The sequence below is a fragment of the Cupressus sempervirens genome, chromosome 8 (assembly GCF_028749045.1).
Source record: "Cupressus sempervirens isolate cs-2001-9-10 chromosome 8, ASM2874904v1, whole genome shotgun sequence".
Classification (NCBI taxonomy): Eukaryota; Viridiplantae; Streptophyta; class Pinopsida; order Cupressales; family Cupressaceae; genus Cupressus; species Cupressus sempervirens.
Window position 1 is genome coordinate 298,250,398 of NC_143125.1, and position 60,948 is coordinate 298,311,345.

The following is a 60,948-nucleotide window of genomic DNA, read 5'->3' on the forward strand; positions in this document are numbered from 1 at the left end:
TTTGTGTAATTTGTAGACTACATCTCTTTTGTTAGGATCTACAAAATCTTTAGGTTGTTCTATGTAGACTTTCTCATCAAGATTTCCATTCAAGAATGTAGATTTTACATCCATTTGATAAAATTTAAATCCTCTTTATGTTTCATATGCTAGTAAAGTTCTAACACCTTCTAATCTTGAAATACAAGCAAAAGTTTCACCATAATCTATACCTTCTTCTTGAGAATAACCTTTACAAACTAACCTTGCTTTGTTTCTTGAAACTTCTCCATCTTTATTTAGCTTATTTTTGAAAATTCACTTAATGCCAATTACATTTCTATCCTTGGGTCTTGGAACAAGAGTCCAAGTCTTATTCTTCTCTATTTGTCTTATTTATTTATTCATAGCTTCAATCCAGCTTTCATTATCTAAAGCATCTTTAACATTTCTAGGTTTAAATTCAATAAGCAAACATGTACCTTTCAATTTGTTTCTAATTATTATTCCATATGACTTGTCTCCAATGATCTGATTAGGTGCATGATTTCTTTTGAAATATATTTCTAACATAGGTTCTTTGGAGTTGGAGTTTATTCCACTAACCTCTTCATGATCTTCTATATTAAGCTTGGGTCCCATTTTCTGTGACTCAGGTCCATCAGACTCAGTTTGATCTGGCAACAACTCTGTAGCTTCTGACTGTGACTCAAGTCATTTAGATTGTGACTCAAGATAAACTAGATGCAACTCAATAGCTTTTGGAGATTTTGGGGACTCAAGAGGTGAAGCTTTTTTACTTCCAAATAGATTTGGTAAGGTATCAGGTTCATAATACACAAATTTTCTATAATCCTTAGGTTCTTTGTTGCTTTCCTCTTCACTTTTTTCTGTAAACTCGTCAACTCTCACATGTGCACTTTCTATGATTTTATGAGTAGACAAATTCCAAAAATTTTATGCTTTACTTCTATAGGAGTATCCTAGGAATATGCCTTGATCACCTTTAAAATCAAATTTATCTTTCCTAGATTCTTTCAAGATATAAAATTTTCTACCTAATACTTTCAACTAACTTACATTAGGTTTGTAGCCATACCATAGTTCATAAAGAGTTTGATTTGAGTCTTTCTTCAACTGTACTCAATTTAAGGCATGCACTACAATACTAATTGCTTCCTTCTAGTAGTTGATTGCAACATTCTTTTGTATCATCAATGTTCTTGCACAATCCATGATGGATTTGTTCCTTCTTTCAGCTATACCATTCTGCTGAGGTGTACCACGGGCTGATACCTATCTCTTAATTCCTTTTTCAATGAAAAATTCATTGAACTCATTGGAAATGAATTCACCACCTCTGTCTGATCTCAAACATTTTAGCTTCTTTCTAGTTTCTTTTTCTACTCTTCCCAGATACCACTTGAATTTTTGAAATGCTTTAGACTTTTCTTTTAGATACATTACAGTCATCATTCTAGAATAATCATCAACAAAAAGAATGAAAAAATTATCTCCATTGTAACTCTCTATTCCAATAGGTCCACATAAGTTTGTATGTACAAGTTCTAAGACTTCTTCAAAACGATAATTATTTCTTTCGAAAATAGTTTTTCCCATCTTACGAAATTGACAATTTTTGTATAGACCCATATCAGGTTTCCTTAAGCTAGGAATACCTCTTACTCTTCTCTTTTTTCTTATCTTGACTAGATTATCAAAATTCACATGACATAGTCTTTTGTGCCATAACCATCTTTCTTCTACTTCAGCAATAAAACATGAACTTTTACTAAGATCTAGATAGAATATATCACCTTTTGTTTGTTTGCCAAACCCAACCAAATTACTTTTTCCATCTAGTAGTTTGGCCTTACCATTCATGAATTCTAACTTAAATTTGATGTTATTCAATTGTGTCACACTCATTAGATTATGCTTTATTTCTTCAACCCAATAAGAGTTGTCACATCTAAGTTCATTGGTCAATGAGATACAACCTTTTCCCTTTATGCAACAAGGTTCATTGTTTCCAAATCTCACGCTACCACCATCATAATGTTCCATGTGTTCAAACTTTTTTTTATCACCAATCACATGATGTGAGGAACCACTATCAATAATCCATGTATCATTTTTGCAAATATGAGAGATAAGTGTCATTTTATCTCCTTCATCATCAAATTCATCTTTTACAGCAATATATACCATTTCATCTTCACTACTATCAGAATCTTTAGCCATAAAACATGATTTCTTACCATTGTCCTTGTAGTCCTTTTCATTCTTGAATTCCTTCTTTCCTTTGAACGTATTGCTTTTATTTTCATTTTTGTCTTCTTTGTTTTGGCACCTTGCAGCAATGTGTCTAACTTCTTCACAAGAAAAATAGATTAGAGGAATCTTACCTTTGTACTTTCCTCTGCCTTTGGAATGTTTCCTTGCATGTAGGGCTTTAACAACTTCAAGATCGCTATTTGAACTTTCTTTCTCTTCTCCACTCTCTGATTGATTGGTTTTTGATTTCTTATCCCTTTTCTTGAGTAAAAGCTTGGCTTCAAATGCAGACTCAATACCTTTGGAACTAGGGACATAGTTATCATAGTTATCCAATTCAAAAGTTGTCAATCTTCCAACTAGGGCATCCAAAGTTATATTGCTATTTGGATCACATCTCATCTCTTGAATAGTAGACACTCTAATTACATAGATAGAAAGAAGGTTTCTAAGTACCTTTCTTACAACTATTTTGTCATCAATGTCTCCTCTAGATGCTTTGATTGTGCACACACTTGCTTTAATTCGCTCCACATATTTTGTAATGTTTTCATCTTCTCTTATCTTCATTTGATCAAATTGTCCTCTAAGACTTTCAGCCTTAGCTCTTCTTACATTGTCATCTCCTCCATAGATGGCTTTCAATTTGATCCACATATTATAAGGTTTAGTGTAGCTTTTGAATTCATCAAATTCAACATAATTGAGAGCAAAAGCAATGTCAATCATCACAATGTTATAATTTTTCTTTTCAATAATTTCTTCAACTGATAATGTTCCAATAGGAGTGTTTTAATCACTATGATGATATTTTCATCCTAAATCACTCATAGGTGCCAAATTTAACCTCATAAGTCCTTTCCATGTTGCAAATTTGTCTCTATTCAACTTGGGAATCTCTCTTCTATAAGACATTGTGATCTTTAGCTTAGGTCCTTGAAACCTTCTTTGCAACCACCAAAGGCTCTAATACCAATTGTTGGAAATATAAGTGGAGTAACTAAGAGAGGAGGGATGAATCATTTACCACAAAAAATAAATCCCAAATCCCTTAGATGTCAGTACAAATCAAACTTTGAACTCTGATATAACTTGGTAAATACATAGGCACTCAATTTACATTAACAAATGTTGTAACTTGGTAAACACTAAAATAACATGAAAAATGCTTAACATGAAAATATTAAGATATTATCTATGATTGATCTTACTTTAACTTAGTTGCATATGCATAAAAGAAATATCATGAACACAAGTGACACCAAGATTTAAAGTGGAAATCCAATTTGGGAAAAATGACCAATTGCAACTAGTTACTATTTTTCACTCTTCTAAAGTAAGCCCTATTAGGTGCCAACCCTATTAAAGGTTTAAAAACACACTATTAGGTGTGACCCTGTTAGAGGATTTAATCAACCTATTAGGAGTGACCTTGTTAAAGGTCTTTTGACACTTCAATAGAAATGCCACCTTGTTAGAGGATTTACAAATAGTTGTTAAGACAACTCTGTTAAGAGATTTAGATCACTGCCACAATGCTTAGAGAGTAACAATGAGATGACCCAATTTTTGATGCAACTGAATTGCTGATTATAGATCTCAATTTTGGCTTGTATATTTGATCCTTTCTGATCAAATGTATCTTTGCAGCTCACCACACATATTCTGCTTATCCTTATAATTTTCTTCCTCTAGGAATCATCAACATCTTCAATTATGTTCCACACATTCAATCCTCAACTTGACCTTATATTTATATCTTACACATTGTCAAGTCAGCTTATATACAACTTAGAATAATTAATAATCATCTCCTTAGTCAGTTAGAACCAACAAATATTTCACTTGAACTTAATATGCCAAAACAAGAAAATCCTTCATTAGTCGATACTAACTCAAAGGGATTTTCATATGTTAACTAAGTGAACTCGATCAACACTACATATTCACAAAGTTCCTTTGTAACCAAGTGAGCTTGGTTAACACTGGTTCCATCCAACTTTTCTTTCATTAACTAAGTGAGCTCGGTTCACACTCAACTTCTGTAAACTTTCCTTTGTCACTTGAGTGAACTTAGTAGACACTGTCTTCTGAACTAGAAAAACTTTGAAATAGTTGGTAGACATAGCAAACTATCTTCAATTCCTGAGTGAGCTCAACATACATTGATTTGAAATGATATGACATTTTGTGTAACATCAAAGACAATACACAATTAATCAATTGTTTCCAACACAATCAACATGATTATCAATCCTCTTTAACCATACGTGTCAATTGCTTCATGTATGCACATCACTACAAACCAAAACAAAGATATAATAAAAGCACTCCTAGACTTTATACATATGTCATTCTATTGAATGAATGTGTAGGACTGGTGAATATAAAACATTTACACAAGTTTATGTTACAAATATACCTTTTTTCTCTATAGATGTGTAGTTATAATGAAAGCATTATAGAATTAAATAGGTGCACAGATATATGTGACATATGCAAATTTTTATAGTTTCTTTTTTATTATGGAAAGTGTGCAGTGAATCTTTTGCTTGAATTCCAGTTCATACTTGTTACTATTTTATGTAATAAGGATATGTGTATTTCTATGATGGCATTTCTTGTATGGACATGTCATGAGTGTAAATATTGAGTAGGATAGGAATATAGTGCCTCTCATGTTTGTAGTCTATACTTGGTTTATTTTGATTCAAGAGATACTTGATACTCTTATTATATGTACTTTGAGATGACTTGAGGATCAGATTTTGTACTTTGATTTCAATACCATAGATTCTTTACTTCTATGCTATTTAGTTTATCATATTTTCATGTTGATTTCATTTTGAGATGACAGTAGGTCTATGACGATATTTGATTATCTGGTACTTGGACATATTTTTTTATTATGTTATGTGATGGATTTTATGCTATGGTTATTTACTTCATTCTTGTCTCCTTATGTTTTATGTGAACGTGAGCAATGTAAATGGATTATTTAGGTATAATTGAATTAGTGGCTAAATTAGTTATTTAATGCATTTATTGCTTCGGTTATGTTATTATATGCAATTGCACTTGATCATGTATTTTAGTATGCAAGATTTATATCTCTAGCAGTGACACATGGAGTTAGTGATTTAACTATTCATATTTTACCAATGTGATCCCTGTATGGTTGACATATCCTTATTTAAGTGTTCAATTAAGCCTTTTAGTGATTATTAAATCCAAACTCGTTTGCATTATGTGATTAGACCAATGAGCGTGTCTGTGCATTTAGCAGTTCGCATTGTCATGAAAGTTGTTAGGATATTTTCTCTGATTTTGGATTTTTGGGCATTAATTTTTATTGAATTTAATTTCTTGTAGCTTTTTCTTAGGTGAATTTCTATTATGAGGGATAACTTGTTTTTGTTTGGGTCAATTTGGAGTTTAGCTAGTCTAACTAGTTATTTTCCCTAATCTATTATTCACTCAAAAAGTGAATAGTATTGAAAAAGGAATGTGTTGTCTCACTTCTCACTTTTGCAAAATATGAATTTGAGAGTTTTTTTGAAAATCCTTTTCTAGAGGATCACATTTCTATTCGTTGTAGTGTTGTGAGCATGGGATTTTTGTGAGGTCAATCTCATTGGATTTGGCTTGGGTAGACCTTGCTTTGACGTGATTTTTGATAGTTTTAGTAGACAATTTATTTTATTGTGTTGTTTTCAGTTTTAGATCCTTTTTATATCAAGTAGGGCTCTTTTATTTTCTTGTTTCTACTTCATTTCAGCTTTTTTTTCTAGTAGCAGTTTGTTAGGAGGCTGAGAACTAGTGTTCCCCTCCATTTCTATTTTCTAGTTCTACTCGATTGGTCGGTTATGAACATTTTTCCTATTTTTGGGATGGGGGTTTGGGGTTTTGCATTATTATGCTAGCCATTTTTGCATATGGTGTCCTAACCCAAATTTTATTGGATTTTCAAAGTATTTGTGCCAAAATACCAAATGGGTTTTAATTTCAAAGTTTTCTATTTTTTGGAGATTTTACCTCATTTTGTGTGTCGCCTTGTTTTCTTGAGTTTTCTTGGCATGAGTTTGGTCATGGACCTAGATCATCCATTTGGATGTTAGCCAAACCTTTGTTACACTTTTATGTTGCATTGGGATGTGTGTCACATCCATCGTCTCAAGTCTATTTTTGGTTGAGTGATTTTCTACATTGTGTTCTCATCCAGTCCTTGTGTTATGATCTTTGTAATGGTGGTGTGCCACACATGAGTGCATGTGCATACATTTAGCAGGTGGCTTGCAAGTCATGATCTCTTGTGGTACTTCTAGGAGTTATGATCATTTGGTTTGGATTGGGAATATGCATGCCTATGGGCACTCATCATTGGATGAGCATGGGTAGGGTAGGGTAGCATATAGAGGGGGCTTCTATCTCACAACTTGGTGATCATGGAATCATAGGTTGGTAGAGGAAGCTTTAATCAAGTGATAACAAATAAAACACTAGGTGGCAATAAAAGTTATGATAATAAAAAAGGTTCAAGATGTGCTCCTTCTGTTGGGAAGTCTGAGCTACCAATACTAGCTTGGGCTTGTCAATGCCAAGCGACTCTCCATGATGTCAACCCCTACTTAGTATCCCATTGAGTGTTTGACCAGGACCTATAGTTTATTCATTGTCTATGTTTTTTGTTTCAGTCATCATACTATCCACCATGAGTGTTAGCCATGGACGTTTGCTTTTTGTGTGTTTGTGGTTGGATCATTATCTCCATAAGCATGATGGGAGTGGACTTATGGGTTCCACATGGTTGGGAGGTGTAGCTACCTTCACCACTACTAGGGACCAATGTACAAAGATGGTCCACTATCCCAATATGACCATTTCTTGATGTTTTCACTTGGTACTTTAGGTTCTAGACTATGCTTTCTTGTAATTTATGTTTTCATTGGAATGTTTGTATATCATGTTTAGATGATGTTAGTATTGATGCATTTCCTTATTATAATTTTTAGCATATGGTAGATGATAAGTTTGATTTTTTATTTGTAGGATTATCTTATGCTTTACTTCTAGTATGTTAAATTTCCTTATTCTTATGTTGTAGCACATTTTAGTAGTAACGTTCTCATAAGGTAGCACTGATGATCTAGTTGGTAGTTTGGGATGTTATGTGCGAGGGATGGCTAGGACCCATAATGGTCTTATGAAGCTATTATGGTTGGAAGGAACCGTGTTCTTAGTCTGGTTGTTATGTTTTTAGTACATTGGATGTTTCCTTTTGTACTTTCCCTTCACCACTATGTTAGATGGTTAGATGTAGTTTTTGTCTTATAGCTATTGTGTTTGAGTGTGTATACCTCAACTATGGATCTAGTACTCCCTGGTGTGGAGGTTTTAAGTTCTTGTTTTATCCCTTGGTTCATCCTTAGAGTAATAATTTTTGTTCCTAGGTGACCATGCATCAGCATTGGGTGATATTTTTAAGTATTGCATGCCCAAAGTAGATTTATCATGCAACCCCTTATTGTATTGCACATCTCTTAGATTAATGTTGTGCGATACTAGAAAGTATCAAATGCCCATTAAAGAAAGGTCATACAATACTAAAAAACTATCACATGCCTTGCTAAGAAGTGTCACCCAAACCCTGATTGTATCACACACTTATATTAGAAAGGTCCTATAATACTAGAAAGTATTGTATTGTGTTGTTTTAAAGTATTGTCTAGGTTTTGGGAAAACATGCTCGAGCGGACAATGGGCACTTTTTAGTTTGTCTAGAAGTTTTTTGGAGGTGTTCTAGATACCCTTTATGATGTTCTTGAATACCATAGAGTTGCATTTCAAATTCGGTATGTTTTTAGATTCGTATTTGTTTATGTCCTTCTATGGTTTGTCATTTTGGTCAATAGTTGTGTTTGGAGATTTTTTGGCTTTTGGATGGTTGCTTAGTGTTTCGTTGCGATCTTTGTGATCCTTGTAAGTTGTACATCATGTGCATCCTTACTTGTTTTAAAAAAAAATTATCTTGGCTTATATTTATACTTGTTTCCAAGGATCTCTGAGTGGGGCATTACAAGGAACTCAATGTGAGTGGCTCACCATAGGTATTGGGGCCCAAAAGTGGTAACTAGGGAATCCTATGCCAAGAGACTAGAGCCCTATGTAGGCTAGCTTCTTTGTGAGTAAGTAAACAAGTGGTAACATAAATAAAATAAATTATGGGTTTGGAATGGGTATTCACACTTAATAAGGTAATTGTGGAAGTTTTGTTGGAGTACTCAAAGAAGGAACTTGTTGTACATACTATAGGTCCCTAAGTTCAGGGAGTTGATCCTGACATTACTTGGTCATGCTTGTCCCCTTTGGAGTACTCAGGGAAAATGTGCTATGTGTGATATGAAAATCTTAAGCCTTGGGGGTGGATCCCAACATATTGGAAGGTATAATAACATTCACCTAGTGTATAATACACCCTTCACTCTTGTCCTTGTATTTTGAGGTCACATGTGAACCCTTTTATTTTGTCATTTCTATCTTAGGATTAATCCTAGATTTTCCTTAGCCCTTTTATGGATCATGGTTTATCTCCTAGCTTAGGGGTGGTTCCTTAAGGTCCACATGGTTGGGTGGAAAAACTTGAGGCTTGTTCTTGGCTTAGTGTTGGAGTTCTTCATGATGAGATGCTTGGATAATGTTAAAGATAATCATTATGTTCCCAATACTTGAATTCAATGTAATTTGATGTAAGATAATTTGATGAAATGTAATTTGATGTATAATGTAAAGGGGATTAAGACTGATTTCTTTAAAAGAAAAGAAAAGTTTATTTCTCTCTTTGTAAAGGCAAATTTTGATATATGTATCATTATGGATACTTTTGAATATGATTTACACATTATGTTTTATTTTGTTTATAGGTACTATGCTTTCTTATTCCAATGAGCATATGCTTTTAATGCATATCATTGCTTTGGTTAATGAGCACATCTTAAGTTTATGTTTTAAATTGGATTAAATCAAGTTACAATAAGGAAAATAATCTAAGATTAAATTGTTAGAGAACCTATTGTCACTAAAAATAATAACTTATTAGATTATTTTATCTTAGTATTTCCATGTCCCCTAATAGGGGCATTACATTTGGTATCAGAGCCTAGTTTACTACATTGAGAACTCCAGGGCTTTCTATGTTAGAAAGAAACTTTCACTAGGGAAGAATTTATCACATAACTTATGAAATTTTGAACTCCAATATGCTTCCCAAGACATGAAGCGTTGGAAAGGGTAGAGTAAACAAATCACCCCCAAGATATAAGCATGTGAGCCCTTAAGGAGAGTGAGGGGAAACAAATAGGAATATAGGTAGTGGAAGCCACGGGGAGGAAAATGAAGTAGTACAACTTAGGATATTGATGTGAGAAATGATGGATAGATTAGACCAAATGGAAAATAGGATGAATCAAGAAGAAGTTAATCATTTCCATACAAGTGACCATAGGAAATAGGAAAGAATCCATAGGAGGAGAAACTTAGAAGATCATCAAACACCTATTGCCACCCAGATAAAAGATTTACTTAGGTTATAAATACCTAAGCTCTATGTCAATGATGGAGGGTCAACAATAAAAAATTGGCTTTTTGACCTAGAAAGATGTTTTACTATGTACCCATTCAATAGTAATGTAAAGGCTAGGTGTATAATGCATTTAAGAAAGAACACATAAAATTAGTGGCATTAAGAAGAAGAAAGGTTGCAATTAGGTGTAGATAACATATCTTGGGAGCTATTTTTAGAAACTTTCATGGATGTATATCTCTTTGATCAATGGAGATAGGATAGATTAGAAGAGTTCCATTATCTTAAACAAAAGAACATGACTATAGAGGAATGTGAAAAGAAAATATATGAACTCAAACCCTTCTCTATCTATAGAGAAGATGGCCCAATGTTAATAAAACACTTCATCAGGGGCCTTAGCAACTAAATATCTAGAGGGGTAGCAGTATTTGAGCCCAAGAAACTAAGGGATGTCATGGCTACAACCTTTTTAGTAAAATGAAATGTGATGACAAGTATGGGAGGTCACATAGGTAGTCAAAACACTCAAAATAGAAACAATCAAAGGGTTGCAAATTCTCAGGAAAACTCATCCTTTAAGGGAGGTAAAAACTTTTAGAAAAGGAAAAAGTTCCATAATAGTAAAGGAAAACATGTCAATGATAAGATAAATAGAAAATATAACTCATGGAAAAATTCTCAAAATAATGATAAAGGGAGCATCCAACAATCTAGTACCCCTCCTTCTGACAACTTTAGTAGAAATACAAGGTGTTTTTCATGTGGTCAGCAAGGTCACTATACAATAAGCTATCTGTAGAAATCAAATCAAACTTACACATGAAAATAAGCAGTCTCAAAACCCATAGCAGGAAATTTTGGGTGCTCGCACCATATTTTTGCAATCATAGACTAGTGTCAGGTAGACTTTTAAGGTATAGTGATAGAAATATCAGGTGTGTTAAGGAACAAAATAATATCTATATTATTTTATTCAAGAGCTAAAAATTCTTTCACTTCTCCTACTCTAGTAAGTTTGTGTTGGTTAGAGGCTAAGGGGAAAGGTGACAAGTGGCAAGTAGAATTCGCCTTGAGAGCCAAAATGTCCACAAACCTAGTGGTAGACTACTGTGAGATAAACTTGGGACCTTTCTCATCAAAGGTAGACCTTCAAGCTATCCCACTAGGCTCTTATGGAATAATTTTAGGCATGGATTGGTTGGGTGTTCATGATTCCAACATAGACTGTAGGAAGAAGGAAATCCTTTGTAAGATTGATTCTGGAAGAGAAAGAAAAATAGTAGGAGTGAAAAGGTCCATTCCCTTGCAAATGATATCAGTAATGTAGTTAAAATGAAGCATGAAGAAGAAGAAAGGCTACTAATTGTTTGCAATAACTATTAATGACCCTAAGAGGGAAATATAAGAAATAGAACTTAACCATCCTTTGTTGGAAGAATTTGTAGATGTATTTCCCAAGGAAATCCCAGGGATGCCTCCAAAAAAGGATATAGATTTCCATATTGATCTAGTATTCTTGATATTATGTATCCTTAATATTTGTCAAGAAGAAGGATGGATCCTTAAGGTTATGTATTTCTTATAGACAACTTAACAAGGTCACCATTAAGAACCAATACCCTCTACCTAGGATTGATGATTTGTTTGATCAGATGAAGGGGGAAAAAACCTTTTCAAAGATTGACTTGAAGTCAAGGTATCATCAACTTAGAATTTATGAAGCAAATATCCACCAAACAACTTTTCACACTCGATATGGTCATTATGAATTTACAGTTGTACCTTTTGGTTTAACTAATGCACCCTTAGTGTTCATGAGTTTAATAAATGGATTCTTCAAGACATACCTAGACAAATTTGTTATAGCATTTTTGGATGACATACTGTATATACCAAAACCATTGAAGAACATGAGAAACATTTAAGGAAAGTTCTTCAATGTCTCAGAGAAAACCAACTATATGCCAATTTGGAGAAGTGTGAAATTTTCCAAACAAAATTCAAATGCTTAGGACATGTAATCTTAGCCTAAAAATATAGGTGATAGTGGACTAGCTGACTCCTATCAATATCTTGGAAGTAAGAATTTTTGTGGGATTGGTCGAGTACTACTGAAGGTTTGTAATGGGATTTTGTAAAACTTCTCACCCAATCATGTCCCTTCAAAGAAAAGTGAAGCAATTCATTTGGTCAGAAAAGTATGAAGCAACATTCCAATGCCTTAAACAAAAGCCCCAATTCTTGCAGTACCTTACCCAACCAGAAACTTTGTAGTATGTACTAATGCATCTTTAGAAGGGATAGGGGTAGCTTTCATGCAGGAAGCAAGAGTGACTACTTATGAATCTAGAAAAAAGAAAGATCATGAACTCAACTATCCTACCCATGACTTAGAAGTCACAATGGTAGTACCTTCCCTAGTCAAGTGGAGACATTATCCTACAAGTACATAAGATGCCACATGGCATAATCCAATATGCACAATCATCCTCTATAAAAATCACATGGTATGAAATGCTAAAAGAATATACATCAAGATAAGATACAACATCTCATAAGATCTCAAATAATCAAAGTACAATAAATTAGATTATGACCATGGAACAAAATCACAAGATCAGAAGAATGGAACAACTACACAAGTACATCTAGAAACAACATCTAGCTATTAGATCTCAATAGTATAAGAAACACTACCACCAACCTCATGGAACCTAAATGGCCCACTCCCACCATGTTGAGGAGATAATCTCAAGTCCCAAATGGATAACAATCCAAAAGTCATAACAAGGCTCTAGGTCAAGGAATCCTGATAGCAATCTATATCAAAGGTATCAAGTACACAAATAACATCTAAACCTAGAGGCAACAAAGACATGAAGGAAACCTACTATGTAAGTGGGCAAGTGTCATTGCATAAGCCAACTCTAAGGTTACCTTGGCAACCTCTTTGGACTCTACCCCCCTAGTGACTCTATGTGGCATCAACATCATTTCTTACAAACAAGGCATACTAACGTGGCAAAGTTGCAACTAAGCATCCTCTCTACTCCCATCCTAGCCTGTACTAGCACTCAAAGCATGGGGCGAGGCAATAGATTAACTCTTGTTAATTAATTTTAACCCCATTAATGAAATGTTAGCACTTATTAATGCTACCTACAATGTGCTACCTAGGTAGCCTCTTTAGGGCTCTGGGCTCCATTGTAAGCCACTTCCCAAAATACATAAAGATAACCTACCCTAATCTCATAATAGAGAATCTCTTAAAGTCATAATGACCACATCAGTCCTATACAAGCAACTGGAAATCACAATAAATATTGACCAATTCCTCAAAGGTTAAATCACATAAATCACAACATTTTATACAACATCATAAAACAATACCTCCCAAGCCTTTGGTAAAAATACCTAACTGGTCAAAATACTAGGTCTTCCCAATACCACCGCAAGATAAAACACAAATCTAAAAGAGAATAAAACACAAGTGTAATTATACAACCATTAATTTTTTTGATATAATCTCATAACCAAATTGGTTCAAAACAAAATTTTGAGTTTTCATTTTTCAAATAGTCACATTCAATAAAGGTTTCCAAAATGGGTTGATCAAACTAAAAGTCTCAAGTTTTCATCCTAATTATTTGTGGTTTTCCAAATAAATATATATTTTAAATTAGCCTAATGATAGCTTATATGGGAAAATATCTTTCTTCTAAAATTCCCCAATAAAACCAATTTATAAATATTTCAAATGACCCAACAATTCAATTTAAAACACCTTAATACATAGTACCCTTTTCATTAAAATAAAATGAATACTATTAAACAATAAATACAATTTCATTAAATTACTCTTAATTAAAATTTAAAATTTAAAATTTCTTTTTTAATAAAAATTAATATTTAAACTATATAACAAAAAAAAATTTTAACTATTATTAAAATTTAATAATAATTATTATTATTAAATCAATAATAAAATAATATTTATTAAATTATTAACAATGACAATTAATTATAATAGTAACTTTATAAATATTTGTAGCAAAAAATGGCAAGCAGAGCAGATTGTGAAAAAGCAAGAAACTCGACCATTGCAAGTAAAGACATACAACAAAGAAATCAAAGATGGGAACCAAAAAATTTAAGGCTTTTGGCAAAGCTACCTCTTTGGGTATCCAGAAACCCTAGCGATAGATAGGATAAGGCAAGGAAAGTCTCTGATCTCCACCCATGCTCCAATAAAAACCTTGTAGAGTTCAATTTCATTGTTAAAACATTGAATCAGTTTGCCATCTTAGATGAAATAGATGGTCTAGAATTACATAATAAGCAGCAAAATAATCATGAAACGGGGTCTATCTCAGTAGCGAACCCAAAAAATAATGATGAAAGAATAGGGCATTAGATTTTGGAAATACCAAATGATAATTCTATCAGTCAAACCAAATGGCATCCATTCCAGGTCTCTTTGGCCCATCTTTAAAATACCCAAATTAAATCTAGTAAACATATGGCTATATCCCAAAGTGTGGATAAGAATTTATGCCCTCTTATTTTCTTTACTTTAAGTGTTGATAGAAAAATCCACTTTTTCAACCTTACTAAATATGTAGACAATAATAAAAATACCATGTATGCTCAACAAATAGGCTTTTTAATGGATCCCTATGGGGATTTTGTTTCCACCCACAAGAGTCATCCTTAGAAGAATGAGAACTCAAGTATCAATATTTCCCTATCCACTCCCAAAACTTATATCCCTCCACATCGAAGGAACTCGGATCCCTTTTCTCCTTCTAATCTTGTTACACTGTCCCTTTCACCTTTCACCCCAAACCCTATCAAAACTGAAGAAAAGGTCCTTATTATTAGTAATTAGGACATCAAAAATTGATGGTAGGAGTATCTAAATGCTAGTGTATTTGCATTTTGGAATGGGCCTAGATCAGAAATGTATAATCTCATTACTTGGCTTGAGGATTTTTGCAAAAATTAGGTAAGTATTTCTCACCATTCTGATAAACAACTATGCATTCATTGTAGTGATGAGTATGTCAAAAAAGACTTCCTCTATGTTTCTGATTGTTTCTTTAAAGGATATGCGATTAAATTGTTTGAGTGGTTTCCATTCTATAAGGAAGATAGTTTAGATTTCTTGATACCCACCTGGATTTCCCTTCAATCCATCCCACTGGAACTAATGCAAATAGAAATCATTAGGAAAATAGGTTTTTCATTTGAAGATTTGATTGGTTTGGATGCCTCTTTTAAATTCTACAATAACATCAAACTTTTGATTAAATGTAAGGCTAATAACATGGAATTCAATCCCATCAAAGTAATAACCAACAAATATTTTTATAAACTAAACTTCCAGAGATGTGAAGGAAAATTTTTAGAGATTATTAGACTAGGTGATGAGAGGAAAATCACCTTCAGAAAGTTGCAACCTACTATAAATCTTCCTGCTACCTTCCCCATGATGAACATAAGAAGTCAAAGAGTATATCAAGAGAAATCCATACCTGAGCAAGGCAATATGAAGGCTCCTCAAGACTCAATAGAGAAAGTAGGCTCAGAGATAAATATTGGAGTGGTAGAGAAAGGCATGACAACTAAGTCGAATCCTCCTACAAAGGATAGCAGTACTCCTCTACATACCCCCAAGAAAGATCAGAAGAAAGCAATTAAGCCAACACAAGAGGACAAAAGGGAAAATCTCAAAACACAGAAATGGAAAATCTCCCATTATCAATTAAGAATAAAGGAACCACTGAAGGGAAAAATCTAAAGGAATCAAAAGAAATCTATCCTAACTTGGAAATCTAGCCTAAGCAAGATGACATAAGTTGCAAAGATCTCATCAAAGGAATAAATGAGACTAATTGAGATATGGCCAATACAAGAAGAGAAAATATAGTTATCAGTAGTAAAGAGCTTTAAAAAAGTTCAAAGTATGCAAAGAAGGGTAAGAATCCAAAAGGGCTTAATGGAGAAAGGAAATTATCAAAATTTGAGCCAAGGATCAAAGTCAAAAAATCCCCCAATAACATGATCAATAGCATAGAAGAGATTGAAAATAACCTATTATTTTCTACCAAAAATCAACATTATGGAAAGACCAAATTCAAGGAAGGCAATTTGGAGATCCCACAGAAACATCAAGAAGAAACTATGAAGGAAACTAGAACTCCTAACACCAAGATAGTAAATATGTTTACCAAATTTTGGCAGACTCCATCTACAAGGAAAGAATCTCTAGAGCATAATCTAAGTGTGTTGGAAATATAGATGGAGTAATTAAGAGGGGGGGTGAATTAGTTACCACAAAAAAAAATCCACAGATCCCTTAGATGTCTTATAAAACTAGTTATGTCACTCGGTAGCCATAGAGAAAAATGATGTAACTCAGTATATGTATGTTAACTTATTAAGCATTCACAAAGGTTTAACATGCATGCATAAAATAAATAACATCAACACAAGAGAAACTAGATTCAACGTGGAAACCCAATATGGGAAAAACCACCAACTAACTAGCTACCAATTTTCACTCTTCTGAAGTGAGCCCTATTAGGAGCCAACCCTGTTAAAGGTTACAAAACACACTATTAGGTGTGACCTTGTTAGAGAATTTGATCACCCTGCTAGGAGTGGCCTTGCAAAATGAAATTTGAGAACAAGTTTTTTTCTGACAAAACATTTCTACCTCTTAGATTATATGCCAAAAACTTCTCAAATAAAGTAATCTCCCTCTGTGAAGGAATTACATAGCTTCTTTTCAAACAGCAAACTCTTTCACAAACAAATTCAAATTTCAGAAGGATATGACAGTGTACTCTCCCTCTTTGACAACACATGCCAAAGACAACACAAACCAAATGAGTAACAATGTAACTTGAGTACTGATTCATATGCAATGTTCCCTTGATTATGCTACATCAACTAATAGTTCTTCAACTTGGTTCCTATTGATGCATCACTAAAACTTCATTTTAGTGAGCTTCAGATAGGGGAATGACCTCGACCTTACCTCTTAGATAGAACAATGCATCCTTAGGTAATAGCTTGGTGAATATGTCTACAATTTATTCTTTTGTGTGGACATATTCCAATCTGGTCTCCTTATCTTGCACCAATTCTATGTCAAATTGATACTTTATTGCAATGTGCTTGGTTTTTTAATACATCACTGGATTTTTAGATATGTTGATTGCACTTGTATTGTTACAAAACATAACAACTGGTTCTTTTATTTTCATCTTCATGCCTTCCAATAATTGTTTGAACCAAACAATATTAGAACAGTTTACTATTCCTACAACATACTCTGCTTCTGTTGTAGATTGGGATGTGCAATTTTGCTTTTTACTTGTCCAAGAAACCAACCTCTTTCCAAGAAAGAATGCTCCTCCACTTGTACTTTTTTTTTCATCAATGTTTCCTGCCCAATCTCCATTAGTAAACACTTTCAAGTCTAGATTACCTCCAAATTTGTACCATAATCCATAATCTTTAATGCCTTTCAAGTATCTCATGATCCTTTTGATTGCCATCATGTGATTTTCTCTTGCTTTTGTTGAAAATCTCACTACAATACCAACTGCAAGAGCAATATCTTGTTTTGTATGAACTACATACTACAACTTTCTAATCATTGATCTATATAATGTCTAATCTACCTCTTTAGATTCATCATCCTTAGCAAGCTTTAGTCTAGTGTACATAGGAGTTCCAACTAGTTTACAATCTTCCATCCCAGAAATTTTGAGTATCTCTTTGATGTATTGAGACTGAGTGATGTAGATACCATTCTTACTCTGCTAAATTTGAAGACCAACAAAGAATTTAATCTCACCAAACATAGACATCTCAAATTCCTTGTTCATTTGCTTTGAAATTTTTTTGCATAGATCATCATTTCCTGTAAACAAAGTATCATCCACAAATATTTCTTCCGAAACAATCTTGTTATCTAGTCCTTCCTTGATATACAAGCTACTATTATCATTAGTTCTTTGAAAACCAATCTGAATAAGATAGTTATGCAATCTTTCATACCATGCTCTAGGGGCTCATTTCAAACCATACAATGCTTTGTGTAATTTGCAGACCATGTCCTTCTTGTCTAGATCAAAAAAACCTTTAGTTTTCTCAATGTAGACTTCTTCTTCCAGAATGCCATTGAGAAATGTAGATTTGACATCCATATGATATACCTTAAATCCTTTGTATGCAGCATATGCAAGTAGGGTCCTGACACCTTCCAATCTTGCAACAGGAGCAAAAGTCTCTCCATAGTCTATTCCTTCTTCTTGAGAGTGGCCTTTACATACTAGTTTAGCTTTGTTCCTTGACACCTTACCATCTTCATTCAACTTATTTCTAAATACCCACTTAGTTCCAATCACATCTTTATCTTTAGGCCTGGGTACAAGAGTCCATGTTTTGTTCTTCTCTATTTGCTCTATCTCTTCATTCATAGCCTCAATCCAACTTTCATTTTCTAATGCATCTTTGACATTTCTAGGTTCAAAATTAGCAAGTAAACAAGTACCTTTTAACTTACTTCTTGTCATAGTGCCTTCAAATTTGTCTCCAATAATATGATCTAGTGTATGATGTCTCTTGACATACTTGGCTAATATAGGTCTCTCGCCTTTTGACTAAGTTCCACCTTCTTCATTTTGAATTTTAGTTTATGGTTGATTTGACTATTTCTCTTGTCCTTCAAACTCAGTAGGTATTGGCTCGGTAGCATCTGAATGTGACTTGGGTTCCTGCAACTTGGTTTGAACTTCTTGCAACTCAGTGACTAAAGACTCAAGAGTAGAAGTTTCTTGATTGACATATGTATCTAGCACTATATCAGGTTCAATGAAAACAAATCTCCTATAATCTTCTAGTTCCTTTTTTCTTTCTTCTTTAGTCCCTTCTACAAACTCATCAACTTTCACATGTGCACTTTATATGACTTTGTGAGTAAACAAATTCAAACATCTATATGCCTTACTCTTGCAAGAATATCCCAAAAATATTCCTTCATCATTGTTCACATCAAATTCACCTTTTCTAGATTCTTTCAAAATATAACATTTGCTTCCAAATACTTTTAGGTAACTTACATTGGGTTTATAGTCATACCATAACTCATAGGGGGTTTTGAATGAGTCCTTCTTCAGCTGTACTCAGTTCAAGGTATGAACTGCAGTACTGATAGCTTCCTTCCAGTATTTGATAGAAATGTTCTTTTCAATCATTAAAGTTCTTGCATAATCCATGATAGATATGTTCCTCCTTTTACTATTCCATTTTGCTCGAGTGTTCCAAGGGCTGATACCTATCTTTTGATTCCCCTTTCGATGCAAAAATTGTTGAATTCATGGGAGATGAATTCACCACCTCTGTCTGACCTCAAGCATTTCAGTCTTTTCCATGTTTCCTTCTCTACTCTGGACAAATACCATTTGAACTTCTTAAATGCTTCTGATTTCTCTTTTAGATACATGACAGTCATCATTCTAGAATAATCGTCAACAAAAAGAATGAAGAACTTTTCTCCAGTATAGCTCTCAATTCCAATAGTTCCACACAAATTAGTATGCAAAATTTCCAAAACTTCACACTGATAATTCTTACTTTTAAAGCTAGTCTTTCCCATCTTACCAATATGACAATTCTTGCATAGACCAACATCAGGTTTCTTTATACTAGGAATGCCTCTTACTTTCCTAAATTTTCTTATTTTCACTAGGTTATCAAAATTCACATGACATAACCTTCTATGCCATAACCAACTTTCTTCAACTTGAGCAATAAAGCATGAAAATTCACCAAGTTCAAGATAGAACAAGTTACCTTTTGTTTGTATGCCTAATCCAATCAGCTTTCCTTTGTCATCTAGCAGTCTTGCTTTTCCATGCATGAATTCCACTTTCAATCCATTATTGAGTAGTTGTGCCATACTCAACAAATTGTGTTTTAGTCCTTCAACCCAATAGGCATTATCACATACAAGCTCTTTGGTTAGTGAGATTATTCCTCTTCCTTTTATACAACAAGGTTTATTATTACCAAACCTCACACTACCACCATCATAGTCTTCAAAATATTCAAACTTTGTTTTATCACCAGTCATATGAAGTGAACAACAATACCACTGTCTATGATCCATGTATCATTTTTTCTCACATGAGAGATAAGTGTCATTTTACCTTCCTTATCATTATTAGATTCATATTTCATAGCAATGTGAACAATTTCATCTTCACCATCATCAGAATCATTAGAATCCTTAGCCATGAAATATGTTTTCTTACCTTTGTCCTTGAATGATTTGAAGTTTTTCTTGCCATTACGCTTGTGACCTTTCTTCTCATCCTTGTTTTTCTTGTTTGGGCACCTAGTAGAAATATGACCAATTTCCTCACATGAAAAATAGATTAGAGGAACCTTACCTTTTTCTTTTCTTTTCCTCTAGAATATTTCCTTGCTAGTAGAGCTTCAACCACCTCAAGATCACTATCAAAACTCTGTTATGATTCTTCTTCACTTTCTAACTGAGAATCCTTTATCTTCTTGCTCTTTTCTTTGAGTGAAAGCTTGGCTTCAAATGCTGATTCAATGTTCTTGAAAGCTAGAACATAGTTATCATAGTTATCTAGCTCAAATGTAGTCAATCTTCCTACTATGGCCTCTAAATTTATCTTATGATTTTCTTCACATCTTCTTTCTTGATTTGTAGAAACTCTAATTGTATAAATGGGAAGTAATATTCTAAGATCTTTACTTACAATTGTTTCCTCCTCAATGTCTCCTCTAGAAGCCTTGATTTCACTGACAACTACTTTGACTCTTTCAACATATTTGGCAATGTTTTCATCCTCTCTCATCCTCATCTGATCAAATTATCCTCTTAGACTTTCTGCTTTGGCTCTTCTCACATTATCATCACCTCCATAGATATCCTTCAGCTTGTTCCACATTTCAAAGGTAGTTTGGTAGTCCTTGACATCATCAAATTCTTCATAGGTTAGGGTAGATGCAATATCTATCATCATGGTGTTATGAGTCTTTTTCTCAGCAATGTCATTGATAGATAGTGTACCAGAAGGAGTTACATATGCTTCATCAAGATATTTCAATCATGTATCTCTAATGGAAGCCAGATGGGGTCTCATGAGACCTTGCCATGCTGAAAAGTTATCCCTTTTAAGCCTTGGAATTTCCCTCTTGCAAGACATTCTAATCTTTAGCTTAGATCCTTGAAACCCTTCCTAAAAGCACCAAAAGCTCTAATACCAATTTTTGGAAATATAGATGCAATAACTGAGAGGGGGGGTGAATCAGTTACCACAAAAAAAAATCCATGAATCCCTTAGATGTCTTATAAAACTAGTTACTGCTATCACTCGGTAGCCACATAGAAAAATGTTGTAACTCGGTAGATGCATGTTAACTTATTAAGCATTCACAAAGATTTAGCATGCATGTATAATAATAAAAAAATTAACACAAGAGACACTAGATTTAATGTGGAAACCCAATATGGAAAAATCACCAAGTAACTAGCTACCAATTTTCACTCTTATGAAGTGAGCCCTGTTAGGAGCCAACCTTGTTAAAGGTTACAAAACACACTATTAGGTGTGACCTTGTTAGAGGATTTAATCACCTTGCTAGGAGTGGCCTTGCTAGAGGACTTAAGAACAATTCAATAGAGTTGTCCACCTTGTTAGAGGATTTACAAAATGGTTGTTAAACCAAATCTATTAAGAGATTTGAAAATCACTAATACAATAATGAAAAAGTAACAATGAAGTGACCTGAATGATATGCAACTAAAATTTGTTGATACAGATCTCTATTCTACTTCACTAGATCCTCTCTGATCGAATGAAACTTTGCTACTCCTCAAAGATATCTAATCCTTCTTCAAAATTTGCTCACATTTTCTTCACACAATCAACTCACTTGCATGCTCACTCATTCATCCATCCATGCTTTAAAATTCACAACTTGACCTTTTATTTATACCTTACAAATTATCAAGTCAGTTCATTTACAAGTTACAATTACCAATAATCATTACATCAGTTGGCTACAAACATTATATGAAATAATTAAACTTTATTTCCCAAAACAATAAAATCCTTCATTGGTCAACCCTGCTCGATAAACATTGCTCCAAAAATGATTTCTAGTGTTAACCAATTGAAGCTCGATAAACACTATGAATTTTGCAAAATCTTTTGGAGATCGAGTAAACTCAGTAAACACTATCTTCCCTTTGCTAACCTTGTGAGCTCGATAGAAGTTGACTTCTTTCATAGAAACCTTCGATGCCCAAGTGAGCTCGGTAGAAATTGTTTCCATAGAGTAATTATTAGGAACGCTCAGTAGACTCTATAATTCTCTTTGCTAACCATCTGAGCTCGGTAGACTCAGTAATTCTCATTGTTGACCATCTGAGCTTGGTAGACTCTATCTAATAACTGATATGACATTTGTGTAACATCAAAGACAACACTCAATTGAACAATTGTATCCAACAAAGTGAACACAAGGCAAAGGGAAATATACAGAGTAAGCTAAAAGGAATATTAACTCGAGATCTTCAAAACTTTTTAAACAAGGATATGGAAAGGATTGAAGACCAGGAAATGATAATGGTAAATGAGATTAAGAAGGAAAATTTAGAACTTTTGGATGAAGAATTGATCCAAGTATTTGATTATGAGAAATTAGATAAGAGTAGTGAATCACAAAAAGAGGATCTTATGTAGCAAGTACTAAAACTAGGTGAAGACAACTATACTTATGAAGATCTAAAAAAGGATCTACTATTAATTGAGGACGAAGAAAAGAACAGTACAACTTTACAAAGATGAGAACATAAATTACCTATGGCATAGGGTGATGTTCATGATGAGGGTATTTATGCAAAGGATTATTTGATAGATGATAGTTGAAATGATCAGGAAATCATGGCAGAACAAATAATGCAAGAGCTAGTTAATGAAGATAAAGATGAAATAGAAGGTAAACAATTTGAAACTGATTTAAATGCACATGAAAACATGGATCAGTTGGGTATCATGATGAACCAAGAAGGGATAAACTCACCCAATTATGGTAAAGGTAAAGCTAAAAGAGGAAGGAAATCTCTTAAGGATCTTAGAGAAGCTAATGGGCAAGCAAAAGAGCAGCAAAAGATCAGTCAATTACTTTATCCAGGGAAGGGGAAGATCCTTCCCAAGGCAGCATGAAGATCATTACTTGGATCGTTAGGGACCTAAATGCCCCTAGCAAGAAGTGCCTATTAAAACAAGACCTAAAATAATTTGAATCTAAAATTATCATATTACAAGAAACAAAATTGAATAAAGAATAAAGAAGTAAGATAGAAAAAAAACTGGGTATTTGGAGTAGTTACCTACATGAATCTAGAGGAGCTTCTAGTGGTTTAGGTATGATCTCGAACCCTAGGAAAGTTAGTTTAAATATATTAAATTCAAATAAATCGTGGGTGAGTAGCAGAGTCAAAAGCATCAAAACTAACCTACAATTCATCCCAGTTAACATTTATGGTCCAACCTCTAACATATATTTAAAAGTGTTATGGGATGAAATTAGTATATTTATTAATAATCACAATAATGAGATCATTCTTATCGGAGGTGACTTTAATACTATCTTAAATATAGATGAGAATTTTGGAGGCATTCAACATACTTCCCAAGCAACTAAGGAATTCAAGAATTGATCAAATCTTAACAACCTAATAGATATTCTGCTCAACAATGGCAAGTATACATGGAACAATGAAAGGAAATATTTTACTTATATAGCTGAGAAGTTAGATAGATTTTTTCTCAAAGGAGAATTGAATGAATTAAACTCTGATATCCAATCTTCAATTTTTCTTATAACAAGATCATATCACTATCCTATTCGTATTGAAACTCTTTGAACCTAACAAACCAATTAGAAATCCTTTCAAATGCAAAAAGATGTGGTTCTTAGACAAAAAAAATTATGGAAATTATTAGATAATGGTGGTCCAAAGGCAATTTTAAAGGTTCCAATATGTATATTTTTGTCTCAAAAATGAAAATGGTTAAAGAAAATATACTTAAGTGGAACAATGAACATTTTAATAATATATTTAAAGAAAAAATAGGCATTGAAGAAAGACTAAAAGAATTGAACTTAGAAGTGATTAAATTGGGGATGAATAATGACAGTTATAATCTAGAGAAAGAATTCCTTGCCAAGCAGGAATTCATCCTAGCCAAGGAAGAAGTCTTTTGGAGACAAAAGTCAAGGGAGAAATGGCTAGAGGAAGGAGATCGAAACACACAAAAAAATTCATAATAACACCCTTCATAATAGAGCCAATAGCAAAATTATTAATATCAAAGACCCATTGGGCACCACCATAGATAATCTTGATAAAATAGCTAAGATATTTGTGAGTTAATTTCATAAAATATTAAATAATTATGATTGCTCGAATATGGTAGCGCAAACAAAAATGCTTGAAGCCATACCTAATGTAGTCTCTCCAGAAGACAATAAAGCATTAAATAGCCCCATTTTGCTAGAAGAAGTTAGACTTGTGCTATTCAATATGAACTTGAATAAATATCTAGGTCTAGATGGATTCCAAGCTTTCTTCTACGAAAAATGTTGGGACATTATTGGGTCTAACTTGTGGAAACCTATTAAAGCATCAAGGAATGGTGGTTCAATCTTATCTAAAATTAATAACACCTTTCTCACCCTGATACCCAAAAGAGAAGTTCCTAAAACCCCATGAGACTTCAAACCTATAGCCCTCTATAATACCATTTATAAAATTATCTCTAAAATTCTAGCAAACTATCTTAGACTGATTCTCACCAAAATTATTTTAGAAGAACAAACCAGCTTTGTTCCAAGTAGATCAATCCTAGATGGTATTCTTATTATACAAGAAACACTACACTTAGCCAACAAGAATAAATCAGCAAGCATGTTAATGAAATTGGACATTCAAAAAGCTTATGACATGGTTGGCTTGAGGTTTTTATGCAAAGTCTTAGAAGCCTTTGGATTCTCGTCCCAATGGATTAACTTCATCTATCAATGTATCTTCATGACCAAGATCCTTGTCCTTATTAATGGAACCCATGAAGGTTTCTTTGACACTTCAAGAGGAATAAGACAAGGAGATTTGCTATCTCCACTCCTATATATTATTATGGCAAAAGCCTTTGGAAGATTTTTAACCATATAGAAGGGAAAACAAATGGAATTATAGTAATGAAAAAGGTTGTCAATATTACCCATCAATAGTATGCAGATGATACCATCTTTCCAAGTGTTAGTTCAGCAAATGAGGCTCTAAATATCAAAGCTATTATCCAACCGTACATGGCAGCTTCTAGGAAAAAAGTAAATGTTGTAAAATCTTTTTAAAAAATCATTAACACTAAGCCTGAAAAGGAAACATAGATTTTGTAATATCATGGGCTACAATAAAGGAACATTTCCATGCAAATACTTAGGTATAGAATTAGAAAAAGGAAGTAAATCTAATAAGGCATGGTATAGTACTCCTAATAAATTGGATACACAGATATGAGGCTGGAAAGATAAATGGCTAGCCAAAGCGGGTAAAGTCACTGAGATTAAAGCAGTGTTCTCTGCCCTACCAACCTACCCTCTACCCTACCTTCCTTTAGCTAAATATACCAATAAGAAATTCAAGGAAAAATTCATAAGTTTGCTTTGGAATGATTCAGCTAATTCTAAAAAATTGACCCTAATTAAATGGGACAACATTTATAAACCTAAGGAACTAGGAGGTTTAGGCATAAAAAATTTAAGCTGGTAGAATGAAGCACTTGGAGCTAAACTTACTTGGCATGTTTTTGTAGAAAGAGATCACAAATGGGCTAAAATCATGTATAAAAAATATCTGAATGAAGCTGACCCCTATTCTATTTTTAGAATGAGGTCTCTACCTAAAGGATCCAAAAGTTGGAACTTCATAGTCAAAAGCTGAGACCTCAATAGTAAATACCTTACATGGGATGTCAGATCTGGGGACAAGGCTTTATTCTAGGAGGATTCATGGGATGGGTTCCCCCTTATAGATAGCATGGGGATCCTAGAGAATGTTAAAGAGCAAGTAGTTAAACTCTAGGGGTACAAGGTTGATGATTGTAGAAACAAAATATGTAGTGATGGTTCCACAAGATGGAAATGGAAATCAATGGAAAATTTAGATTTAGATCCAGGAGGTAAAAAGATATTTGAGAAACTAATTCATAATAGGAAAATCAAGCAACTAGACAAAAAGACAAACCCGTCTGTGTTGCATCAGAATATGGTAGGTATAGTGTAAAAAATGGATATAGAGCTATCAATCAGTCCCTAAAATGGGAAGAAGTAGTCATTCCCCTTAATCTTTGTTGGGACTGAGCCTGTCTACCAAAGACAAGATTCTTTTTATGGCTAGCATCTCAAAATAGGATCGACACAGTAGACAGATTATGTAAGCTAGGTGTTGAGGGCCCATCGAGATGTGTACTCTGTAGGCAAGATAGTGAAGATGATAATCACATCCTATATAAATGCTCATATACACAACTATTTTGGGATTGGCTTAGACAAATGATAGGCTGGACCACTCCCATGCAAGTATCCCTTAGTGAATTCTTGAAGGGATGGCCCACAGAGAAGAGCAAAGGGATATATGGTAAACTATGGAATATCTATCCATCTATCCTTATGTGAGATATTTGGAAAGAAAGAAATAGAAAAATCTTCTATAATCAGGATATGTAGGTAGATAAGATTCTTTAAAAAATTGAAGCTTGTATAATGGAGACATTAAACTCTCATCTAAGGAATACCCAGAAGGATAAAGGAATATTTTTGAGTTGGGATGGATTAATGGAAAAAAATTGGAAAAACCTTATCAACCTAACACTTATATACAAAAAGAAGAATAAAGAAGCAAGGAAGAACTGTAGATGGTCCCCCCCACCATTGGGGTGGACGAAGCTAAATTTTGATGGGGCCTCAAGAGGCAATCCCGACATTGCTCAAATCGGTTGTATCATTAACAACAATTCAAGCAAATGGATCACTAGAAGGGCTAAACCCTTAGAGCCTACAACTAACAATCTCATGGAACCTGAAGCCCTCCAAGAAGGTCTCCAAATTTGCTCGGATTTAGGTTTATCAAAGATTATTATTGAAGGTGATTCTTAGATAGTCCGTAATGCCATTAGGAAAAGATCTATGCCAAATTGGGTCCTAAATTCAAAACTGGAAGATGTTCTTAATATTTTGGATTGCTTCTCAAATACTCAGATATGTCATATCTTTTAGGAAGGTAACCAAAAGGTAGATGAGTTGGCTAATAAGGGGGTTGAGGGGAAAAAAAAATTAGTCTTTAAAGATTAATAGTTAATAGGTACCTCGAGTACATTAATTCAACTCTTAATTCCTATTCTTAAGCACTATAATCAAAGATTAAATTCCTTATATAACTGGTCATATCTACTAATTTAGCCCAGCTGTTCAAGTCTGCTTATTAGGGTGCTTATATTTCACCTCTTTTGACAATTTTTTCCCTTTAGCCCAATCTATCGATGTTTGAAATCTCTTATATATATACCCTTCTTTTTGTCTAAATATACAATCTATATCGATATAGCATCTATGGGAGGAAACGATGCATTAATAGTTAGGTTCATATATCAGTCAAAACATAGCATGTATACTTAATATACTACTATAGTACATAGCAAGTTTTCTTAACATAATACAATATGTCATTGCCCTCATCGAGGTGGTAAGTCTGTGTTTTATTATCAGAAATCTTAGACATTTTCCAGCCAAGTATTAAGTAAGCAACAATCATTTCTAGTTATGGCATTATGTCATCACCCTTTCAGCTCACCCTTCAATCTCTCCCCCTATTTTTCATCATATAAGGACACTAGATCTATGAAGCATCATTAAGATCTGACATCATGTGGTGACTTTGACTAGTGACGTTAGTTGTCTAGATTTTTCTAAACCCTTCACCAGTAGTTTGTTACTTCCTATTTATTAGTTTTCTCCTCATCTCCATCATTCTAGCCAATTTAAACCCTAAGATAGATACTAACATCTACTTATTACATGCTTCAAAGGTGCGGACCATGGCATTCTAAGGAAATGTGAAACCTAAACGATGAAATAAACTATTGAAACTAATAGATAATATGACAAGGATAGCAATTAGTCATGCCATTGGAGAAGGTACTTTTAACTATGATTTCTCCTAGCAGACTAATAGTGACATATTAGGGACATTCATAGGTTGTTTGGCCAAAGCTAAGGTGGAAAAATGGGCAATGATTAGACTTTGCATTAATATTTTCAATCCAATTTGGCATGTGGGTCTCAAAGAAGTCATTAAAAGAATTAATGAGAAACTAAGGATTCCCCTTCTAGAGATGTATATGGTACACCCACCTAGTATTTTTGATTTGGAAGTGGTTATCAAACATCCCACCCTGGTCATTCGAGAGAATGTGATCTTTCATAAGAAATGGCCTAAAATGGAGGCCAACATCCAATTCCTCCTTCGGTGGAGAGGGATTATTGAAGATAGTAGCAAGGTCTGGCTTGAAAATTACCTTTGCATCTTTAAGTCATACATCCACCCAGGTGTGGAATTTGATAATCTAGAGGTATTGGAATTCTGCACTCCAAACATGGAGAAATCGAGTCGAGAAAAGAGTGCTTTTGAATTTTCACCAAATTTCCAAGTAGAGAACCCCAAGGACATCATAGAGATCATTATGGTTTTTTGAAAATAGGTTTCAATTTTGGAGGGCTTTCCCACATTGGTGTTGCTTGTTTTCTTTTTGATGGTATAAAGTAATCTAGCTTGGGGGTTCCCTCTGTTTTAGCTTCTCTCCCCTGTTCTCAGCCCTACTTGCCAGTTTGGCCAATTTTTGCTCTGTAGGTTTTGCTTTGGTCTTCTAATCATATGTCTTTAGCTTGATTCCTTTTTGTTTCTTAGTTTCTTAGTTTGGTTCATTACAACATATAGTTTATCCAAAGGTTAAGCCTAGTAATTTTGGAGGTGTCAGGTAGTCTAGCTTATATAGGCTATTATGCTTTGTATTCTAATACTTTTCTCATAAAATAGTTTGTAAGTATGGATTTATATAATAGTTAATCTTATTCTTTCCAAAGACATCATTTTGTAAATCTCATTATCATAAATATATATGAATTATATACATATCGCTTTGATGTAAATATTGAATGGTGTTGTTTGATTGGGATGGTTTTATTATACTATTTTAATCTATCATTTTAGCCTTGCCTTAATCTCTCTAGTTTAGCCCATTATAGAGGAAGGGTTTAAGTGTATCTGATTCATAATCTAAATATGGTAACAAACTAATTGAATGTGTAGATCCTAATCCACTCTGGCTCGGTGAAACAGAACTATGTTTAAAGTAATTTGTAAAGTCCTCTAAAATAAGTACAAAATTAGAATTTGATATATGAATATTTTTTCTCTATCTGTGGTGATTTTTATTCCTTTGCCTCCTCTGAATGGTGTAGTATAGCTAGGCTGAATTTTCTTGGGAAGAATTGCATATCTATTGTTAATAACTCTGGGCTCTATTTATGACTGTGATAGAAGAAAGGTTTGATTAAAATCAGAGCAATGGCAATAATAAAACTAAGTAGTTTTAAATGATTCAAAGCATCCTAGAAGGGTAATTAAGTAGCTTTACAGAACATCCCACAAATGTAATTCAAGAAAGAACAGTATTTTATATGATGTTATTAAATGGCATTATTGGTATAAGTAAGAGTGAAATCCCCTTTCCATATGAAAGAATTAATAACTAATAGTTCAATGAGATTTAGACTAACACATCAAAACCCATTTTTTAGGACTCTAAATTATTAATGTGGCCTCTAGTTTTCATCAAAGAATGTTAGGACTAAGTGAATATTTTGATTGATCACTTTTTTGGATTGATCTTGGTCATCAAAGCCTTTTAGTATCCCACCCAGAAATCAAATTTTCAATTGCTCTTAACTAACATTACTAATGGCTTTTTCTAAGTTGCTTAACTGATCAGTAAAATAGTAAGGCACATGAGTTTCAGGTAAAACAACAAAGAAGGGGTACTTACTAAGAGCATAAAAGTTTTGGCTAGAATGGTTTTCTTGGAATAGGATTATGTTTGATTAGTATAGTACCATCAAAATTGACAAAATTTAGATTAGAACTCTAGTCCACTTCCTTGTAATAGCAATCAAATTTGAAGTATGACAACTAAGGTATGCCTCTTTTATAATGTAATAATAACAGACTACAATCCTGGGCAAGGCTGGAGGTTTTCTTCTTCATTTTTTCCTACCAGTGCCCATTTGAATGGAGATACTCTGTGGTATTTTTATTTTTTAAATTAATATAATCAAAGGCTTTGATCGTTTACCGATCAAAAATATATATATTAATAATGCCAATTATTAAATTTATCAATAAAATAATATTTATTAAAATATTAATAATAATAATTTAGAAATATAGAACTTTTTAAAAAATAATTGCCCTTAGGGCCGATTGTCGTAGCAATTATGATTGCTTGTCATAGCCTTGGCTGCTTAGGCAGCATCAACTATCATGGCAGCTTCGGTTGCTTATGAAAACCTTGGCTACCTTTGCAGCTAAGCTGCAATGAGGCAGTGTGGGGATGGGGGAGGTCATGACCTCCGTCTCCAAAAAAAAATTATATATATAATTTTTAAGGAAACTAAAACAATGAAATCCCCCCCCCCCTCCCATCCAAAATTGATTTAGATTATTTACACAGTAATTATTAATTACTGTGGTAATAATATAATTTTCTTTTTAAAAAATAAATTTCTAGACAACGATATGTTGGGAAGAATAATATGAAGCAATCAAACTTGTATAATTTAATTCTAGTTTTCATTTACAACCCTAGCTAAATTTTGTTTTCTCAATTTCCAATACAAATGAGGGTTTCCATTTCTTTTATTTTCACAAATGATCTAGTAATGAAGAACAAAAATTTTCAACAAGGGTTTCAATCTAAATGTGATTTCCAAAAAATAGGATTCATAAATAGGCACAAAGAAGATAGAGGTAATTTTAAAGAATTTATTGTGAAAATCTCAACAGAATTTCTACCTCAATATGATGCTAAAACTGACAAACGCTTGAAGAATGCAAAAATTCCCGTCTCCCGAAACCTATTCTGAAAATTGCTCCTCCAAACCTATGTGTGGAGAAATGAGCTCTAATTTCTTAATAAAGAATATTCTCCTCTCAGGGTTTTGGTTTCACGAACATGCAAAAGCCTTTTCTTTTATTATTTTAATTTATTTAATTCCATGTGCATACTTTTTGCTTTTTATTTAGAATAAAGTTTATTTAAACTATTCTCACATTGTTTTTATTAAATAATAAGACGTATTTAGAAAGTATATTTATTAATTTAACTAATAATAATATTTAGAGTTAATTATTAAAATGAAACTTCTAAACTAATTATTATTAAATTAAATAATTTTTATTTTTTTTGGTGAAAGGTGGCAAGCCACCATATATATATATATATATATATATATATATATATATATATATATATATATATATATATATATATATATATATATATGAAGAATGCAAAAATTCCCATCTCCCGAAACCTATTCTGAAAATTGCTCCTCCAAACCTATGTGTGGAGAAATGAGCTCTAATTTCTTAATAAAGAATATTCTCCTCTCAGGGTTTCAGTTTCACGAACATGCAAAAGCCTTTTCTTTTATTATTTTAATTTATTTAATTCCACGTGCATACTTTTTGCTTTTTATTTAGAATAAAGTTTATTTAAACTATTCTCACTTTGTTTTTATTAAATAATAAGACGTATTTAGAAAGTATATTTATTCATTTAACTAATAATAATATTTAGAGTTAATTATTAAAATGAAACTTCTAAACTAATTATTATTAAATTAAATAATTTTTATTTTTTTTGGTGATATATATATATATATATATATAAAGCTAGTTCAAGGGCTCATGAAGGGAAGAACTCAATAAGAAACCCTTCAGTCTTTACCCAGATTACAAAATTTGACTGATATATCACTGTACAATTCAACAAAACTAATACCCTTGCTAAAAAATTACATTTGTGAATAATACAGATTCACACAAAGAGCAAAATTGTGAAGTTGACAACTTAATGCCCTAATAGCCATAGCCTCAAATTGGCATGCAAAAGTATTACAGAACCACCTCCACTATACCAGCATTATGTTATATCTAGTACAATGCTCACCAAAATTCTAGCTGAACAAGTATGTAATCTGTCAATACGGTTCCCACTCCATTTGAGAAGGTTCTTGATCTACCGAAAGATAAATAAATATAATTATGCCAAATTTGGACTTTTAATTAAATCTTTAAATTTATTTCTTCTATTTAATTAATTTCTCAATTAATTAAATATAATTAAAAATTATTTTTTCTTTATAAATTTTTTGTTAAATTAAATCATTTAATAATATCTTTATTTGATTTAATTATAACTGAAAAATCACAATAGACCCACGAACTAAATAAGAAAACCCATCTAAAAGGCAAAGTATGAATTCAAACTCAAGGGTCAAAAATCTTGAATTCACATCACTTGAAAAATTTAGAAGGGTACATAACTCATATACTTGTCCTATATTGTAGGACAATTGGCTCAAGGTTAGGATTTGGAGTCGAGAACTATCTCCCCTCTTTACCATTAAGATATTGTGATAGGGCACGCTTGTCTTGGCAATTTAGGGAAGTCAATGCCCAGTACCTACAATCTGCATAAAAGTTAAACATGTATATATGCATATATCTAAACTAGATAGGAAATGATATGAAGTAGTACATCATGCAGATCTTGACTAATAGGTGACTATGACTCCCTCCCTCAACCACATTAGAAACCTCAAACATAAAGTAAAACATACATGTACACCATACACATGCAAGTATGAGGTAAGTAACCATAGAATCATATATATGTCATCCATCTAACTATCATCATGAAACAACTAAAATCTCTATATAAAACATACAAAGTATGAACATTGAAAGAATAACCATGAACATATGAAATAACCAAGTATCAATTAGCTCCTCAAATAAATAAGTATGAAATAACATCAATTAAATTAGGTAACCAAGTAACACTAAATCATAACACAACCATAAAAGCTAGCCTAAAAGAATTTGACAATATAACATGAAGAGTAAACTAGGGTTAGGCACTACAATATGACTTTTATGTAAGATATATACAAGGGAAATAAAATGTGGCGACAGATGCCCTTAGTAGGTGTAGGCATGAAGTATCCTCCCTTAGTATCTATGTGGATATACACAATGAGATACTTTAGGGATTACCTGCTAACAAGTGGTATTAGAGAGTCAAGTTAGTAATAGATTCAGGATCGAATCTAAGGGGAAGGTTCTCTGGTTATCACTTAAAAGAAGATGGGTTGTTAAGACATCAAGGCAGAGTATATGTTCCTAAAGAACTCAAGGGGCTCATATTAGCAGAAGCACATAAAGCATAATACTTAGCATACCCAATAGTTAAGAAGATGCATGCTAAATTGTGACAACTCTACTTCTAGGAAGGTCTCAAGATAGATAAAATAAACTCTGTGACCAGATGCTTAAAATGCCTACATTTGAAGGAAGAACACCAACACTTGACATGACTCTTACAACCACACTCTATTACTAGTTAAAAATGGGATATAATTTCTATGGAATTCATAGTTGGATTACCCTTGACACCTCAGAGACATGATGTTATCATGGTGATTGTAGATAGACTCACAAAAGTAGCACACTTTATCCCTGTTCAGCCTTCTTTTACAATGAGCTCAGTGGCCAAAGTTTCTATGAAGGATGTGGTTTAACTCCATGGGATACCTAAAAAGATTATTTTAGATAGAGATCCCATATTCACCTTAGAGTTATGAACATCCCTCTAGAAAATTTTAGGTACACAACTGAATTTCAGTTCATCTCATCATCCAAAAATAGATGGACAAACAAAAAGGGTAAACCAGGTTTTGGAGGATATGCTCTGGATGTATGTTATGAATCGATAGATCCATTGGAAGGATTACTTATACCTCATATAATTTTCTTACAACAATGGATATCATATCTCTATAGATATGGCACCATTGTAGGCATTGTATAGGTGACCATGTCATACTCCCTTCAGTTGGGATTATTTGGAGGACAGAGTAAGTTTGGGGCTAGAAATGCTTCAAGATATGGAAAGACAAGTACACAAGATCAGGGAGCATCTATTCATGACACATGATTGAAAGAAGTTGTTTATACTCACAAATTTAAAAGCATTTTTTAGTTGAGAACAAGGTCTTTTTAAGAGAGGCCATAGAAGAGTCTGATTAGATATGGGAAGGGATCTAAATTAGCACCACAGTTTGTTGGACCATTTGAGATCTTTGAGAGGATTGGACATGTTTCCTACTGGCTTGCCTTTCCACCTATCCTTGATTGCACACATGATGTTTTTCATATATATGTGTTTAGAGAGTACATTCATAATATTGCTCATTTTTTGGATTGACATTCTTTATAGGTCATAGATGGGCAGCTAGCTTTGGAGCCAGTGCACATACTCTAGCAGAGAACCCTACACCTTAGGGGTCATATTGTGGATCAAGCTAGGGTAAAATGGGGCCTCATTGATTAGTCCTCCTCCACCTAGGAGGATGTTGATAGATATGGGACATCCTACCCATATTTATTTTTTGGCTCTCAAGAGAAAACCTAGTCCTAGGGGAGGAGGATGCAGTGGCCACTCTAGTGACTTGATTTATTATGTATTGGATTTATATTTTTTGATAGAGATAGGAGATGTGATGTTACCTTACACGAGATAGTAGAGAAATATTTCTTCTATGCATACACATACATAAATATGATTTGCATTATTTCTTGTTGGTTTTATGGATTTTAACCATGCTAACCCATTCAATACTCATAGTACTCTATTAAATATAAATATAAATGAATGAATATACACACACACACACATATATATGTATGTATATATGTGTGTGTGTGTGTGTGTATATGTATGTAAATGTGTGTGTGTGTGTGTATGTGTATGTAAATGTGTGTGTGTGTGTGTGTGTGTGTGTGTGTACATGCATACATGCATACATGCATACATACATACATACATATATACATATATACATACATACATACATATATAGATATACATATATATATATACATATATAGATATACATATATATATATATATATATTGATATATATATATATATATATATATATATATATATATATATATATATATATATATATATATATATATATATATATATATATATATATATATATATATATATATATATATATATATCATAAGATTTGTAGATATGCTTGTATATTGGTTTGTGATACAAGTGTGTGCAAGCAGAGGTACAAAAGCCTCTATAATAATTATTGATTCAGAGATGGAACAACGATCCATATGGGCACCCTGAGCCTAGGGATTTCCTTATAGGAGAGGCAGTTACCCTGATTTTGGGAGCTTGGGGGAATTTTATGTTTATGATGATTAAGGTTTTATTTTGATCTTTATTTGATTTTATACATACATACATACATACATACATACATACATACATACATACATACATACATACATACATACATACATACATACATACATACATACATACATATATATATATATATATATATATATATATATATATATATATATATATATATATATATAAAATAAGATTTGTAGATATGCTTGTATATTGGTTTGTGATACAAGTGTGTGTAGGCAGAGATACAAAAGCCTCTATAATAATTATTGATTCATAGATGGAACAACGATCCATATGGGCAGCCTGAGCCTAGGAATTTCCTTATAGGAGAGTTAGTTACCCTGATTTTGGGAGCTTGGGGGAATTTTATGTTTATGATGATTAAGGTTTTATTTTAATCTTTATTTGATTTTCATCTTGATCTCTTATGTATATAATTATTCTAGTATATATAGGTGCACACGTGTATGCTCGAATAAATATACATATGCATGGAGTGTGTTAATGTGATTTCTTGTATAAAAGAAATAGTTAAAATAAAATTAACAAAAATATATATATTTAGAGATTTGAACCTCAAACCTACCACTCACTCAATCCCATCCTCAACCAACTATCCTACATAACTCTTCAACAAACCCTTTTAGGGATGAGATGTTAAACCCAAAATAAACTACACAAAAGGTAAAACTTGGATGACAAAAGATTTGAACTCGAGACCTTGGAGGGAGAACTTCACAACTCAACCACTATATTACACAACATTCTTGAGCCTCTCCCATATACAAGGTTTAGTGGCTAGGAATTTAATATATGACAATTTATTTAGTTATTGCAATTAAGCTCTCTGCTTTGTGAAAACAATGAATATGATGAAATACCCAAAGAAAGTAGGAAAAATGATCATGTCTAAAAAGAAGCCTCCCCTAAACCACTATGCAAATCAACACCAAATGATGGGGGATAGCACTCTCCAAGTTAAAAATCAATTTAAAGTTCTCACCATGATCCAGAATGAACAATGAATTTGTAAATCATCAAAAAAGTTGAAAGGTTTTGAAACCCTAATCTAACTTCACACAGAATGAAACTCAATCATTCATAAAAATTAGAACAACAAAAATAAAAATGGATGGAAGATTATTTAAAACAAAAAAAAGTATAGACAAGAAGGCAAAAAATAGATCACAAAACCACATAATGAGAATGAAGGTATGGACCAGCGATTGAAGAATCAAGAGGTTTTCTTTAATAAAACCAAATACACTAGTAGAGAAGATTAAAAGTCTTTGTCGATGAAAAGAAAATACAAAAATAAAATATATTAGCCCATCTTGATCTCCAAGCCCAAAAACATACCCTTAGGCCCTTCCTTGTCTCGAACATTGGCTTCAATAGAAAGACATGAAACATATGCTTCTATACTAAAAAACCATCTAAAAAAGCTAATTTAGAAGGGGGCTAAGACATCATCATCATCGGCATACATCCCTCCACATTGGAAGAAGAAATATGTATTAAACAAACCAAGCGAAGGAATATACTTTAATCTAAACAATCCAACCAAAATAGACAATACTGATACTAGAATCATTAGTAACATATACAGTGAAGAAAAATGGTAGGAATACACTGAGAAAGGCATTCACGCATATTGGAATGGTCCAGCAAAATTCAAAAATAATTTGGAATGGAATCTGGCTAAAATTTTTGGAACAAAGGTAAGTAACATAACTCCTCATGCAAATCAATATTGGTTTTTGCAATGTTAGGATATAGAATCTAGAAATTAACTATTAGAATTATAAAGGGCATCATTTAAATTTCACATGGTAGCCCAACTTCAATGAAAATTATAATAAACAAAAACAAGCAATCAAATGGATGGAATGTGCAAACATACCATCTGAATTAAATGACATCCACATTATTAAAAGAATAGGTCAACCTCTAGGGATTCTAATAGGATTTAAAGTCAGTAAATCAAAAACAAGTAAGATAAGATTCTTAGTAAAAACAAAACAAAGTAAAATCATAAACAAGAAAATTATAACAAACAGATCAATATAAAAATTAATTTTTACTAAATATACAAGAGAAATAAATAAAATTATAGGAATAGACTTTAACATCAAGAATAATTTAAAGAAAATACAAAGGCCAAGCAGGAAAAAGGATAAAAAAGTAGAGGAAAACAGGGCAAAAAGAACATCAAAGAAGAAAATAAATCAAGACATGGAGAAAATAGAGATAGTCCAAGAGACTCAAAAGGATAGTCTAGAAAGAGAAGAAGAGGCAGAATATGGATGGATGACAAATATAGATTATCAACATTCTTTAGAAAAATATAGAAATTGTAAAGATTGTAGAACAAAAAAGGACACAATAGAAGAAATGGCGACTAATGTTTAAAAATTAAAGATGCTTTCCCATGAGATATTGTTACTACAGAATGATCTAGAAGACCAATGTATCATAGTAGAATCCAATCATATAGAACACATAGGTAAGAATATTTTGAAGCCAGACTTAGAGAAGGAATTAGAAAATAGAGGAAATACACAATTCAAAACAATAGAAGAAGAGATAACAATGGAATAGGAAGGGAAGAATTACAATAATCATATAGAAATAGGGATTTATAGAGAAATAGAATCATAGAAAGAAGTGAATCAAGAACAAGATCAAACATCAAAGAAGAATGAATAGAGTCTTAACATCTTGCCAGCAGAATTAGCCCATTAGATTAATGTCACTATCAGGAAAAAAGAAAAAAAGAAGAGTTATAAATTTTGGTAGACACCAAGCAATGGAAAGGATATGTTTGACTAGGATAGAGAAGAAATAAGAAGGGAGATAGATATAGGAAAAATATCCTTAGAGATAGAATAGATTAGAAAGAAAACAAGCACGCAAGAAAAAGAATAGGAAAATCAGATAGAAGAACATTTAATATGGGAAGATTATGGAACTATGGTGGAAAGTTTCAATTGGGAGGATGGAACAGAGAAAAAAAGCTTGAAGGAAGAAGGGCAAAATCTAGAAGCAAAAGATTACCAAATGAGTAACCAATTAATTAAAGAAATTTTAACAGAAGATAACTAGGTAATAGAAGAATCAGAAATTGTAGAAAGAGTAAACAATCAACTAAATTTGGGTATATCCATGAATTAGGAAGGTTAAAGACACGCATTTGTGGTAAACTAAAATAGAAACGAGGATGAAAAGAATTAAAATAATTAAGGGAGGTAGCAGGACAGGCAAAGGAACAAACTAAGATCATAGAAATTCTACAAGGTAGGAAGGGGAAGAACCTTCCCAAGGAACAATGAAAATTACTACATGAAATGCTAGGGGCCTAAATGCCCCTAACAAGAAACACTTATTGAAGCATAACCTAACACTATTTGACACGGAGATTTTATTAATTCAGGAAACAAAATTAAGCAAAGAAGAAGGCTTAAAGTTAGGATAGAAATTAGGAACTTGGAAATCATAATTTAAACCATCACAGGGGGCCTCAGGAGGACTGGGAATTAATTGGAATACCCGAAAAGTCAATATAGAAGGCATAACCTCCCATGCTAATTGCATGGGAAGCAGAGTTTCTAGCACAAAACTAATCTCTAGATGATAGTAATGAATCTCTACGGGCCCACACAAATAGCAGACAAATTAGTAGCTTGGAGTGAGATCAAAACCTCCCTCAACACATTACAAAATGAGAACATTATTATTGGGGGAGACTTTAATGCAATATTAAAGAGAGATGAAAAATATGGTGGGATAAGGACAATATCTAGAGCTACAAAAGATTTCAGAGAATGGAAAGAAAGGAATTCTCTCATATACATTCCTACAAAAAAATGGAGTGTATACATGGAATAATAGAAGAAAAGATTTTAGCTACATAGCAGAAAGATTGGATAGATTTTTCTTTAAAGGAGAGTTAAGTAACCTAAATAGAGAAATCAATGTAGAAATTCTACCAATGGTAGGATCAGATTACTTTTCAGTTAAAATTGAAATCAAGGAGTAGGCTAAGCCCAGTAAGAACCCATTCAAATGTGAAAAGATGTGGTTTATGGACAAAAACTTTATTAAACAATATTAAAAGTTCAGGGCAAGAAGAACAATTTCAGGGCTCTAAAATGTTCTGCTTTGTATCCAAACTATAAAGCATAAAAGAAAAGATACTAAAATGGAATAAAGCACACTTCAAAAACATATTTAAAGAAAACTTAGACATAGAAGAGAAATAGGAAAAATTAAACAAAGAAGTTATGAAAAAAGGAATAAATAATGAAATCTACCAACTAGAAAAAGAAGATCTACTAAAACAAGAATAAATTTTAGCAAAAGAAGAGGTATACTAGAAGCAAAAATCCAGAGAGAAATGGCTGGTAGAAGGAGATTACAACATGAAATTCTTTCACAACAGCACATTACATCATAGAGCTCATAATAATATATCAAAAATAAAAAATACACAAGGTGAATCAACAAAAAATCCAAATAAAATAACAAAAAAATTTGTGGAGTACTTTAAAGACATCCTTAATAATTATGATATTTCTAATATAATAGAACAAGAAGAAATGTTGAAAACTATACCTAAGGTGATTTCATCTAACAATAATAAAGTCCTCAATAAGCCATTCACATTGCAAGAAATCAAAATGACTCTTTTTAATATTAACTTAGAAAAATCACTAGGACCTAATGGACTTCAAGCTTTTTTCTTCTAAAAATGTTGGGAAATAATAGGTGTAGACTCATGGAAAGCATCAGAAGCATCTAGGAATGAAGGAACCCTTTTAGCAAAAATCAATCACACCTTGTTAACTCTTATACCCAAGAAAAATAAGAGTGAAGAACCAGGAGACTTCAAAAGTATTACACTATGCAACATTGTCTACAAAGTTCTTTCAAAACCTTTAGTTAACCATCTCAAAAAAATTCTCATTGAATTAATATCAGAGGAAGAAACATGATTTGTACTTGGGAGATCTATTCCAGATGGAATTTCTATCATTCAGGAAATGATTCATTTAGCAAACAAAAATAACAAAGCATGCATGTTATGAAAATTAGATATATAAAAAGCTTATGATAAAGTAGACTAGAGATTCCTATGTAAAACACTCAAAGCTTTTAGTTTTATGAACAATGGATAAACATCATTTTTCAATGCACTTCCACCCCAAAAACCTCACTCCTCATCAATGGAAACCTAGAAGGATTCTTTAGTATACCTAGGGGGCTCCAACAAGGAGACCCAATTTCCCCTTTTATTTTCATCATCATGGCAGAATCCTTTGGAAGAGCAATTAAAACTCTACAACTTCAAAATAAAATTAAAGAAGTAAAGGCCACCAAAAATGTGGAAAACACCACACACCAGCAATTTGCTAATGATTCAATACTAGCTGGCGCAAGTACTAAGAAAGAGATAGACCACTTCAAAACAATTCTGAACAATTATACAGAAGCCTCTGGTCAAAAAATCAACACAAAAAATTTTGAAATCTTTTTCTTAAACATGATAGCAAATAGAGAAGACTATATATGCAACAAACTAGGATTTAAAAAGGGCACCTTTCCATTTAAATATCTAGGAATATATTTGGAAAAAGGAAATAAAAATGGCCAAGGATGGGAGCAAACTTTGGGAAAAATAGACAACTAGATAGAAGCTTGGAAAGGGAAATGGCTAACTAAGGCCGAGAGAGCAACAAAAATCAAAGCTGTGTTATCGGTTATACGTACATATTAACTCTTGTGTTTACTACCTAAGAACATAAATCAAAAAATTGAAAATAAATTAAGAGATTTCTTTTGGAATGGCCTAGAAGATAAAAAGAAGGTAGCATTGATCAAATGGGAAAGAATATGTAGGCCTAAAGAAGCAGGAGGACTAGGAATTAAAAACCTAGATTGGCAAAATGAAGTGTTAGGAGCAAAACAAGTATGGAGTGTGTATCAAGAAAGAGACAACAAATGGGCCAAAATTTTATATAATAAATATCTTAATGCATCTAATAGCACTTCACTATTTAGAACTAGGAATCCTCCCAACGGTTTGGTAGTATGGAATTTCTTAATGAAGTGTCGTCCCCTCATAACCAAATTTATGACATGGGATATCGGGAAAGGTGACGAAGCGTTATTCTAGTGTCCCCCCCCTTGAAGACTCTAATGTAACTTGTAACACCAAAATACACTTACAGACAATCTGGGGCTCTAAAGTTAAAGATTATATCCAAGTAATCCAATCCAATGAAGAAACTTCTTGGGAGTGGAAATCCTTAGTTAATTGTGGTCTTAATCAGGTAGATCAGAAAATCCTAGAAAATATACTTAAAGATCATCCAATCAAAGTTAATAATAGGGAGGATAGACTTATATGGGCAGCATCCAAAGATGGAAGTTATAAAGTAAAAGAAGGTTATAAACAAATTATTAATTCACAGAGTGGGATGCTGAAATTAAAAAATGACGGAAACATCTAATCAATCCACCCCTCACATATAAAAGGAATAACAGTGCGGCCAAAAAAGAATGCAAATGGGAACCACCACCAAAAGGCTGGAAGAAACTAAATTTCAATGGGGCCTCTAGAGGCAATCCTAGAAAGGCAGGAATAGGGTGCATAGTCAAGGAAGAAACGGGGGACTAGCTACCAAAAAGAGCAAAGCCTCTAGGAGTAACTTCAAATAACATGGCAGAACTAATAGTAGAAGAAGGACTAAAAATTTGTATCAATCTAAGAATCAAGAAAATTATAATCGAATGAGACTCACAAATAGTCCTAAACACACTCAGGAAAGGGAAAACACCAAACTAGATATTAAACTCCCGACTAAAAGTAACCTTAAAACTACTGGAAGGATTTGAAGAAGTTATATTTTCTCATATATTTAGAGAAGGCAATATTGAAGCAGATAGTTTAGCAAACAAAGGTATAGATGGAGAAAACATATCAACAATTAATAATAGCTAGCTCAAGATTATTAGACTTAGTTTATATCCATTATTGGCATCCCCTTCGACACTTGGGTTCATGATTTTCCATTTTGGCGCAAATCCTGGCTCGCGTATTTGTGCAAACTTAAAATTTGCATCTTAGGGATATCGTGAATAAAAGTATCACTTTAATTATGATCTCAAGAGGAGGATAATCATTCAAAAGCATGAAGGTGGTGTCACCACCTATCATTCTAGACCCTTCCCTCCTGCTATTATATTAACACGGGTCACTTTTTGGTTTTCTCATATTCATCCCTTTTCACTTGAACTTGGCTCTGTGTTGCCCCTCCCACTATGGATACCAATATCTGCTTGTATCATGCCTATGAAAATAGAACCATGGCCTTTTGTGGTCTAGTTAAACCTAAAAGATGGAACTAGTTATTTCAAACTATAGATGACATGAGTAGAGTTTCGGTCAATAGGGTTTTGGGGGAAGGGGTTTTTAGCTATGACTACTTGTGGCACACTAACAACGACATCCTGAGGTTATGGATCGGATGCCTAGCTAGGGTTGTGGTAGAAAAATGGGATAGTATTATACTAAGTTATAATCTTTTCGACTCGAGCTGGCTAATAGGTTTAGAGGTAGTTTCTGACATTACGTAAAACTTAAAATCTTGTTGCCTAAAGCTTATATGGAGTATCAATTAGGCAACCCTGAACTCACCAAAAGCCCTAAACGCCCCTACTTGGTAATCAAAGAAAGCATTCTCTTCTTCATCGAATGGCTGAGGATGGAGGATAGCTTACAATTCTTGCTATGATGGTGAGGCATTAAAGAGGACCCAACAAGAGAATGGCTCATGAATTATCTGCAAGCTTTTGATACGTATATTCATCTAGATGTAGATCTCTCTAACTTGGAAGTGGTTGAGTTTTTCCCCCCCAACTATGACAAATCAAGTAGAATGAGGAACGCCTATGAATTCCCACCTAGCTCTGGGACTAAAAATCTCCAAGAAGCCTTAGAGATCATTATGGTCTTCAAGAAGCATAATCAAGAAGCATAGTCAGGATCTTGAGTTATCTGTCTCATCTTTGCTCTAGTTTTTCTCCCAACCCCTTTATAGCTATGGGCTAGTATTACTATTATTAGTTAAAGGTTTTTATAGGTTTGGTTCTACTACATTTTCACTAAGCAGCTTATAAAATCTATAAAGTTAAGGATTATGGTAGGTGTTGACTTGTTGCATTTTACTAAGGCAGCCAACAAATTATATATTGTCTAGGGCCCTCCTAGTACTTCGCATAGTACAGAAAGCTTTCTTATGTAAACTCTATTCATATTAATATATTATCCTTATCTAGATAATCTTGTTTGAAAATTTAACTGGCCTGCAATGGGTTTTCGATTGGTATTGTCTTTTTTGCCTATCCTTGGTCTTTAAATCTATATTATTTAAAGATCATATCATGCCCTTTCCTCATCTTTTATCTATAAATCAATTTTATCTTATCACATTGGTAATTTGAACACCAAGAATCCTAAATCTGCATTTAACAAGGATGAAATCAATACTATCATATAGAATCATTTTGCAATATTCAAAGAACCCAGAGGCTTTTATGGAGTCTCTATAAACATTATAACAGAACAGCTACTAGCAATATAGTCATTAATAAGAATACACCTCAAAATTAGTACAGAACACAATTGTCACATCAACTTCAATATAAACTATAAAAAGAATACAACTTATTGTTGTGAAAGGATTACTATCTCTTAATTCTATTTTTGCTCGCACCCATAGATTTATGGATCATCTCACTTATCAGACTGAGTATTTAGGAAGCATCATCCCATAAAAGAGTAATCTAATATGGTCTATGCTTTTATCCTTTTATTTGATTAATGTTTAACTCTATTTGGTGGTTAGCCTATGCTATTGTTCTTTCACTTTTTAGCAAGTCTCCTCCTCCTACCCAAAGGTAGCATTTCTCTAGATGCTCTTGGTTCATTTCCTCAAATTGTATTTGTTGCATAAATTTCATGATAAACACAAGGATACTGCGATATTCCTTCTCACTAGGGTATGCCCCTTTTATTTCATGTATAATAAAGGACATATGTCTCAGGCTAGACTGGAGATTTTCTTACTCCATTCTTTCCTACTAATGCCCGTCAGAACAGAGAATCTTGTAATCTTTTATTATTATTATCTAATATAATATAAGGCTTTGGCCATTTGCTAGGAAAAAAAAGTGTAGTGGCTAGGAATCAATGAGAGATATTCATTAATTTTCAAAAGAATTAAACAAATAAGTTAGATTTATTTAATAAAACTTTATCCAAAGTTGTTTCCAATGGGCACAACCATACATGAACAACTTCAACCTCCTATAAAATAGGTTATTTCCTGATAACCAAACCATAGGAAATATTTGGCAAAAAACTATAGTCAATTTACAATTGGAGAATTATACATGCAGAAACTCGGGAGGAAACTAAGGAAGGAAACCAAACTTGTTGAGGAAAAGGAGGTTGGATAATTAGGAAGGCTCACAAAGATAAACTCCACCAAGCACCACCAAAGAATTAAAAAAGTAGGCTTGTATCACATTGTTTATTGTAGAGTTTAAATTTCTAGGACATACTAAATCTTCTCATTGTAAGATGGTAGTTTGTATTGTATTTATGAATCCTTTATTTATATGCTCTTCCTTGTGTGATGGGTATGACACTACTATTTTGAATTATGGAAGTGTACACACAGAATGTTATGAATCGAATCCCTTGGGAGGGATGTTGGAAGGGTATTTTGTCTGGGATCTCAACCTAGATTATGTTGGGAGAATCCTCTGCTACCTAGTAAGCCCTAGGAATTTAGTTCATAGCCTTCATATTTTTTTGAGTCCTCTATTACAGATGTGTATGTATACTACACATATGTGCATGTATACTACACATATGCACATATATATCGTTCATATGCACAACAGTACAACCTTAGACAATTGACATGTCAGTCAATCTACTTAAACCATATGTGTTGCTATGCTTTATGTATATGCAACATTGTAGATCCAAAGTGTAAATCTAATAAAAGTGTTGCTAGAATTTATACATGCATCATTCTATTGAATGAATGTGCATGATTGGTGAATATAAAATATTTTCCCATGTTTATGTTACAAAATCACCTTTTTGCTATACAAATGCATAGTTATAATGAAAGCACCACAAAATAAAATAGTAGCACAAATATAGCTCACATATGCATAGTTTTATAGTTGCTTTGTCATTATGGAAAATATGGAGTGAATCTTTTGGTTGAATTCTAGTTCATACTTGTTACTAGTTTATGTAATTAGAATATGTTGATTTATGTGATGACACTTCTTGTACGAACATGCCATGAGTGTAAATATTGAGTAGGGTGGAAACCCTAGGTTAGTGGCTCACCATAGGTGTTGGGGCCCAAAAGTGGTAGCCAAGGAACCCTATGCTAGGAGACCAGAGCCCTACGTAGACTAGCTCCTTTATGAGTTAGTAAACAAGTGGTGACATAAATAAAATTAACTATGGCTTAGGAATGGGTATTCACACTTAATTAGATAATTATGGAAGTTTTGTTGGAGTACTAGAAGAATGGACTTGCTACACATAATATAGGTCCCTAAGCTTAGGGGGTTGATACCGTCATTACTTGGTCATGCTTATCCCCATTGGAGTACTCAAGGAAAAGACATTATATGTGATAGGACAATCTTAAGCCCAGGGGGTGGATCCCAACATACTGGAAGGTACAATGACACTCACCTAGTGGTTGATACACCCTTCACTCTTGTCCTTATATTTCGAGGTCACCTATGAGCCCTTTTATTTTGTCATTGATATCTTAGGATTAAGCCCTAGCTTCAACTTAGGCCTTTTATGGATCATGGTTTGTTTCCTATCTCTGGGAGTGGTTTCTTAGGGTCCACATGGTTGGGTGGCAAAACTTGAGGCTTGCTCTTGGCTTAACGTTGGAGTTCCTCATGAAGAGATGCTTGGATAATGTTAAAGCTAATCAGGATGTTCTTGATACTTGCATTTAATGTAATTTGATGTAGTGTAATTTGTTGAAATGTAATTTGATGTATAATGTAAAGGGGATTAAAATTGATGTATTTAAAATAAAATAAAAGTTGCTATTTATCTTTGTTAAGGAAAACTTTGATATATGTATCATTATAGCTACTTGTGAATATGATTTACACGTTATGTTTCATTTTCTTTATAAGTACTATGCTTTCTTATTTCAATAATCATATGCTCTTAATGTATATCACTACTTTGGTCAATGAGAACATACTAAGTTTAATTTTTAAATTGGATTAAATCAAGTTATAATAAGGAAAAAAATCTAAGGTTAAATTTTTAGGGAATCTATTGTCACTTAAAAAGAAAAGAAAATGAAACTTCACCTCTTAGATGAGTTTAGCTTACTACTTCTAGGTTCCCTGATGGGGCCATTACAATAGGACATTCTCAAAGAAGGATACTATAATCAAATGGTAATGATATGGAATAGCACAATTTGTGTGTGTAAATATTGGTACTAAGGATGAGTTATATTTTCACTTTTTACTTAATATTTCAATGTTGCAATATGCATATTGAGCAAGAATTCTATTTTGGCTTTAAAATAAACCTTTTTGTGTTTTGAGTTATCTTGGAGGGTGTTCCCTCCCAAGGTTAACTTATCTCCTTGTGACATTTAAAGTTGTTTTGAGTTATACCAAGTTTGTTTGAGACCTCCCAAAGCACCTTGTAAAGTCTTGTTTGTGTTTGTGTGCATTATCACACAAGTGCAACATATTGTGTCATATCTTTGACATTGTAATTCTTTGCTTGGAATGCTTATAAAAAAATTCTACGTTTTCTTGGCTTTTTTCCTAAGGGTTCCTTGGTGGGGAATTTTTTAGCCTTATCCTTGATTTCCTCCTTTAGATAGTATATTTCATCATGTTTCACATGATATTGAACTCTTTAACATAGTGAACTTTTTACGACCACTTTGCTTTGTCTAGATGGTAGTCTTAAAATTGTCTAATACAAATTGTGGGTAATTTTTGCAATTAGAATACATATGTTGGCATAAAGAAGTAGTTTCCCTACTTCACCAAATATCTTACAAGTTGATACACTCACCAACATATTTTTGTTTAACCATTCTTCAACTATATCAATATATAGGCCGAAGAAGAGATAAAAAGAAGACCATTCTTGTTGTTTTACTCCAACATCATTACCAATGCATTTCTTATTTTCAAATTTAACTCTGACTCACTCATGAAGCTTGTACTCTATTTCTTTAAACAAACTTAAATTCCTCAATTATTTTCCAATATTTAAAAATGAAAATAATAATAATTAGCTAATAGGCTTTCCTTCTGGAGTTGTCTCTAGTCAAAATTTGTCTCACACCACAAAGTTGTTGTCGTTAAATGGTTTCAGATCACCGATAAATGGTTTGTTATTAAATTTTTTGAGTTTTGCATATTTTTAGCTAAAGTATTGTATGCCTCTCTAACATCACACATTTCTATAGTCAGAGTGAGTTGGAAAGAAACAATAAAACTCATCAATTAGTACAATTCACTAATTTTAGACAACATCATAATCTTTTGTCAAATCTTATCATTGTATGTGGTTTCCTAATTGGGCATTGTGTTTTTTTACAATGGTGGGTGAGCAAAGCTCATTGACTTTACTATTGAAGAAGATTATGTGTTTCAATCATTGTTTTGTCACTGATATCAAACCTGCTATTGCTAGTAAGACAACTACTTATAAGATTTAAGTTCTATCACTTATTTGATTGATGAAGAGGATTTGAACAAAAGATGTAACAACAACACCTAGAGGAAAGGTGAGTTATAATTATTTAATGAAGTACAAGAATTAGTTAAGACAATGATGACATGATGTATTATTAATCTACTTAAGGTTATAAAGGCTAGTTACACCAAGAAAGTTTAGAAGAACAAGTTACACAAAGTTTGTCTGCCAAGATTGACTGAGTGGATAGTAGGTTTCGAGCAAAAATAAAGCAAGTCGAGTAGAACAGTGGATGCCAAGTAAAGTCTAGTTGATGTTGAGCACAAACAAACTTTATTTTGTGCTGAGTAATTTCACAATGGATGTTGAGCAATGTAGTATGTGCCAAGCATCAGAAACTTGATAATGTCGAGTTGTTGCATTATTTAAAAGATCATGAATATATAAATCTAAGTTGACAAGTTTATTTTCTTGGATTATGTGAACCAGGTGGAAGAAAAGGTTGATGAGCTGGTGGCACAAAATTTAAGATAAACCATTTTTAGGTGAATTTAAAGTGGATTCTAAGAGAAGTTTCTAGAAGAGATATGAGATATGGGGTAGATACATTCTATCCTACCTAATCCATCCAAACCCTAAATTGGACAAGGGAGAATGAGCGGCAAAATATCTTAGTTTCCTATTTATAAGAATGGTTGGTTATGAAGCAAGGTTGTCATGTGTGAGAACCTAAGGGAGACAAGGAGTCAAGGGTTTTTCTTCATCTAGTGACCTAAGAGAAGAGTCTGCAATGGCATGTTAAGCAAGAAAGCTTAAGGAGATGAATACTTGAAGGGTGAACAAGCTATCAAAGCTACAAAGTATGAAGGCCAAGTAGAATTTAGGATTGAACAATGATCTATAATCTACAAATGAAGTTGTAAGTTATATCAGATCAAAGCTTTATTGTTACTCTCTAACAATTGTATCAGTCTAGGGTAAATCCTTTGGATTAAGTTTGGCCTAACAGTCATTTGTAAATCTTTTAACCAGGTGACATTCCAAATGAATGTTCTAAAGTCCCCTAACAAGGCTCACTCTTTAAAAGGTGATTGAAATCCTTTAACAGGGTCACATTTAATAGTGTGTATTGTAACCTTTAACAAGGTTTGCCTTTCACAGGGCATCACTTCAAAAGAGTGAAAAGAGTAACATGTTACTGGTGGTTTTTCCTAAATTGGGTTTCCACATAAATCATTGTGTCAAGTGTGTTGATGAATCTGTTATGTTTCATGCTTTACATTTCCACAAGTTGATTAGACAATAACCAAGAATTTTTAAGTGATTGCATAATTTTATGGATGCATGCATGACTATAAATGTTTTATGGGTTCACTAAGCTATGAAAAGTTTTATTTATACATATGGACTTTGGATAACTAATTCACCCCCCCCCCCCCCCCGCCTCTTAGTTATTCTACAGTATTCCAACAATTGTATCAAATCTATCTGCTTAAGAGGACTAGTTTGAAGGTACTAGAAGCACAAATATCAAGATGTCAAAAAGAGAAGTACCCAAGCTCAATAAAGATAACTTTCCTGCATGGAAAAGTTTGATGAAGCTACATCTTGGAGGACATGGAGATCATGCACAATCTACCATTTTTGTGGAGCATATTGATCCTGCCAGTACCTTTATGACTAAGGATATGAAGAAGAAGAAAGAACACAACCAGGCAATGTTGGAGATTGCATTTGCCCTAAGTTATGTTAAATTTGATAATATCAAAGGCCTTGATAGTGAAAAGAAAATGTGGGATGCCCTAACCACTATCCATGGAGGAGATGAAAATGTTCTAAGAGCCAAAGTTGAAAGTCTCAGAGATAATTTTGATGATATGAGAATGGATGAAGGTGACAATATTTCTCAATATGTTGAAAGGATAAAAGAAGTTGTTAATGCAATAAGAAGAGCTACTGGTAATATAGATGATGATAATGTACTAAGCAAAGTTTTAAGGACATTGTTGCCTATATATTCTATTAGAGTTTTTGCAATTGAAGAACTGAGATGTATTCCAAGAAATAAACTATCATTTTAAGGTCTGGTAGGTAGACTCACTGCTTTTGAACTATCTAATTTTGACAATTACAAACCTAAAAAGATTGAATCTGCTTTCAAAGCTAAGGTATCATTAAAGGAACCTAATGAGAAGATGAAGAAGAAAAAGAAGAAGTACGTGTCTAGTGATAGTGATACAAATAAGGAGGATGTTGAAAAATTTGAAGTACTACTAGCAAGAAGATTTCACAAAGGTAAAGGAAAGTTCAAAGGTAAATTACCCATCATTTGTTTCAATTTCAATGAGGTTGGTCATATTGCTGCTAGATGTCCAAAGAAGAAGAACTATAGAGGTGGTGACAAGTACAAGAGTAGAAGAGATAAAGACAACAAAAATTATAAACACAAAGGTAAGAAGTCTTCCCACATTGTTGAAGAGGAAACAAAGTAAGAATCTGGTGAACACGATGATGAAGTGGTGTATGTTGCAATAAAGGATGAATATGATGAAGATGAGGTAACTGCACTTGTGACTTGTGTGAACAAGAATGATAGATGGATCATTGACAGTGGGTGTTCACATCACATGATTGGAGACAAAAGTAATCTCATTAACCTAAATTGTTATGATGGAAAGTGTAAGATTTGGTAATGATGCACAATGTTTGATAAAAGGAAAAGGTTCTATCAAACTTACAGATAAGATTTTATGTGACAATGATTACTATGTTGAAGGACTTAACTATAATTTGTTGAGTATGTCACAATTGAATAATTTGGGATGTAAGGTTGAGTTTGAAAAAAGATTGCTAAGATATATGACACAAATGGGAAGCTGATTGGAAAGAGTGATCAAACTAGAAGTAACCTATTCTATCTTGATATAGAGGATGCTAATTGTCTTATTGTAAAATTTGATGATGTGTGGCTATGGCACAAGAGGTTATGTCACGTTAACTTTGATCCTTGGTTAGTATTAATAACATGAAGAAAGTTAGAGGTTTGCCTAAATTAAAGAAACCAGATAGTGTAATGTGCAAACAATGTCAGCTAGGCAAAATGAAAAAGTCAAGTTTTAAGAGTAAAACGTATGCCTCTAAAGGAATATTAGAGATTTTTCATATTGACTTGTGTGGGACAACTAATGTGTAAAGCTACAAAGGAGATAAGTACAGTATGATATTTGTTGATGACTTTTCTAGGATGATGACAATTATGTTTCTGAAATAGAAATTTGATGTTTTCCAAATGTTTAAGTGGTACTTAGCAAGAGTTGAAAAGGAAATAGGTAAAAGTCTAAAGTGTTTAAGATCTAATAGAGGAGGACAATTCACATCAAATGAGTTTGAGATGTTCTGTAATGATAGAGGAATCAAAAGACATACATCTACCCCTAGAACACCTCCACAAAATGGAATAGCTGAAAAGAGGAATAGATCTATAATGGATTGTGCTGGAACACTCATGATGGAGAAGAATGTTGCTTTGAAATACTAGAGAGAAGTTGTAAGTATAGCTGTCTATATCTTGAATTGTGTGCAAATCAAGAAAGGTACCCATTCAACACCTTTTATACTATGGTATGGATACTCACCCAATGTAAAATACTTTAAGGTATTTGGAAGTAAATGTTGCATTCTTAAAGATTCAAGGAATGGTAAACTTGATGCAAAAAGTGAAGAATGTATATTCCTAGGATATTCCACAAGAAGTAAAGCTTGTAAGTGTTTAGACACTAACACTAACAAAATTATGAAAAGTGCAAATCTAAACTTTGATGAATATACAGAACTGTATGAGGCTAAACCTATGAAAAAACCAGAACAATACAAATCATTTGTATACTTTTATGAAGGTATGTTTGCTGAAGAAGATGTTGTAAATAAGCTACAAATCAATAACAAGTTTTAGTGACTATCAAGTCACACCCTATGAATGCCGAGTTACATTCAAGAACTAAGCTACATTCATAAACTAAGTTATAGAATGAAGTGGATGCACTTTTTGATTCTAAGATTAGTGTACATGAAAGAGATGCTAAGCTACCTGACAAAGATGTACACATTGATTTGAAGTTGAAAGACAAAATGAAGAAACAAGAGTTGAACCAAGATTGTTTAAGTATGTCAAAAGACATCATCCTACTGCCCAAATCATTGGAGATAAAGATGCTAGACCAATGACAAGGAATAGATTGAGAAGTGATACATGTTTTTTGAGCATGAAGGAACCCAAATCAGTGAGAGATGCATTAGAAGATGACGAGTGGAGTAAAGCCATGGAAGCAGAGATTGAACAAATTGAGAAAAACAAAACATGGAGTCTAGTTTCTAGACCAGAAGGCAAAAATGTGATTGGTACCAAGTGGGTATTTAGAAACAACCTAGATTAAAATGGTAAAGTCACAAGGAACAAAGAAAGACTAGTTTGCAAGGGATATGCACATGAAGAAGGAATTGACTATGGAGAGACATTTGCCCCTATTGCTAGATTGGAAGGAGTAAGAAATTTACTTGCTTACTCTGCATACAAAGGTTTCAAAGTTAATCAAATGGATGTTAAATCTGCATTTTTGAATGTTATATTAGAGTAAGAAGTTTACATAGAACAACTAGAAGTTTTTGTTGATGTTAACAATAAGAATATGGTATGTAGACTACACAAGACTCTATATGGTTTGAAATAAGCACCAAGAGTATGGTATGACAGACTTCATAATTATCTTATGAAGATTGGATTTGAAGGGACTGATGATAAGAACAATTTGTACATGAAGAAAAAAAGGCAAAGGTGTTTTATTATTTGAAATTTTTGTTGATGATATCATATTTAGAGGTCAAGATGCTTTATTTAAGGATTTTGCAAATCAGATGAAGCAAGAATTTGAGATGTCTATGTTTGGAGAGATCAAATTCTTTGTGGGTTTGCAATTATATCAGATGAAATATGGTATATACATCACTCAATCAAAGTATGTCAAGGAAATATTAAAAACTTTTGGATTGGAGGATTCCAAACTAGTAAGTACACCTATAGTGACAAGACACAAGTTGTCAAAGAATGATGATTCAGTTGAGGTGAATCAAACATTGTATAGGTCTATGATTGGTAAATTGTAATATGTAGTACATAGCAGACCTGATATTGCATTATCTATAGGGATAGTTGCAAGATTCTATGCTAATCCTAGGGAGAATCATTTAATGGTCATAAAAAAAAAAGAGATATCTAAAAGGAACAAAAGAGTTTAGTCTATACTATAAGAAGAATGAAAATTTTGAATTGAGAGCCTACACTAATGTTGATTGGGTTGGAAACATTCATGACAGAATGAGCACCAGTGGAGAAGCATTTTTCTTAGGAAAGAGACTAGTTACATGGACTAGTAAGAAACAAAATTGCACTTCACAATCTACTGTTGAAGCTAAATATGTTGTTGTTGTTGTAAATTGTACAAAAATTGTATGGATCAAATAGCTACTCAAGATATGAAGGAAGAGATCACAAAACCAGCAATACTTTATTGTGATAATACAAGTGTTATCAATATATCAAAGAATCATGTGATGCACACAAAGACTAAGCATATTGCGATCAAGTATCATTACTTGAGAGAGTCAGTTCAATATAAAGAGGTAGAGATGGAATATGTCAATACAAAGGAACAAATTATAGATATCTTCACAAAAGCATTACCTAAGTATCCTCATGAGTATCTAAGAGGTAAGCTAGGGGTTACACCCCTATCTAAGGCTATCTAAGTAACAAGAGGAGTGCCCTGCATCAAACAAGCTAATGTTCATATGTTGCACATTGATGCAAAGGATCTCATTTTAGGAGCTGCCTAAAATAATCAAAGAGTTGAAATTTCAAATCAATCACAAGTAAGGTGACAGAGAGAGAAATTGAAGAAACTAAAAACGTTTATATTTGTCATGTTAAAGATGACAAGTCTTTGGCATTATTGTCAAAGAGGGAGAGATTGATTGATCAAGAGATGAAAATTATATCAAGAGATTATTGTCAAAGAGGAAGAGTTTACTAATCCTAAGAGGGAGATAATTGCTAGGAGAGATTCATTGATCAGAATGAAGGAGAGATTTATTGATCAGAGGAAGAAAGTAAAATATAAGAAAGAAAGAAAAATCCTAACATTTACCTAGTAAGAAGGAGTAATAAGATAAGAGAGAGTAATAAGAAGAAACTCGCAGGGAGTTATAAGAAAGAATTTTGTAAACTAATCAAAAGATGGAAGTTGCTAATAGAGAGAGAGAGAGAGAGAGAGAGAGAGAGAGAGAGAGAGATTTCAATACAAGGAATTATTTTCTTTTTGGTATTGTCTTATTGTTTTAACCTAGTCAGTTTGGTTGAACAAGGTGTTTACCATTTGATTGATTTGGTTGATCAGTTTGGTTTTCCATCAATGCCAAAGAGGGATATTGTTAATATTAGATTGAATAGATTATTGTTGAGGGAGATTGTTGAAACTAGATTGAAAGAGGGAGATTGTTGAAGAAGACTATGTGTTTCAATCATTGTTTTGTCACTGATGTCAAACTTGCTATTTTTTGGTAAGGCAACTGCTTATAAGATTTAATACTATAACTTATTTGATTAATGAAGAGGATTTGATCAAAAAATGTAACAACAACACCTAGAGGAAAGGTTGAGTTATGATTATGTAAGGAAGTACAAGAATTAGTTAAGACAGTGATGACATGATGTATTGATAATCTACTTAAGGTTACAAAGGTTGGTTACACTAAGGAAGTTTAGAAGAACAAGTTACACAAAGTTTGTCTACCAAGCTTGATTGAGTGGATAGTAGGTGTCGAGCAAAGATAGAGCAAGCCAAGCAAAATAGTGGATGCTGAGTAAAGTTTAGTTGATGCCGAGCACTAGTAAACTTTAGTTAGTGCTGAGTAATTTTATAATGGATGTCGAGCAACACAATATGTGTTGAGCATTAGAAGCTTGATAGTGTCGAGATGCTGCATTATTCAAAAGATCGTGAATTGATGAATCTGAGCTAACAAGTTTTTTTTCTTGGATTATGTAAACTAGGTGGAAGATAAGGTTGATGAGTTGGTGGCATAGAATTCAAGGTAAACTACTTTTAGTCAAATTCAAAGTGGATTATAGAAGTTTCTAGAAGAGATATGAGATATGGGGTAGATACATTGTATCCTACCTAATCCATCCAAACCCTAAATTGGATGATGGAGAATGAGTGGCAAAATATCTTAATTTCCTATTTATAGGAATGGCTAGTCATGAAGCAAGGTTGTCATGTGCAAGAACCTAAGGGAGACAAGGAGTCAAGGGTTTTGCTTCATCTAGTGACCTAAGAGAAGAGTCTACAATGGCATGTTAAGAAAGAAGGCTTAAGGAGATGAATGCTTGAAGGGTGAACAAGCTATTAGAGCTATAAAGTATGAAGGCCAAGTAGAATTAAGGACTGAATAGTGATCTATAATCTACAAATGAAGTTGTAAGTTGTATCAGATCAAAGCCTTACTGTTACTATCTAACAATTGTATTAGTCTAGGGTAAATCCTTTGGATTAAGGTTGACCTAATAGTCATTTGTAAATCCTTTAACTAGGTGACATTCCAAGTGAATGGTCTAAAGTCCTCTAACAAGACTTACTCCTAATAGGGTGGTTGAAATCCTTTAGCAGGGTCACATTTAATAGTGTGTATTATAACCTTCAATAAGGCTGACCTTTCATAGGGCATCACTTCAGAAGAGTGAAAAGAGTATCATGTTATTGATGGTTTTTCCCAAATTGGGTTTCCATGTAAATCATTGTGTCAAGTGTGTTGATGAATCTGTTATGTTTCATGCTTTACATTTCTGCAGGTTGATTTGACAGTAACCTACAAGTTTTAAGTGATTGCATAATCTTATGGATACATGCATGAGTATAAATTTTTTATGGGTTCACTAAGCTATGAAAATTTTTATTTATATATCTGGACCTTGGATAACTAACTCACTCCCCCCCCAGTTATTCTAAAGTATTCCAACATCTACCTGCAAGAAGACACCATATCCAACGATTTCAATTTCAACATTGCAATCTTATTGGGTCGTCAAAGGAATTATTCTAAATGGGAGCTTGGATGTAACTCACTCTGAAAGGAGTCCCCCAACTTTAAGAAATTAGGGCTTTTCAAGATTGCATTATGCTTTATTTTGAAGTCATGGAGCACATCAATAGATCAATTAAAGAAGTAGATGGCTTGAAAATGAAACTCTCCAAGGCCTAGATGTCAAATGTCAAGACCTAGTTGAGTGCAGCTCTGGCGGATGTGGAGACATGCTTGGACAGTTTCACATAGATAATGGGGAAGTGATGGCTTCTGTGGATAAATATTGACATTCTTTGTCAAAAAGTATCAACAATGCTCTGGCCATGTTCCAACTCTTCTTCTATGATAATGATAGGTTTTTCCCCCAACATCCTTTGATAAATAACCCTAATTTTCACATAGCAACTCCTTTTCCTCCATGGATATTTTGGACAAATCAAAGGTTGTTGCAAGTTCCTATGTTGGCATTGCAGGTGAATCCAACTGTGGCTTAGGATGACAATGGGTAGTATAAGATGAATATCTAATAGGCTCTTATGCAAGTGCCCTCTCACAACAATCAGTGGTATGTTATTTATGTCAAAGCTAGAGTTCATGAATATTTAATGTGTCGCTCCACTAGGAGAAGATGAATGTGATGTTTCTTGGTGATGGGCAAGAGCAAACCATTTTTGCATCCATCGAGAATGTCAAGTATGGCTCTACAACCTTCGCTTCTATAACATTTGGTATATTTTTAACTCTTCCTCTTTTCCAATTTATTAGTAGGACAAATTATTGTGGTTTCATTCATGTTTACTAAATTATACAATGCATGATTAAGTCATGGAGTACATGTCAAAATTTGGTCTTTCTTTTAGGGAGGGCTCTCTTCAGCTCTTCAAATTTGTTAACTCTGAGTTTCCAAATAAAGCATTTTTTTATTTTCTTGACTGTGGGGTATTCATCTACCATAGATATTATTCTAGATTCATTCTAGAATACTATCTTGATCTAAATGTTCTTTGATGGACATCCATACCCTATTCAAAAAACTTATGTTTTGACTCAAGGTGGAGGGATGTTGGCAGAAGCTGTAGAATTTAGCTTTACTCTTGCCACTTCCATTTGCTTCATGTGGACTGTTTTTCCATTGCAAGGCCATAGGATCACAAGTAAGGGGCACATTACAAACATTTGTAACTTCCCTTCCAATGCCAAATGCCTTGTTTGATGAGTTGCAGTAAGGAAAAAGGTAAAGACAATGTAGTAAGAGAAATAATTGACAAAATTCATGCTCATTTGAAAAACTTCTATTTTGACTTAGGTGGAAGGATGTTGGCAGAAGCTATAGAATTTTTATTTACTCTTGCCACTTCCATTTGCTTCATGTGGACTATTTTTCCACTATAAGGCCATATGATCATAGATAAGGGGCACATTACAAACATTTGTAACTCCCCTTCTAATTCCAAATGCCTTGTTTGATGAGTTGTAGTAAGGAAAAAGGTAAAGACAACATAGTAAGAGAAATAATTGACATAAATCATGCTCATTAATATGTGGTTTTTAACACACCCATGAATCCTCTACAAACTTATTCTTTGACATCTATCAACTAGATGTAACACCAAACAGGCATTTTGGACCCACCGCAATAAATAAATTAAAAATAAGCAAAAATGACTAGATTCAGTATACTAGAATTTTGGCTTGAGAAGTTTCCTTCCAATATATTCTGATTTCAGTTTGATAAGCATTCATATGGCCCAACGAAGAAAAATGTCTTACTAAATCTATAATAGATTAAATGCATTAGGAGCTACACTATCATATATCTACCATGCATACAATGAGTCACTGGGTATAGCTTTCCAGGTTGCCTCTGTTGCTTCTAGAGGATGGGTAAGTTTGGGGATAAACCCAAATGGGATATAAATGATTGGAACACATACCTCAATTGATTTTAGATTGAGTAATTGATCAATTGTTATTGATACATATAATGTGATCTCTTAGGTTGCTACTTTGAGTCTTTCAAATATTAGTATTCCTGTAACCAACAAGAGTGTTGTGTATGAAAATAGTCGTGGGAAGATTACAAAATTTTGCTTCCTTTGGGCTTGATTCAAATCAAACTAGTGTTAATCAGGTGTGGAAGGTGGTTGACTCAGTGAGTAACTTGAGTCTTTGCATGTACAGTACTACTGAGGTCGATCTCAAGAGTTTAGGGACACTCAATATACAAAATGGAGCCACCTTTGCTCCTTCTAGGATTTCTCACCATACTCTAGAAAATGTAAGCACTTTGTTTCTTAACATCCATATCTTTTCAATTCAAAATCTTTGCAAGTGCTTAAAGTTTAAGGGGATCAAGGTGTAGATTAAGACCATGCTTTGTCTCTTTATATTAAAAAGAGTAGCTTAAACAACCAGGCATTCACTTTTTAGTTAATATTGTATTGGAAACTCAGGCTTAAGTTTAAAAAAGAGCAGGGATTGTTGTGTTCATATCTTTCATTAGTGTTCTAATTTTAGAATTTGAAGAAGTTAATGATTATGTTTGTTTTGAAAATTATGTTAGTTATTCATATGATAGTATACACAGAGGTGGAAATATTTCCCTTTTTTTTTTGTAAAAGATCAAAATCTTATATTTGTCGATCTCAAATTTTTTTTTTTTGTAAAAGACCAAAATCTTATATTTTCTAATTTATTGTAGTTTGATCTGAAATGTTGAAGAAAATATTTTTTTACAATGATAGTAAAAAATTATGCACAATAATATTATAGATAGCCTAAGTCATATATCTAAATCTTAGCTAGAGTCATATGTCTACAATCTTAGATGGTTTTTAAGCTATTTGACACTAATCCAATAGAATATGAAATATATTTTCATTCTAATGGATATTATGGTTGGAATCTAGAGACATGAGATAATTTATGTTTTCAATTAGAGTTATAATTGCAAGGTACATTAAAATATTTGAAGTTGTAGATCCTGCATGGTTTTACCTTCGTGTTGTATGCCAATTCTCTGGGTATATTATTGGAGTAAGTGGTTGGGTCATTGGGTCTGTGCTTGAAGTTGAATAGTCATACTAAGGTGTAGAACAAACTTCACACATAACGATTGGGATTGCACTTTTTTGTCTCGCAACTTATAGGTAATGTAAACAATAATAGTTCAAACATTCTAATCAATGCATTGGTCCTATATTATCTTGATCAGCATAAATAATGTTTGACCGTTCAATTTTATCCAATTTTCACAATCTATTAAATTATTTCTTAGCTACTTCTAATTTGATTGTGCTTGTATTTTAGACATCAATATGTTAGACCACATTCTATGATTCATCATTAAGATGCACATCTAACACACTCTTATTATCCATCATTAAGATCCATTTTTTAGATGTTTGAGAGTGCAAGGAGATTGTAAATCATGATCCAAGATATTGATAGTAAAAGGATACACAATCAAATCCAAAAGCAACTAAGAGATAACCTATGCATTAACTATAACATACTAGTTATTTAAAACTTTCTACAATAAAATATGAATGCTTTTAATTAATGGTTTCTTGAAATGGTATACTTTTTACCAAGTTTAAAGTATGACTCATATTAACTTGTAGGTATTTGCTAAGAAGGATCACAAGTTTCATCTATATTGGAATGTATATCACAATTCTATTTGTTTAGTGATTGTATTGAGCATTATAAACATCTTCAAAGGCTTTGACAATTTAGTTTCATAGAAAAGGTGGAAGGATGTGTATATTGGTGTCATTATTACCTAGGGTGCAATAACTTTTGTTGTAGAAATTGTAACATGGATCATCTACTTTTAGCACAAGCCCACTAGTGAAATGAATGACAATGGCCTAGATTAGGAGAACAACTCTATGTAATTTTTTATAATAAAAAAATTGTTTCTCTTCTTACAAAATTTCAAAACTAGATTAGGAATAGATTTTTAATCATTTGTTTTAGTTAGTAGGAATGTATTTTTCATGAGAAGTATATCCTTTAATCTTATGCATTAGGGAATTCATTGTATATTTTTATTTATATTAATAGGGAGTAAAATATATTAAATTTACTTTTCTCCTTTTTCATTTCTTCAATAAATGATAAGAATAATATTTTTAATAGTTACTTTCCTCTTTCTTCATTTCTTGAATAAATGATAAAAACAAGATTTTTAATAGATAGGTTAACGAAATAAATATATAATTAAAACACTGCACTAATCTTGGTGAAGTGGATATAATTTCAAGAATTATATACCTTAAAAAAATATTGTTTTTAAAATACGTAATAAAAAATTTCTATCAATAAATATGATTTTAAATTGTTTATTTTGTCAACTCAAGAGAATAAAATATTTTTAGTAGTTTACAAATCTAAGATTATGCACTATATCTATAGGAATTCAAATGGA

At 32.9% G+C, this 60,948-nt stretch overlaps 1 pseudogene; it reads left to right on the top strand.

The window, feature by feature from the left end:
- Positions 1–32,937: 32,937 nt before the first annotated feature.
- LOC149542599 (cytochrome b561 and DOMON domain-containing protein At4g17280-like) lies at positions 32,938–59,669 on the top strand (annotated as a pseudogene).
- The last annotated feature ends 1,279 nt before the right edge of the window (positions 59,670–60,948 follow it).